Consider the following 72089-nt stretch of genomic DNA (forward strand, 5'->3'; position numbering starts at 1 on the left):
AAGGCCTGTGTGGCAAGGACTTTATTTAGTTTCAACTTAAGCATCTTAGTGTGTTCACAACTGGACTTATCAGATGGGAAAATATTACAAATGTATGATCTCATCCATTTGACCAGGAAGTGGTTGCACCCAGAGGCTTATGGTCATGGACCAGTTACTGAGATCCCTCCCTACCCCCAATAAAAAAGGAGGGAGCCAATGAGACCCAGAAACAGCAGACAAAGTTGTGGACCCGGTTGAAAGTTACCTGGCTGCCGAGCATCTAACCTTCCCCCTCAGGGATTTACAGATTTCCACCCCTAGACCATTTCATCCCCAGCATTGGGTAAGATTGCAACAAGAGATAGGGGTGGAGAGAGTGAAAAAGGGAGAAATGAAAGAAACGTGGGCACTTCTTCCAAGATAGTTTGAAGAAAATTGGTTTGTCCGATGGTTGGTGTAAAATGCTCCCTAAGGATCAAGATTACTTCAACTCACAACAGACCTCCTACAATATCAATGATATTTAGGTTCCCTCCTCTCAACTGCCCTAAATTGATTTGTACAATATGCTTCCAATTCAATGGGTTGACCACATTGCAGCCCAAAATTACCCTGGCATATATTATAGGCTCACAGACAGTAGATAGTCCCTTAATGACTCCCTGTTGATTGATCTAGACCTTAATCTGCAGATACAACATGCCTATCAAGAAAACTTCTTGCACAATGCCTAGTCTAGTGTACTCTGCATCCTATAAACATAACCCCTTTTTAGATCGTAATATAAAAATGTATCACACCAGAAAACAGTTTGATCTATGCCTCACCAAAAAGAATGAGATTAGCTGGTGTAAAACCCAATTATATCCTAAAGTGGAAGTCCAGGATAGATCAAACTAAGTGAAAACCTACTTTCACCCCCATTCTAAATTCTATTCTAACTACCCTATAAAGGGAAGATACTTATAGCTAACTTTTTTGGTCTGATGGGTCTAAGTTTTAGAAGAAAAAAGTGATAACTACAGACAGAGCAGAATGTTACTCCCAGAGGGTAAGGCTTTAGTGGGTGGGTTACCAGAAGATACTCCTGATGCATGGATGGTCAAATGGGTCTATGTCTATGAAAAAAAGAGATAACCACAAATACTGCAGAGCATTACTCCCAGAGGAAAAAGGCTTTACTGGGTGGGTGGCCAGCAGATACCTCTAGTGAGTTTATTTACTTCATGCTGGTGGTGGATTCAAATGGTGGTGTGTTGATCGTTTGAAGAATTTTCGCATTGATTCAAGACTTTTTCACGTTTATTTAGAGATTTCACTTTATTGCAAGAATTGATATTACTTCTTTAAGCACTTTTGAACTTTATTTTGCACTTTATATATTTGTGGACTTTTATATATAGTTTGTTTCATTCACCTGTACACAGTTCCACCAGAAATAGAGCATGTCATTGATCTGAGAATTATTCACATTTGTATTTATAGAATTTATCTTCACTTATATGTTTTGGTACATTAGAAAAGCACTAACGCTGTTTTTTAAAGTATTACATTTGTAACAGGAAAAAGAGGTTGTTTATTTCTAGTGAAAACTTTTAACATGAAGTATTTATCTTCAAAGTTACCATTAACTTGTTCCAATGGTCCCATCTGCCAATTCACAGGGAGAGGTTAGCTCTATAAACTGATTATACATAAACCCCTCCAATTCTCCTAACCCATTTGTTTTGGAGTTTGCAAAAGGGTCAAATGACCTTAATCTCCATTTCCCTTTCAAGCACCCACCAAGTGCTGCTGGAGCTAGAGTCATTTGCTCTTAGCCTTCTAGAAATGGCAAAGTAAAACAATGCATACTGAAGAATCCAAAGATTTTTTTTGAAAAGTGGCCATCCCTAGGAGACTTTGAATTTAAAACGCAGAGTTAATTAAAATAAATGAATGAATGATGACTTTTATTAATAGCAAACATTCTTGCAATAGTCCATCCAGTTCTCATTAAAATGCATTGCACAGTGTCATCTTACATAACATATATTAACCTTTAAAACACTGTAACATGATTTTGTGCGCATTGATGCTGTTTAAAAAATTAGTATTGGATAATCTAAGTTCATCTTTTCCAGAAAATATCCTATGCAGCCAAGTGGCCCCAATAAAAAAACAAAAACTGTGCATCTTTGTAAAATGATCACTAATTTTATTGTCATACCTGTAGAATATTTCTGTCCTCCCAGAAGATTGGCCAAAAACTCCTAGGTAGCAATGCTCATGTCATGCCTTGTTGTTAGGATGCAAAACCATGGGATGCTCACGCCTATAATGCTGGATGAGAGCATCCAATGGTTTTTACTCCATAACAAAAAGCCTGGGGTTTCTAACTGGGCTAAGCTGTGAATAATGTTTTTGAGCCAAGAATATGTTCCCATCTGATGGAGAGGAATCAAAAGATTCAAAAATACAGGTGAGTGGGTTATTTGTGAGTGCAGAATTAAACACATAATTCATAGTACAACGTAAAAATAACCCTATCCCGTTAAAAAAAAAACTATTTTGGTTATCACCAAAACAGATGTACACTATATCAGAGATCCCTGATTAGCTCCACATATTGTAAAACATGGGTTTTCTCGTTGTGTCTTTTTTATGTAAAATATCTTGAAGTTTGGTATACTCTATGCAATATAAAACAGGTCAGCATATGGGAAGCAGAAAGACACTTGTGTAAGTTTTTGTAGTATATCAATACCCAAACCTTGTTGATTACTCCTTTTTGTCCCAATTATCTAATCAAAAACAGGAATAAGGGAAATCATTAAACTGTCCCCATCAATTTGAGCCTTCACATTGTGGCATTTGTTTATCAGTTTCCCATATTTTTCCAATGAGGTTGTATGATGGGCATAGAGGAAAAGGTCTTTGCATATACTGTAGTTTCCAGTAAATGTAAGGTATCGGAAGCTTTAAATAAATACAGCAAGGGTTATATATTTGAAAATGGGTCCCCCTTGTCCCATCCTGCAAGGTGTTGCAATTGGGATGAAACAAAATATAACCAAAAGTTGGAGGCAGTTAATCACCCATGTCTTTTGGACATTGCAAGATCTCTAATGTTATTTCAGGAGGTTTCTGCTTCCACATCAAATCTCTAAATATATCACTAATCTGCTTAAAAATGTCAAAAGGAATCCAGCAAGACATAATTTGTGTAACCAAGGATGAAAGGAAGGCTGCCCAGTATCTCTAGATGGAAGCTTGTCTAGAGCTGGATTCATGAAGGTATTTAAATCTCCAATAGCTATAACTGGGTGAGAAAGTTTGACAGATATAAAACATGCTAATTCCCTTGCATTACTTTAATATGGCAATGGGATATACTGTAGATATTCACCAGTATACAGTCTACAGGGCTCTGCCTGCCCATCTGCGGGCCCGGGACCGACAATTTCCAGAGGGTGGAGGGGATGGAGAATAGCAGACACAAGTCTGCTCTTCTACCCTTCTTAATGGTGACCTGGAAAGCGACATGTACTGTATGACATCACTTTGGGGTCAACCTGGCTAGAATAGCTGTATTGCAATACATCCAGTTTTATTTTAAAAAAAAAAGACTTTACAATCACTTTAAGGAACCAGCTGGTACATTGCATGGGATGCTTTCATCATATGTTTTCAATTAACTTACAAATTTTAGATGAGGTCATAACTACATATGCCTTTTGTGTAACACTGTCAATTTGATTTCTGTTTATTAAAACACCATGTGGCATAAAAAACAGTCAATGGTTGACTGAGCTTCTAACTTTTCCCCACGCTATCATAAACAAAAAAGCATAAAAGCCTAGATGTAGAAAATACGAGGGGTCTTCAAAAAGTTTTCACACTTTTTTTAACTCGATTTATTAGGAATTTCAAAAACAAATGACATCACTTTTCTACATAGTCACCTTCCTTTGCGATGCATTTTTCCCAGCATTGTACCAACTTTTTAATGCCATCAGCAAAAAATGTTTTTGGTTGAGTGCATAGCCACTGATGCATCATTGTTTTCACATTATTATCAAATGAAAATCTTCTTTCCCTTAAAGCTGCTTTGAGTGGTCCAAAAAGGTCGAACTCAGAAATGGTACTAAATACAGACTATAAACTTGGTGTTCCTGTCAGAAACCATGAAATCAGGCCGACAGGGAAGTACAGTTAAATCACACTTGTTTAATAATAAAAGTAAAAAGAACAAATGTAGTCAAAACATAGCCAAAGTTCGGTAACCGGAATGGATAGTCAGCCAAGCCAGAAGTCAGGGATCAATGTAGTGGAACAGCAAGCAGGATCTGGAGCCAGAAGGGATGTCAACAAAGCAAGTCTTGAACAGGATTGCAGGAGATGTTTCTGTGATGTGACCAAGGCGAGGGCAGAGCTCCTCTGGACTGGACGGTTTACGTAGGCAGGACTTTCGAGCAGGATATCATCAACAGCTGAGTAACTGTGGAGAGATAGGAGTTGGCAATTAGCCGACAGCTGAGCAGCCAGCTCAGAAAAGGAAGGGCTGAGCCCAGCCCTGACAGTTCCATAACCTCCCACTCATAAACAACTCTACAAGGGAGAACTTTATCCCCATACTGAGCACATATGCAGAGATGAATTTGTGCTTCTGCCACACCTTCTACCCACAGAATTCTGTTCTTCATTGGTGCAATTTATATGTTTCACAGCCATTTTCACCACAGCATTACAACTCTTATGCCGCATACACACGATCGGACTTTACCGCATACTTGGTCCGGCGAACCTGAGTCCGTCGGACAATTCGATCGTGTGTGGGCTCCAGCGGACTTTTTTTTCTCAAAAGTTTGACGGACTTAGATTTGAAACAAAGTCCACTCGTTTGTATGCTAGTCCGATGGACAAAAACCAATGCTAGGGCAGCTATTGGCTACTGGCTATGAACTTCCTTGTTTTAGTCCGGTCGTATGTCATCACTTACGAATCCGTCGGACTTTGTTTGATCGTGTGTAGGCAAGTCCATTTATTCGGAAAGAACGTCGTAAAGTCCGTCAAAGTCCGCCAGACAAAGTCTGCCTTAAAGTCCGCTCGTTTGTACGCAGCATTAGGCCTCATGCAGACAGGGTGTTTTTACAGCTGCTTTTAGCAGCGTCAGACTTTTTTTTGCAGCTTAAAAATGCCTCTCCATGTTATTCTATGTGTCCATGCACACACAGGCTTTTAGAAGCTGTAAGTGGCACAGGCGTTTTTAAGCTGTAAAAAAAAACCCAGAGCCAGCGCATTCTGAGGACTGGCATTAGAGCTGTAAAAACATTTGACACTGGTAAAATCTGCTAAATGCGGCTTAACGCTGGATAAAGCCGAGTTAAGCCTCGTCAAGTGTTTTTATTTTGACATGTCAAAATCAATGGTTCCCTATGAGAGCCCATTGATTTGAATAGAAGTTGCACCACAAGTCGGATCATGATGATCTGACTTGCGGTGTGGCGGGGATCTTGAAGGGAACCTCGCCAAAAGGAAATAAGAAACTGGCAGGGGGTTCCCTCCCTCCGGTCTGGTATGGATTTTAACCCCCACAACAAAAAAATCCATACCAGACCCTTATCCGAGCACGCAGCCCAGCACGTCAGGAAAGAGGTGGTGAGCGAGTGGCCACATGCCCTCAACATGGGGGGTGGGGGCTTTGCGACCCCCACCCTAAAGCACATTGACACCATGGTTTAACATCCACTTTAATGAATAAAAATAATTATATTGCAGCTTTTATGAGCTTCTCCTGGTAATCCTGCCAGTAACTCACATCCTGTCCTAAGGAGACAAAGCTCACCCACTGTTCCATATCAGTGGACAAGCAGCATTATCAGCCTAGGATAAGAAATGTGTTGGCACCACAGAATGCCCCCTCCTCTTCCCAGGAACATGGGGTGGTTCTGTTACCCTAGCTCACTTTCTCATAAGACTGCAGAGTGCATAGGGCACATCTCTGATTTTTTTTTAGGCTGGATCAACAGGTTTTTATTTTTCATTTACTAACCAGATATAACATTTTTAATAGTATATTTACGGATCAAAAGCTCCCTAGTCATATGCTAGTAGTAACGAGACAAAGGCAACTGCAGCTGAACTAGAAAAATACATAATGCAGAATTCCGCTTCTAAATCAATCATAGTATTGACCATTAAAAAACCTTAGCAAAACCAGAGTAGATTAATTTGCTCAAGTTAACATTTTTCCTAAATGCCTAATAAAGAAGTGTACTCGTATCATCATAAAACATTCATCAACATCAATCAAAGTAAATGAACTAAATCCTTTCACACCCAGAAATGAGTGGAAACCAGCTGATAAATTACAGAACAAGGTAAGAATGTCATCTCATCAAATTTTATTTGACATATGTGGCAATAATAAAATAACAATATACTCAAAGTGATAATAATAGTAGCAAAACATTGACTATAAACACATGAAGAATGTAACATTTTAGTTAATAAAGATCTGCCTTTTGTTCTAGGCATGCTAATATCAAATTTAAATACTTGGAGTACACATTGTGATTGATAGCTATACTTAGATTGATAACAATGCAGATATGTAATATCCTTTATATATTCCCCTGTGCAAATGTTTTAACACATTTATATCCACGCTACTGTACAATAGGAATATAAAATGAATACTCATATTACTGCACCACATTCCCAATTATAAAGCACCCTCTAAGGTAGAATATATGATTACATCAATGAGCCTAAGGGTGTTAAAATGTATTTTTTATATAGCATTGACTTATTGTAAAGAGCTTTTCAGAAAGCACTGAACTATTCACAGCATTGAATCCATCCATGCCATTGCATGAGCGTATAGTAGGATATTTCTACAAAAGCCATGTGAGTACTCAGAAGGGGTAGGTTGTTTTGGTATGAAGAGAAGCCAAATAACTCAGAGATTGTCAGTCAATGGTACTGAATTGTACATGCATATCTTTTTTACACTTACACACTAATGCCACGTACACACGGTCGGAATTTCCAACAACAAATGTTCAATGGGAGCTTGTTGTCAGAAATTCCGACCGTGTGTAGGCTCCATCGGACATTTTTTGTTGGAATTTCTGACAAACAAAATTTGAGATCTGGAACTCAAATTTTCTGACAACAAAATCCGCTGTCGGAAATCCTGATCGTGTGTACACAATTCCGACGCACAATATTCCATGCATGCTCGGAATCAAGCAGAAGAGCCGCACTGGCTATTGAACTTCACTTTGCTCGGCTTGTAGTACGTGTTGCACGTCACCGCGTTCTTGACGTTTGGAATTTCCAACAACATTTGTGTGACCGTGTGTATGCAAGACAAGTTTGAGCCAACATCCATCGGAAAAAAAACATGGATTTTGTTGACTGAATGTGCGTGTTTACGTGGCATTACTGTATCCCCCTTATGAACCTTAAGGCATGCATTTTGAAGCATTTCCATTGATTTCAATAAAAAAAACGGCATCAAGCTAAAATTCAAAGGTATCAGATGCAGGATGCATTTCCATCAAATTAATTTTAGCAAATAATTGATATATAAAAGTAAATATGAACATGCGTTCTTATGTCATTTGGAATCATATGGGTCAAATTGTTTTGTGGCATATTTTAAGTATGACTGCACTATGACTACAAGTGTTACCTTTGTACTTGTCCCAGTAGCCCAGGAGCATATACAGTATGAGGTAGGGTATACAGTATGAGTTCATCCCCTCCCCAGAGAACCAGTCCATGCAGGCACAGCAGCTATGCTAGGAAACCCCAGCAAGCAATTCTACATTCTTTAGGACCTAAGCAGCAGCAACACTGCCCTCTAGTTCTGCTTCCTGCCTGCCCATATCCCCAGTGGTAACAGCAGCTGCACATGCCAGTCTCACCCCTTGTAACCTCTGTTCTCATCCCCAGCTTGCAATGGCAGTGTGTTTCTTGCTGAGCCAGCAAAGGGGCATGGTGTGGCATGCATGTAGGCAGGAAGGTGGCAGCTTGGAGAGTCAGTTGGACCTTATGACTGATTAAGCTGCTTTGTGATGACAGCACCTGACTGGGCATTAAATAACACAGCTACTGACCACCAGTATGGTGTGTGTGTGGTGGTGGTGGGGGGGAGGGGGTAAGTCTTGCTTGTGGTAAAGTAATAAAGCATATTTTGTGTGTACAAGGACTGTGGTATAAGCCCCTCTCAAAGTTAGCACACCCATAATTGACCTAATTGTTCTTCTTGGTTGAAGGGGTGTCAGCTTTAGGTACAAAAGGCAGAACCCCCCCCCCCCCCCCAAAAAAAAAAGTTACCTAACATAGGAACTGGCTATTCTACAAAAAGTAGGATTTATCATCAGAAAGGTAACACCTAAAATTGGCATTCCTTAATAGGCTGCAGAGACTAGTGCAAACACATAATATTTAGTAAATATATATGTATGCAGGGGTGGGTGGCGCTGCCTATCACCTGGAGAATGACTTCTAGTGACGTGACGTATCACACTGAGGCTCAAGTGCTAGTGCTAATTTGAGCCTCAGTGTGATATGTGCTGAGATTAATTACTAATATATGTGCAAAAGTGGGTGGCGCTGCCTATCACCTAGAGAGTAACCCAGACATCTCAAGTCTCCCGCGACTTGCGGGAGTCTCCCACATTTAACTGCGGGCTCCAGGACACCCGCAAGCGCCAGGCAATCTCCCGACTGAGCCTGTCACTCAGGGGGCCGCTGTCAACTGCAAGGAGCTTTGGAACTTTTTTTGTTTTAAAAAGAACAGCTGAGAGAGAAGCGGCTTTGCTGTGAACAGGAGGCGGGGCTGGCTGAGGAAATGTCTAGCAGCAGAGAGCTGAAGGAGCAAGTGGCTATATCGTGCAGCAAACAGAGTGTAACCCTCCCCCTCTCAAGCCCGCCACATTTGACTGTACACAGGTGCTGGATGGGGGTGCCGGGAGGGAGATACACAGTACCTGAAGCCCAAGCACACAGCAGAAGGTATGACCAGAGCAAAACAAATCCTGCCGCACTGAGTACACATCTCTGGCTGAATGGAAACAAGATCGTGGGGAGCGCTGCACAGTCACATGTAATGCTGGCCGGCCAGTGTCTTCCAGAAATGTATGCCTTCAGGTAGTGCAAGGTTACTGATCGGTCTCCCTCTCACTCTGTACTCTCTTTTCCTTTATAGCTGCACACTGCTTAATCGCACTGATAAGATCTCTGGAAGAAGCTGCAGCTTGCCAGCATTCTGTTTCCAGTGACAGGGTCACACATGGTTGATGACCCTGTCACCATCCATTTCAGCTCAGCTATTTAGCCAGAGCTCTGTGTGTGCTGCATAGTTTGATATTTTTGTGAAGGATTTACTGCTGATTCAGGCTAGAAGTTTCACAGACCCATTAACTGTTTACTGTCCTCCACTAATCCTGACCAGTTCACTGTTTGTAAGAAAAATGTTATTTTGAAATTAAATGTGCTGCTGCCTTGTCACTTGGTTGTACTTTTCAAAGGAGGATTACTGACTTGATCTTGCAGAGCTGCGATACTATATACTTGTACACTGAGTTCAATCATAAACGCAGTCTGACCATCTCCTGTATCATGTCTGAAGTCTCTGATCATCTCTTGTATCATGTCCTCAGTCTCTGACCATCTCCTGTAACGTGTCTTACACATATACAACTCACACACACAGCCTACATAGACTGTGTGTGAGTGATATGAGGTATATATGTGTGACATAGGCTGCATGTGAGTGACATACACACACACAGAAAATGTTCACACATATACTAACGTGTCAAGGGGGGGGGGGGAGCCTTGCGTCTCTTCACCTCCCTGAAATTAGTTTTCCACCTCCCTGAAATTAGTTTTTGCAGGTTGGGATGTCTGGTAACCTCCAGTGGTGACAAACCACTAACCACGTGAGGTTACTTATTGAAACCAAAAGTGTTGTGCACTAAATAAATTATTAAGGTCACCCTACTAAACTGTCATACCAGGTGCAAACCACAGAGGTTACGCCTGGGTGAAAGTGTTTAGTGGGTCCCTATATGTGCATCAAAGAAGTGGCTGTATAAATTATATATATATATATATATAGTCCAACACATAAAGAGAGAACTGCATGTTCAAAAGAGTTTCAAGCTAAAAAGCACGTGTTGGAGTACTCTTATATGTAGGGTAACCTAAATCTCCACGTGTGTATCCAAAAGCGCATGATAGATTAAAAAGTGCATGAGCGAAATGTCCGACAGAAAAAGTCAGATGGAATCGTTTCATCGTATAAACCGCTAAAGTGTAGGCTTCATCGGACCTTTTTTTTCTAAAATTCTGACGGACCTAGAAATAGAACATGTTCTAAATCTTTCCGCCGGAACTCCGCCGGAATCAGTTCCTATCAGGAAAACCACTCGTCTGTATGCTGTTCCGACGGACCAAAAACGATGCATGCTCTGAAGCAAGTAAGAGACGTAAGCTATTGGCTATTGAATGCCCTTTTTCTAGTCCCGTCATACGCGCTGTACGTCACCGCGTTCTGGATGGTCGGACTTTGGTCTGACTTTGGATTGACCATGTGTAGGCAAGAACGCTGGAATGGAATTCCGTCATAGAAACCTTCGGAGTTTATTCTGACAGGAAAACTGGTCGTGTGTACGTGGCATTAGTGTAAAACACGGCCTACCTACACTGCTCAGCACCAAGATACTTGTAAGTTATTAAACAGATGGAAACTATTCAAGCACTATTTGTGCAAATCCCCTTAATCACTATCAATAATAAAAGGGATATAGAAAAACTGCTGTTATAAAATCAAGTAAAAATATAAAACAATAACATAAGAAAGATCATTTGGGTCACTGCATTAATCCTATGTTATAACACCGCTTATGTTAGTCCACCAGATTTCAGACCGACATAAATATGTTTCTGAACATGTAACTTGATGTGATGACAGTTAGTAAATTCCACTCTGGAAATATCAAGTGATTCTAAATGGTTGTCATAACGTGCACCAAACACCAAGATCTTCACCACGTGAGGCACACTCCCCAAAGGGGTTACACTCACCAGAGCTCAGAATATCTCAAGCCTTAAAGTGAATCCTTATGATACTTTAAAGAAAAGTCATCAGCATTGCAGGCCGGTTTGGACAGTGTGAATCACTCCAATTAGATACAGTCATAAAAAAACAAAAAGATTCCAACATAGCGTAATCCTGTTTCACACATTTATTAGAACCCAAAAAACCGTACCTCATTCTAAATACATACAAGTTGTTAAAATCAATGAAGCATGTATAAAAGCATAATCAACAGTCTGCTGCTCAGGATAGCGTCTATGTAGATTCCAGAGCCGCGCTGTGTCCTTCCTGATAATATCCAGCTGACTGTGAGACGCAAACGTCACTTCCTGTTGCCGTGGAGGTCACGCCCTACGGTAAGGTAACACAGTACAAGGAAATCCTGTTCAGCATGGAAGGCACGCTGAACAAGATTTTCTTGTACTGTGTTACCTTAATGCGAAATTCTGCAACTGGTTTTGCTGTTCCGCTTCTATTTTCATTTCAACAAATTTGGAAACTTTTACGGAATTATACTATGAGTGCCCATCTCTTTCATTCACACGAGGATACCCCATGGTCTTGAGGTGCCACAGAGAAGGCGACCATCCAGGAGCTGACAGCCACGCACATAGCTGCTTACCCCAGCAGGAATATAAGGTCTGAACATCCCAGGGTCTGACACATCAAGGAGGAGGACAGTTCCAGATATATCCCCACTTTATGTGATCTACCCCTGCAGGGGTATGAGGATCTGGTGAGTGGGGAACTGAAGGGGAGCATGAACGTCACCTCACGCTGTTTGCACATGATTTGACTTATGAATGATTTCTGCACAAGTCACTTATAATTAGCACTACAGATTGGACTTATATACCAGCATTTTTGATTATTTTGCACATGAGACTATGGGGCTGATTTATGAACTGTTTGCGCCATGAGTTGAGGCGCACGCCGAGGTAACACAGCACTATTCCCCATTTACTATAGTAATCTCGGCGCACGGGAGGAGGCGATCAGTGCGCCACTATGGCGCAGGGCATCTTCAACTCAAAATTAAAAGAAGCTGGAAGTGCCAATATTAAAGGGGTGATGTGGGGTGATGTGAGGAAGTATAGTAATAACTGCCCAAGTAACAAATATGCCCAAAATAGAATGAGAAAGTAACTTTTTCTGAACAAGCCTGCTGTCTCTGCAAGTACGTTTAAAACTACATGAGTTTAATTTATGCACTGCGAATGCACAAGCGGCGCTCGTTCAAATGCTTTGGCTCACTACGCCTGCAAAATCTTAGTAAATATCAAGCAACGTAAATGCATTTGCATGGGTTGAACGGGCGCACCTCTAAACTTGACTTTTTTTTTTTTATGCTGGTTCACTTTTATGTGTTTTTTTTAAGGATATTTGCACACAGGTCATGTTAGCATGTTACATTGCCAACATGTGACATGTACCTTGTTAAAGTTATGTAAAAAGACTCTCACTACTCTAGCTCCCCCTAAAAGGGCATTTAACCTGCCCCTTCTAATGCATATGCTCTGATGCATATGATTTCCTTGGTCTAGCTTTGCTTTTAAAGGGGAACTCCACACTCCAATGCTCTTGTCTCCACCTTCTAATGCATATGTTTTCCTTGGGCTAGTTTTTGCTTTTATGGTTCAATAAGTTTTTATTGAAGTTTTCACAAGTATATAAACATATAAAAACAGGAGAATAATAAAAAAAAAAAAATAAAAAAAAAAAGGAGTGTAAACAGTGCCAGTTACCTGACATATAGTCTCCTAATAAACAAATATTTCTTTTAAATGTTGAGATAGTGCAATCTTATACAAGTGCGAGGGTTATTATAAATAAATTGTTACGATAAACCCGTATAACAGGTGTTTGTTGATGTGTAGGCATTAACTACCCTGTGTGGGGGTGCCCCTTTGGGAGCCTGCTGCACCGCTGGACACAGGGAGTCTGGGATAACCAACGTATACACAAGTTTTCAAAAGTGTGGTTAGTAACAAGTTTTTAGATCTCTATTTACATAGAAGGTCCTATAATTATATTGCATCAAGAGAGATATATTGGAGACACAAAAAAGAAGGGAAAGGAGAGACAGAATAGATGGAAGTGAAATAAGTGTAGAATAGAAAAGTAATAGAAGGGGAGGAGGAGGGGAGGGGTAGTGAGACAGCGAGCTTCGGTCCACATATGAGATCTTCATTTTAAATGAGAGGTATAATGGATATGGCTTTTTTCAACTCCTAAGTGGAGTTCTTAGCCGAGAGTCTTTGTTTGAGTTTGTCTGAGGTAGAGTAACTCCTCCAGATACTCCAGACAAAAGAGAACTTAGCATATTTATCCAGAGCTTTGGCCTGCATTTCCTCCATTAGCATGTAATTGTTTACTTCCCCTACCCACTCAATTAGGGTGGGGGGCGTAGTGGTTTTCCAATGTCTGGGTATGAGTTGTCTACCCGCACTAACAAAGAATTTCAAAAGGCCGTTTTTTTGCGATTTGATTGTCCCTGGAAGGATGGATAGGAGGGCAATAGAGGGTGATGGTAGCAGTGGTTTGTCATAAATGTCTGAGTAAATCTGAAAAATTTGGGTCCAGAATTGGAGAAGAACATCACACTCCCACCAGATATGTATATAAGTACCTTCCATTGTGTTGCATCTCCAGCATCTGTCTGAGTTAGATGGGAACATGATCCTGAGAGTAGTTGGGACCCGATACCACCTCGACAACAATTTATAGTTTTTCTCTTGTGTATAGCATGATACGGAGGTTTTTTTTGTGAAGAGGAAGGCTTTCCCCCACTCCGCCTCGGTTATGTCTTTCCTGACCTCCACTGACCATTTAGAGGTGTAGCTAGGTAGAGCTTCGTGGGTATGGTCTACAATTGTTTTATATATCAGTGATAAGGTGTGTCGTGGAGTTTCAGAAAGGGTGCATAGTTGTTCGAACCCGGTCAAGGGTCTATGAGTTTGTTTGGAGTCGTGCAGTGTCTTGCAATAGGAGTTTAGGTGTCCACGAGTGAGCCATGTCATCTTGGAGGTAACGTCTGTTGGGGTGGTTATAAATGTGCCCAGGGTGTGATCAACGAATTGGCGTGCAGTGGGCCATGAGTCTCTGTTGTAAGTGTCTAATGAGTGGGTTGAGTGCCCTTCTGGGAGGTTTGGATTATCAAACAAGGGGGTAAGGGGGCTAGGTTCCGAGGATAATGAGTGGGTGTCTCTTTTGCGGTACCAGATTGTCAGGGCATCTCTGGTGAGGGGGAACAATGTTGATAAGGATTTGTATGTCCTGTCCTGGCCCCAAAGAAGCGCTCGTAGGTCATATGTGGATAGATCTTGTTCTACAGTTGTAGCAGCTTTGGCCATAGGGCGAGGGAACCACTCAAGGATACGAGATAGGACTGCTGACGTATGGTATGTTTCAAAGTCAGGTAGGCCCAAACCTCCCTTCGTGATAGGAGAGCATAAGAGTTTGTGTTTCAATCTTGGGTGGTTGCCCTTCCAGACAAATTTGATTGCCAAAGAGCGGAGGGTATGGAGATACGCAGAGGGGAGGGCTATGGGTAGGGCTTGAAATAGGTATAACAGCTTGGGGAGTATATCCATCTTTAATGTGTTGATACGTCCTATCCAGGATAAAGGTAGGTCCATCCGTTCTTCTGTCAACTTTCTGAGTTTTTGGAGCAAAGGGGTAAAATTCAGGGAGTATATGTCAGAGGTTTGTTTAGGTATAGCTGTGCCTAGATAAGAGATAGAGTTAGGTCTCCATTGAAATGAAAAGTTGGATTTAAGGGAGGAGAGAGTAACATGTGATAATGAAAGGTTTAGGGCTTCGGTTTTAGAGATATTTAGTTTATAGTTACTAAGACTACCAAATCTGTCTATCTCAGCCAATATGGAGGGTATGCTGGTATGGGGTTGTGTGACGTAAAGAAGGAGATCATCAGCGTATAAAGAAAGTTTACAGTGGGACGAGGGGGTTTGTATTCCCTGTATGTTGGGGTTAGATCTTATGGCTTGTGCTAAGTGTTCAATTACTAGGGCGAACAGGAGAGGGGAAAGAGGACAGCCCTGTCTGGTGCCGTTAGTTATCATACATTTTTCTGATTGAATACCATTTACCAGTACTGTGGCCGAAGGTGCAGAGTAGAGAGACATGATACGCGTCAACATTTTCGGGCCAAGACCCAGTTGGGAGAGGGTGGCTTGGAGGAAAGACCAGCTGACCCTATCAAAGGCCTTCTCTGCGTCACAAGAGAGAAGGCAGGCAGGTATGTGGTGACGGTGAGCGTATGTGATTAGGTGTATGGTCTTGGTGGTATTGTCCCTGGCTTCACGGCCAGGAACAAAGCCCACCTGGTCTCTATGTATAGTTTGTGGTAACAAAGGGGAAAGGCGGTTTGCGAGGATCTTAGCATACAACTTTAGGTCAATATTTAGAAGGGATATCGGTCTATAATTGGGGCAAATGGAGGGGTCCTTTCCAGGTTTAGGAATGACAACAATCTGAGCTTGGAGTATAGATGAGGAAAGAGCAATGTTTTCATCAATGGCATTAAACGCTTTTGTTAGTAGTGGGGATAGTTGTGGCGCGAACATTTTATAAAAGCGGGGGGAAAATCCATCTGGACCCGGACTCTTGCCATTCTTGAGACTTTTGATAGCGGTTAGAAATTCCTCTTCGGACAGAGAGGTCTCCAGGTCCTCCGTATCCGAGAGGGGAAAAAATGGCAGTGCTGTCTCTTGAATATATGAGGACAGGTCTTGTGGGGTGGATGTAGTAAGTGGGGTCTGGGGGGTTAGATTATAGAGGGTGGAATAATATCTGCGGAATTCCTCGGCTATTGCTGAGTTCTGCATGAGTTTATAGTTTTTGCTTTTAAAGGGGAGCTCTACACTCCAATGCTCTTGTCTCCCCCTTCTAATGCATACAATTCTTTAGGGCTAGCTTTTGCTTTTAAAGGGGAACTCCACACTCTATTCTCCAATCTCCAATCTCCAAAGGCTGTGAACTGCCTTCACCAATCCAAACCACATCCTTTTTCAGAGCAAACAGGGCCAGCTAGGAAAGGGGCAAGAAGAGCGATCACCCAACTTTCTCCTGAACCATTCAAGGCCACATGCACTCAACATAGCTGGCTGCCTTTGGGGCGTGTTGGGCTCAGCCCAATACCAACCACAAAGCACCTTGTACACACTAGTTTACATTCTGTAAAGCCCCCTTGTCTGCGGCCGCCCACAACCCCAACCTAGGGTTGTGTGGAAGAGGCCCTTGTCCTCCTGAAAATGGGAACAAGGTGGTTGACTTTTGGAGTGCCTTCTGCTCCCAAGCATACACCCCCCTTTCATGGGCTGGCTTGCTATGTGTTTGGATAGGGGTTTGTTAGTGTGTGGGAAGGGCACAATAATTTTAGATTTTGGAGTGGTATTTTTCACGTGCGGTTCTCATTTTAAAAAACCTATAAACCATGCGCTTACTCCAAAAAAGTCATAGATGTAAGCAGCTAACACAACAAATAGAAAATTTGTAATAAATCATATGTAACCAAATGTAGCGCTAAAAAATGAGAAAGAGAATATTGCTATACCACATATAATAGCAAAATGAATTGTGAAAAGATAGTGTTTTGTATACTTTGTGAACATTCATACATATAGAACACTTATGTTATAAAGTCTTAGGGTCACCAAAAGTGATAACAGGATGTAAAAATGGCAATAAAGTCCAAAACTGAATGTGCAGGTACGATGAACATAAATTTTGCAATGGTGATAAATTCCAAAACATATACTCGTGAGAGATTTCTGTATGTAATCCAACATGTGCTGACAAACACTTGTGCGAAACCGCCACCTAGGATGACTGGAGGCTTACCAGAAAGTTGGGACCCAGTTAGCATATGCTATATGGGTCAAACAGGCTTGGATTGCTCACTGGCAATGAAGGTAGGGAACCAAGGGCTGGTGAATGGTGAAGTTGTAACGTTGCTATCCCAAAGAGGTCTTCTTCATATGGAAGCTCGGACACCAACGGACATTACCCACATGTAATGAAGAAGGGGCTCATAGCGTAATTCCGTAAACCATAAAAAATTTATTAAAAGGAAAAACACTTACATTTCAGAATAAAAAGCGCTTGCAAGTAAAATGGCGACAGTGGAGTCCCCCCGACGCGTTTCGTCATACAAGACTTCGTCTGGGGTACTTGCCCACTGCAGCCAGACTCCTTTATATAGGGACAAGGACCCCTCTGATGAGAATCCAGCTCCCAGGCTTGTTTGCATTGGCACTTCCGGGGTCATCCAAAATGGCGGACCCGAGTGCTTTCCAAGCCTCTCTTTCATGTAATTCAATTTCCATAGGTCTAATGGTGTCATGTGTTTCAAGAGAAGACGTGGTGCTGAGTGCCTTCCAAGCCTCTCTTTCACATGATTCCATTCCCATAGGTCTAATGGTGTCATGTGCTTCAGGAGGAGACATGATGCAGAGTCCATTCCCATAGGTCTAATGGTGTCATGTGCTTCAGGAGGAGACATGATGCTGAGTGCCTTCCAAGCCTCTCTTTCAAATGATTCCATTCCCATAGGTCTAATGGTGTCATGTGCTTCAGGAGGAGACATGATGCTGAGTGCCTTCCAAGCCTCTTTCAAATGATTCCATTCCCATAGGTCTAATGGTGTCATGTGCTTCAGGAGGAGACATGATGCAGAGTCCCGGCGTCCAGAACCTCCCACTTCCACTTGTTACTACCCCTTATGACCTCTTAGTGGGGGTATGGAGGGGGAGGCCGTGACTCTGCGTCACCACATCAGTGACATCCCCCCTAACGTATATTACGATAAAAAACCACGCTCACGCATGCGCACGGCGTAGTTCAGCGCGGTGACATCAATGAAGGGCGAGGCCGCAACTGTGCGTCTCAACCTCAATCACATCCCCCATAGTCTAATAGAGACCGCGCTCGCGCATTGTTATCACTTTTGGTGACCCTAAGGCTTTATAACATAAGTGTTCTATATGTATGAATGTTCACAAAGTATACAAAACACTATCTTTTCACAATTCATTTTGCTATTATATGTGGTATAGCAATATTCTCTTTCTCATTTTTTAGCGCTACACTTGGTTACATATGGTTCTCATTTTAAGCCTTTACAGCCCCAAATGGCCTTGTATGTATTGGGGGGGCAGGCTATTTTTGGTTTTGTGTTAAAATCTTGCAGCTGCAATGTCGATTTGTATGTTTTCTCTAAAGCCGTACATCTTTGAAGCAGCATTTTGGATACATGCTACAGATGCACCACTTTACAGGCAGAGTAACCCCCCCACCCCAAGTTACTAGCTTTAGGGCTAGTTCACTCCATAGAAACGCAGTCCAGATGCATGTGCATTTTTGATGCGATCCAGTGCATTTATGATACGTTTTTGGTGCATTTTTGATGCAGTCCAGTACCTTTCAATCTCATGGCCTGATAATTACAGGGAGGTTTTTCTCTCTCTGTAAGTGTATAAGATATATGCAAACCCAGTAAACCATTGTAATTTTGATTCACCATCCCATGTGTGTGTCTTGATTACCCAATCGATCAGAGAGTTCTATCCATACACCCATAGGTCCAACCCAGGTTCAAAGGAGAAATAGGGGCGACTTAGTATTTTCTCTTTGTATTTTGTTTGTTATGCCTTTGCAAAACAGATGTGTTTTTGAGCAAGTTTTTTTTTACTTTGGTTTATTGTATTTTTTTGGGTGGGTGATATTTTCCCCTGAAATATGTTTGTTGTCAATGTGTGTAGTTTGTAGGTTGTTCACATTGGTTTAATTGTCTGTGCTGCATTATTTTGCAAAAACGTTCTCAAGATGTTGTGACTAATATTTAAATCCTTAATAGATATCCATTTGAGGGTGCAGTCCTTTTAACTCATGTTAACCATATTCTGTTAGTGCCTCAAATTAACATACATGTGTTTTTTTTTTTTGCTTTCTTTGCTCTTTTCCAAGTCCTGTTTTGTTGACTAATAAAATTTGTAGCAAATTTTTATGTTTTGTGTTTTTTGTTACTTATTACTTATTGATCCTTATTTGCACATTAAGAAAATTTTTTTTTTTTTTTTAACATAGGGTTATGTTTGTGTGGGTGCCTAACACACATTCATACATATTAGGGCCAATTGAGACAGGATCTGATTTACAGCATGTTTTTAGATTGTGGGAGGAAACCGGAGTATCTGGAGGAAACCGATGCAGGCACAGGGAGAACAGGCAAACTCCAGACAGATGGTATCATGGGCAGGATTCAAACCAGTGACCCTTTATGCTGTTAGGTGAAAGTGCTGACCACTACACCACTGTGCTGCATAAATATGTGACTATAATGTAGATGTAGGTTCTTGTGTCCACTTGTGAAAATACAAGTGGATCATGGCACATCTACATTCCAAATTTGGCACTTAAGATGGTCATGCACTATGCAATCTGATTGTCCAATCTTTGTACAACTTTTTTTTCCCGCAAAATAGGTAATAGGAATACGCACTTGAACAATTAATTCAAATTTTTGGAAATCAAACAGGGTCTTGCCTGATCTAATTTGTCTAATTTTTCCAAATTTTTTAAGATTGCAGTGTATGGTCACCTTTAAAGATCAAGATCTGAAAATATCAATTTTTTGGGTTTAGAAACACTTTTCTGTTCTTTGTAATGTATTTAAATATTTGTGTAAAAATAGAAAAAAATATATATTAGAAGTAATAGGAATGAGATTAGCATCAAAAGGGTTAATTAAGTGAGAACACCTACTAATTGCCTAACAAGACACACCAATGAGATGGGCATGCGCTATTATCAATGAGAAAACAGCAGTAACCCTGGCACCAGTTGCCATTTTCAAATTTATTATCGTGTGTGCGTCTGCGTGCGCCGGTTTGCACGCTCAATCAATGATTTATCCGGCACAACAATTAAGGTATGAACCGGCGCAATGCACTGTTCTTAGTAAATCAGCCTCCATATCTCCTTGATGAACTCACATGATATTTTAGTTTATTTACATATATAGCTTAACAATTCCTCATGCGCTTTTTAATCTACCATGCACTTTTGGATACACGTGTGGAGATTTAGGTTACCCTACATATAAGAGTACTCCAACGCATGCTTTTTGGCTTGAAACTCTTTTGCACATGCAGTTCTCTCTTTATATGTTTATATATATATATATATATATATATATATATATATATATATATATATATATATATATATATATATATATATATTATATATATAGCGTCCAAAGACTACCTGAACCGGAGCCAGAGGAGAGCATGAATCTGGAAAAGTCCACGAGAGGAACGGGTGAGAGATCAAGGGGGAACATATCTGGGACTGTCTGTAAATATTTGCCTGCAGAAGAGTTGAGAGACTCGGAGACAGATTCTCTGTCAGAAATCTCCGGTGATGATGATTTGTTTGAGACAATGTCACAGGAATTGTTGTGGGCCCAAGGTGAAGATATTGCTTCTGCCCTTACTTCCTCAGACTGGATAGCCATGGATTCTGGGAAGACATCACCTAGTGTGGAGCCGCACAGCACTACCAAAGAGACATTGTCTAAAGTTACTAGTTAGAGTCTGAGCCGATGCCCATCGGATCTATGGTGCGCAAATCTTCAAATTCTTGTGTGCCTCCTGGTCTGAGAAAAACCAGAGCTTTACCTAGACTAGCCCGATTGCAAAGAGTGCTCACCAAACGAGTTGCCACAGAATATGGTCTGGAATTTCCTTATGTTACTCAAGAAGTTATGCAGGTAATCAAGGCCAATCGAGAACAGTGGTACCGTGAAGCTGTCTGGGACTATTTGTGTGTACCAAAGCCTTTCCGGAGAGCTGGTTATTCTGCTATCATGGATGAACGGTTCAATGGGTGTTTGCTACATTGGAATTACGGTCGGCACATCTATGCTGACAAAGTAGTCATTTGCAGACCTGGAAAAGATGACATTGTTTATTTCATCACCACTGTGGATAAACAAGGGAAGAAACTGACTCTGCCAGATCCCTGGTTCTATTGGTGATTATGCAAAGGGACTTTTGTTTCTACTTTGCCAAAGAAAAGAGAACTCTGGGATACATAGTTAGATAGCGTCAGGGTTGGTGAGAACTTTGTGGTCAAGAGGTTTCATCTACTTCAGCATTCCTATACCCAAAGACTCTTTGTCATGTCAGATTTCTGCCACTAGGTGGTGGGATTCGCCCAAAGATAGGGATGGACAAGTTACATTTACTTCACTTTGCATTTAAAAAAAAAATGTGTGGAAGAAAGTTTCTCTAGGGAGTGAGGCTTTGCTCCCAATTAATGAGTAACACTGTTATGTGAATTCTGTATGTGTAACTTTGTTTTTCAGGTAACAAAAGATCTTCCATCAAGCTGCTAGCATGGGGGCAGTTAGATAGATAGTGAGGTTCTTGTAACATAACTGATGTGAATATGCTGTTGATTAATGTTTGATATTGTAACATTCTTCTTTACTGTCTTTCTTCTTCCCCATCCAAGTTTTGGTTCCGATACCTATTCTCAGGCTTGAGAGTCATTTTTTTCTTTACAGACGTTGAGGATACCATCTTTTGTAGTGGGGGGAGTATGTAGCGCCCTGCTCCTGTTGATCAGGCGCTCGCATGTAAATTTAGGAGGTTATCTGTTCTGTATACAGTTCAGATTTAATCTGTGGCTAAATTAGCTTCTGTTCCAGCATTGGCTGTGTTGCATGTAGTTCCACACTGTTGTCTGTAGGTGTCGCTGTCACCACAGGCCAGTGTTGGAAGAGCAACAGGCTGAAGTGTATTGAGTGCTCTTCTTTCTCAGAAATAACCCAGAGGGGAGGTCCACCGCTGTGCATTCTGGGAGAGGGTACTTAAGGGACAGACGCCATTTTTGTTTCTCTCTTACCTCCTGGCCCTCCTGGCCTAAGGTATGTGGTGACTTTTCTCCTGCCTCGAGGCCACACTGGCCTGAGGCTATGTGACTACAAGTAGAGCCAGAAGCTCTACTACCGCAGGGGTGGTCCTTAGGCTGTCTTGCCTGTTAGGAAGAAGCCGAGCCAAGCTGAGGAGATCCAGGGGAGGACCCTTGCTGGAGAGAGCCAGGATGAAGGCTGGTCTCTCGGGAGGGCCTGGTAACTTACTTCCTGGACGCACCTTTACTTAACCAACCTACAGCACAATACTGCCGGGTCGGCTTAAAGGTTCTGGTACTGTGTTTTGTTGTACATCCAATACTAAATCCTGTGGCAGAGGATCATACAACCATTTTGTTCTTCTCAAGTCTGTGGCAGAGACTTTTCGTCTGTGCGTTATTCAAGCTGCTAGGTCAGTGAGAGAGACCTATCCGGGTGGGCAAAGATCTGTTGACTGAAGGTGTGTTTGTCTTCAGGATCTCAAATTCCTCAGTGATTTGCATAAGGTATCTGAACCCTCCTGCAACTCCCTTTCTACCTTTTTACTGCAACTTCTTCAAAAGTTTTGCAATAAAGCAATGGAAACACAACAAAGTGACTGGTACATACATTAGTGGGCGTAAGGCTTAATACAGAAACTAAGTGCTGTGTCTGGTGGAAATACAGATAAGGGGGTGACGGCAAAGACCCAAATAAAATCAGCCGATCCTTCGGGGGTAAGCGCTACATATATAATTTATACAGCCACTTTGATGCACATATAGGGACCCACTAAACACTTTCACCCAGTCATAACCTCTGTGGTTTGCATCTGGTATGACAGTTTGGTAGGGTGACCTTAATTTATTTAGTGCACAACACTTTTGGGTTTGATTAGTAACCTCATGTGGTTAGTGGTGTGTCACCACTGGAGGTTACTCTCCAGGTGATAGGCAGCGCCATCCACTTTTGCACATATATTAGTATTTGATCTCAGCACATATCACACTGTGGCTCAACTTAGCACTAGCACTTCCACTGTATCCCCGTGTAGAATGGACATAGGGAGCTTACCACGGCTGGACCGACCAAATCCAGTAAGACATCTATAGGCCCCTAAGGGCAAATTCCCGGTCAAGTGTCGGAGCCAGGACACAGAATTAGACAGAAACCTTTCAAAAATAAACAAAAACAAAATATATACATAACACAGCAAGAAAATCTCTGATAAGATATGCCTTTATTTTGCATAGATGCTGTGCCAGGTAGGCTAAGTGAGAACACCTGTTAAATGGGTGTATAGAATATGTATTATTGTTCACAGTTAGTACGCACCTAGTTAGATGCCCATCATAAAGTATATGGCGATGAGGCTTGGAAAGGCGGACATCTCAAGGATGGAACAAGGAGTCTCAATAATGAGGAAAAGCTGTAAGGAGGATGTATATAGCACAAAAGATATTCATACAGCTAAATATACATAGATATAAATCACCACTGGAATTTCTTCCAAAAAACATCCAGTCAAGCAAGGCTAATATAGGGTTGCTTATTTTGTTATGATGGTTAGAATGCATAGAGTATTTCATCATTGCAGCCAAAAATCAAAAGTGGGCCCAATTAGAATAACCTCCTAAAATTAGCAATAAATATAGGATGAAAAATTCAATAGAGAAGGGGGAAAAAAGATGAAAAATAAGGAGCTGCCATTCGCCACATATTGCAGGTGACCCAGACCTCCAAACGTGCCCATCTCAGGCACGTCCCCCCCACGTCCCCTTTAAGAAGTGGTGTCGCGAGAGCATGCATGCCACGGTCTCCGTGACTGTGACCGCAGGTCCCACGGACTCGATGTCCGCCGGGTGCCCTCAATCGTGTCACGGCGAGAAAGAACGGGGAGATGCTTATGTAAACAAAGCATTCCCCGTTCTGCCTAGTGACAGGATAGTGATCTACTGCTCTCTGTGATCGAGAGCAATGATCACTGTCCTGTGTGTTCAAGCCCAGCCCCATCACAGTTAGAATCACTCCCTAGGACACACTTAACCCCTTCACTGCCCCCTAGTGGTTAAGCCCTTCGCTGCCAGTGTCATTTACACAGTAATCAATGCATTTTTAATCGCACTGGTTGCTGTATAAATGAAAATGGTCCCAAAAATGTGTCAAAAATTTCCGATGTGTCTGCCACAATGCTGCAGTCCTGATAAAAATCGCAGATCGCCACCATTACTAATAAAAAAATTAAAAATAAAAATGCCATAAAACTATCCCCTATTTTGTAGACGCTATAAATTTTGCGCAAACCAATCAATATACGCTTATTGCGATTTTTTTACCAAAAATATGTAGAGGAATACATATCGGCCTAAACTGAAGAAAAAAATCGTTTTTTTTTTATATATTTTTAAGGGATATTTATTTTAGCAAAAAGTAAAGTAAGTAAGTTGTCGCTATTTTTTTGTTTATAGCGCAAAAAATAAAAACCGCAGAGGCAATCAAATACCACCAAAAGAAAGCTCTATTTGTGGGGAAAAAAAGGATGTTAATTTTGTTTGGGTACAGCATCGCACGACCATGCTATGGTTAGTTAAATTGACGCAGCGCCGAATCGCAAAAAACGCTCTGGTATTTGGGCAGCTGAAGTGGTTAATCATGATGGTAAGATCAAAAAAGCCAATCTTACTTGGGCTGAAACTGTGAGTAAATTTCAAATTAAAGTCATTGATGTTCAAGATATCCAAGAAGGATAGCAATTTGTCCCTGGATCCTGTCCAAATAATGAGCAGGTCATCAATGTAACAAAATCAATAAAGTACTTTGTTCAACCACTGGTCAAATTGCTCATCTGCAAAGATCCATCTTTCCCAACCGCCCAAGTATAAATTTGCATAAGACGGGGCACGACAAGTGCCCATCGCGACTCAATAACAGTGTAGTGTCTTTGTTTGTTCTCAAACTTATTTCTCCCAACCCCAGAGGAGGTGACTGGGACAATATGATTTTGAGAGCAGAAACACTTTGGATAGAGAAATTATCAGCTACCCACTGCCCTGGAATTAATGAGATGAATTTGTATAAACCCTTTTTGTAGATATGAATTCATCATATTAGGTTATTATGTCTGGGTTCTGCTTGTATATTATTAGTTCTCCCCTTTGTGGGGTTTCTTTTGTTATTCTTTCTAGATGTGCTTTCTGTCCCTTCCCCTTATCAAAGCCATGTCAGTTGTTGCCATTAATAGTCTTCTGGTTTTTGATCGGTGGCCTCCAATCTGTTCTTCGAATTGAAAACTGCTATGTACTTTTCTATGTGTACACAAAGTTTCATGGGCACTAGTTTATTATTATGTAATTTAAAATATTATCATTTTAGGTGTTGTTAAATTTATTTATTTTTTTTGTTTATCTTATTCCCCCTGTATTGTATCCTTATGTTTGGAGCTTGCTGGCTGTTGCAGTACCGTCCTCTACCTGTAGGGGGGTCTTTGTTTTTCTGGGCGAAAGTGTGATCTTCTGTCACTTGATGTTCCCTGTCCATTCCACCAGATGGTGTTATTGGATTTCGTCCGCCTTTTGGGACAGGTGAACAGCATCCCTGGGAGAGTTTTCTGCCTCTTTTGTTGTACTGCGCATGCGCAGTCTGAGATCCTATCAGGTGACGCCATTGACCAGCGCCTCGGCGTTGTGCTATGGCGTCATCCGGATAGGTGCCAGGGCTATTTAATGGGATCATTTTCCCATTATGGGGCTGGATGCTGGCAGAGACGGCTGCGGTTTAATCTCCTGAAGCTCTTCTGAGGTAGGCACGTTTGGAGATCCGGGTCACCTGCAATATGTGGCAATTGGTCGCAACTTATTTTTCATCTCTTTTTTCCCCCCTTCTCTATTGAATTTTTCATTCTATATTTATTGCTAAGTTTAGGAGGTTTCCTGGCCATGGTTGAATCTACAACACTTCAAACCATTCTATATGGGCCCACTTTTGATTTTAACCATCATAACAGGGTAAGCAACCCTATATTAGCCTTGCTTGACTGGATGTTTTTTGAATGAAATTCCAGTGGTGTTTTTTATCTATGAATACATAGCTGTATGAATACCTTTTGTGCGATATATATACACACACACACATCCTCCTTACAGCCTTTTCTCATTATTGAGACTCCTTGTTCCATCCTTGAGATGTCCGCCTTTCCAAGCCTCATCACCATATACTTTATGATGTGCATCTAACTAAGTGCGTACTAACTGTGAACAATAATACATATTCTATACACCCATTTAACATAGCCTACCTGGCACAGATTCTATGCAAAGTAGAGGCATATCTTATCAGCAAGTTTCTTGCTGTGTTATTTATATATTTAGTTTGTGTTTATTTTTGACAGTTTTCTGTCTAATTCTTATACTGTGTCCTGGCTCCCACGCTCGCCCGAGAATTTGCCCTTAGGGGCCTGTAGATGTCCAATTGGATTTGGTCGGTCCAGCCGTGGTAAGCTCCCTATGCCCATTCTACATGGGGATACAGTTACGGGGTGGAATTGTATACACTATATATTATCTCAAATGTTTGCCGGATTTTGAATTTGCTCACCTCTATGGCAGATTTGAGGAGTGTCAATGTATTTTTATGTTTAAATCCATGCAGTCACTATTGTATATATTGTTGACTTGTCTGTTTTGAAGCCTGATTATTTATATGTTTGTCCTCTATAGAGATATCTACACCTAATCTCTTGACGCATACTTCTGAAGAAGCGGTCATACCGCAAAACATGTTGAGGTTAAACTGATCTGGGACGACATTCCGATTCCTCTCTTGGATGGATGCACATCTAATTGTTCAGTTCTCCTTCAGAGATCCAAATTTATGTGTATTGTATATTCTCCCTTCATAGGACCATTTTTAATCATGCTCTTGTCCTAATAAATTTATATATTTTTATACAATTGTGTATGTAAGTCCTTACTGTACCATGAGAGTCCTTAGTTGCCTCAAACCCTTTGCCTTTTGTTTTTTTTTTATATTTAGGTACATTCATTATTGCCAATAAATATTCCAGCTTCATTGGATGATGTCTGTCACTGCACTGAGCTGTCCTATCAGGATGCAGGACCCCTTACCCTCTGTGTGGACAGTGCTGATTGGCTCTGTGCTGATCACATGCACTCTTTAAAAAAAAAACTCTCTAGCAATACACCAAACTGAGCATGTGCAGCCTGACTCCAAAGACACTGTCGTATCCAAACCTGTTCTTGAGTCAGTGGAAGAAGAGGAGGATCTGTGCATACAAGATCAAACAGCCTTTTTAAACAATGCAGAGGATTAATCTTTTAGGTTCCACAGTGAGTATAACAAGAATTCTTTACTGCATATACAGATATATATATACACTGATTTTACTGTTGTGGGATTAGTAACACTTTAACCACTTACAGACCGGAAGATTTTCCCCCTTAATGACCAGGCCATTTTTTGCAATATGGCACTGCGTCGTTTTAACTGACAATTGCGCGGTCGTGCGACCCTGTACCCTAACAAAATTGATGTCCTTTTCTCCCCACAAATATATAAACAATATTTTTTACTTTTTGCTATAATAAATATCCCCCAAAAAAAGGAAAAAAAAATCTTCATCAGTTTAGGCCAATATGTATTCTTCTACATATTTTTGTTAAAAAAAAAAAAATAGCAATACGCGTATCTTGATTGGTTTATGTCAAAGTTATAGCGTCTACAAAATAGGGGATATATTTATAGAATTTTTATTTTTTATTTTTTTTACTAGTAATGGCAGCAATCTGCAATTTTTAGCGGGACTGCGACATTGTGGCGGACAGATTGGACACTTTTGACACTTTTTTGAGACCATTGACTTTTATGCAGCGATCAGAGCTAAAAATAGTCACTGATTACTGTATAAATGTCACTGGCAGGGAAGGGGTTAACACTAGGGAGCGATCAAGGGGTTAAAGGTGTTCCCTGGGAGTGTTTCTAACTGTTTGGGGGCTGGGCTGACTGGAGGAGGAGAGAGACTGCTGTTTCTAATCACTAGGTACAGCAGATCTCTCTCTAACTCCCCTGTCAAAACGGTCTGTTTACATTGACAGATCCCCTTTCTGGCTCTCATTCCCTTGATTGCGGGTGGCTGGCAGACATCGTGGCCACTGGCCAAGTGCCTCTTATTCCCCGCCACACAGCAGGCGTGAGCGCCCGCTACAGCTCCTTTTAGGAGCCAAAGTACACTTACGGCAATTTACATTGTGGAAATTAATATGGTTTTATATTGTGATATATATATATATATATATATATATATATATATATATATATATATATATATATATATATATATATAATTTTAATCACCCAGAAGGCCAAAAGCAAAAACTTTTAAAGACAGCATCACAGAAGGTTGCCCTCACTCAGCACAGCAATGTCTGCAGCAACAGGAAAGACTGCAATAGTGAGGTACGTATCTCAGGCAAAAGGGTTTAGCAGTGGAATCGGAGAAGCAGCCTAGTGTAGTGCTACCCCTGTAGGAGCTACTGATATATCTGGGTCCTCTGCTCTTGTGTAGTCTTATGCAAGGCCTCACCCTCGCTGACACCTCCAGAATACCTTGTCTGGAAACACCTTACAGATACACAAGACTTATATACACTACCCTTTAAAAAGATAAACAGACTTGGCTGGTTTTAAGACACAAATTATAACAAAACAGGCTGGTACACAAAAATGAGTACACAAACACTAAACACAAACACCAAAGGGTACAGTGTATGAAAATTAGTGTAGCGCTTTTCTAACACCAAAGAATTAAATCTAAATAATCAAATAATGCTAAGGCTAATAGTGAACAAACAGAAAATATTCCCCCCAGATTACACTTATACAATGCATAAATTACAAATTATTCACGTGAATCATACTAAAAAATTTGCCATATCAGTATCAACTAGACCTGTGCACTGCCAAAAAATTCATTCATTTTCGTTTCATTAGTTTTTTTTATTTTTTTCATTTTACGGGTCATTCGTTATGATCGACATTTGAAAATGCGAAATGCAAAAATTGGGAAATTCAGAAATTTGAAAATTTGGAAATTAGAAAATTGGAAAATTCGGAAATTTGAAAATTTGAAAATCTAAAATTCGAAAATCCGAATTTAGGAAATTGAAAAATTAGAAAATTCCAAAATTTGGAAATTCCAAAATTATAAAATTCGAAATTCCGAAAAGAACAAAAATCCAAAAATTTGAAAAAACGAAAATCCAAAAATGAGAAAATCCAAAATAATAACTATTTAATTAATAATAGCTAACTATTAAATTCTAGGTATTGGAATTTCCTTTCAAATTTAGCTGTTAGTGAATGTAATGAATACAAATTTATCCGAAGGTACGAATTATCTGAAATGACAAATGCTGCATCTAAATGAATGGAACGTAACAAATTAATAACAAACAATAATAATAATAAAACGTTTTTATTATTATTTATTATTATTAATTGATTACGTTCCATTCATTTAGGTGCAACATTAATTATTTCGGATAATTCATAACTTCGGATAAATTCATATTTGTTACATTCGCTAACAGCCACATTTAAAAAGAAATTCCAATACCTATAATTTAATAGTTAGTAAGAGTTATTTTTCTTAGTTAGTTATTATTTTGGATTTTTAAATTTTCAGATTTTTGAATTTTTGGATTTCCGTTCTTATTTTCGGATTTTCATTCTTTTGAATTTTTGGATTTTCATTCTTATTTTCAGATTTTCGAACTTTCAAATTTTTGAATTTCCTTATTTTTGAATTTTCGAATTCCCTAATTTCTGAAATTTCGTTTTTTAGAAAAATTCTTTAACCACTTCAGCCCCGGAAGGATTTACCCCCTTCCTGACCAGAGCACTTTTTACAATTTGGCACTGCGTCGCTTTAACTGCTAATTGTGCGGTCATGCAATGCTGTAACCAAACAAAATTTGCGTCCTTTTCTTCCCACAAATAGAGCTTTCTTTTGATGGTATTTGATCACCTCTGCCGTTTTTATTTTTTGCGCTATACACGGAAAAAGACCGAAAATTTTGAAAAAAAATGATATTTTCTACTTTTTGTTCTAAAAAAAATCCAATAAACTCAATTTTAGTCATACATTTAGGCCAAAATGTATTCGGCCACATGTCTTTGGTAAAAAAAATGTCAATAAGTGTATATTTATTGGTTTGCGCAAAAGTTATAGCGCCTACAATCTAGGGTACATTTTCTGGAATTTACACAGCCTTTAATTTATGACTGCCTATGTCGTTTCTTGAGGTGCTAAAATGGCAGGGCAGTACAAAACCCCCACAAATGACCCCATTTTGGAAAGTAGACACCCCAAGGAAATTGCTGAGAGGCATGTTGAGCCCATTGAATATTCATTTTTTTTGTCCCAAGTGATTGAATAATGACAAAAAAAAAAAAAAAAATTACAAAAAGTTGTCACTAAATGATATATTGCTCACACAGGCCATGGGCATATGTGGAATTGCACCCCAAAATACATTTAGCTGCTTCTCCTGAGTATGGGGATACCACATGTGTGGGACTTTTTAGGAGCCTAGCCGCGTACCCCGAAAACCAATCACCGCCTTCAGGATTTCTAAGGGTGTACATTTTTGATTTCACTCTTCACTGCCTATCACAGTTTCGGAGGTCATGGAATGCCCAGGTGGCACAAACCCCCCCCAAATGACCCCATTTTGGAAAGTAGACACCCCAAGCTATTTGCTGAGAGGCATGGTGAGTATTTTGCAGCTCTCATTTGTTTTTGAAAATGAAGAAAGACAAAAAAAAAAATTTTTTTTTTCTTTTTTTAATTTTCAAAACTTTGTGACAAAAAGTGAGGTCTGCAAAATACTCACTATACCGCTCAGCAAATAGCTTTGGGTGTCTACTTTCCAAAATGGGGTCATTTGGGGGGGGTTTGTGCCACCTGGGCATTCCATGGCCTCCGAGACTGTGATAGGCAGTGAAGAGTGAAATCAAAAATTTACGCCCTTAGAAAGCCTGAAGGCGGTGCTTGGTTTTCGGGGTCCCATACGCGGCTAGGCTCCCAAAAAGTCTCACACATGTGGTATCCCCGTACTCAGGAGAAGCAACAGAATGTATTTTGGGGTGTAATTTCACATATTCCCATGGCATGTTTGAGCAATATATAATTTAGTGACAACTTTGTGCAAAAAAAAAAAAAAAAATTTGTCTCTTTCCCGCAACTTGTGTCACAATATAAAATATTCCATGGACTCGACATGCCTCTCAGCAAATAGCTTGGGGTGTCTACTTTCCAAAATGGGGTCATTTGGGGGGGGGTTGAACTGTCCTGGCATTTTATGCACAACATTTAGAAGCTTATGTCACACATCACCCACTCTTCTAACCACTTGAAGACAAAGCCCTTTCTGACACTTTTTGATTACATGAAAAAATAATTTTTTTTTGCAAGAAAATTACTTTGAACCCCCACACATTATATATTTTTTTAAAGCAAATGCCCTACAGATTAAAATGGTGGGTGTTTAATTTTTTTTTTTCACACAGTATTTGCGCAGCGATTTTTCAAACGCATTTTTTGGGGAAAAAACACACTTTTTTACATTTTAATGCACTAAAACACACTATATTGCCCAAATGTTTGATGTAATAAAAAAGATGATCTTAGGCCGAGTACATGGATACCAAACATGACATGCTTTACAATTGCGCACAAACGTGCAGTGGCAACAAAATAAATACATTTTTAAAAGCCTTTAAAAGCCTTTACAGGTTACCACTTTAGATTTACAGAGGAGGTCTACTGCTAAAATTACTGCCCTCGATCTGACCGTCGCGGTGATACCTCACATGCATGGTGCAATTGCGGTTTACATTTGACGCCAGACCGACGCTTGCGTTTGCCTTAGCGCGAGAGCAGGGGGGACAGGGGTGCTTTTTTTTTTTTTTTTTATTATTATTTTTTGCTTTTTATCTTATTTTAAAACTGTTCCTTTCATTTTTTTTTTTTTTTTTTTTAATCATTTTTACTGTTATCTCAGGGAATGTAAATATCCCCTATGATAGCAATAGGTAGTGACAGGTACTCTTTTTTTGAAAAAATTGGGGTCTATTAGACCCTAGATTTCTCCTCTGCCCTCAAAGCATCTGACCACACCAAGATCGGTGTGATAAAATGCTTCCCCAATTTCCCAATGGCGCTATTTACATCCGGCGAAATCTAAGTCATTAAATGCTCGTAGCTTCCGGTTTCTTAGGCCATAGAGATGTTTGGAGCCACTCTGGTCTCTGATCAGCTCTATGGTCAGCTGGCTGAATCACCGGCTGCATTCTCAGGTTCCCTGTTGAGACAGGAGAGCCAGAGAAAAACACGGAAGACGATGGGGGGGGGGGCATTCTCTCCCACTGCTTGTAAAAGCAGTCTAGAGGCTAATTAGCCGCTAGGATTGCTTTTACATGAAAGCCGACCGCTGGCTGAAAAGAATGATACCAAGATGATACCTAAACCTGCAAGCATCATTCTGGTATAACCACTCAAAGTCGTGAATGCTGTACCTGAAGACAAAAAAATGGTTAACAATAAAGCACAGTAAACGGTAAAGTATCAAAAATTGCATACCTGAAAAGCAAACATGATAAAACATAATAACAATAAAACATTGCAGAATAGAATACAGTAAAAAAGAGCAGAACAATAGAGAGAATAGAGAGAGAGAGAATAGAGAGAGAACAATAAAAGGACAACTATTATTTTTTATTTTATATTTTTGTTTGTGTTTTTTTTTTTTTTTTTTTACACTTTTTTTGTAACTGTAACTTTTATAACTGTAACCAGTTCCAGGTTTGGGTCTCTCAAAATGCGATGGCATCTTGGGAGACCCTGTGAAAGTGTGTCCTAGTCTGTGCAATGCTAATACTCAGCTAGTGAATGGTAGCGTTCAAAACATTCACCAATGCAAAGACCAGGATTGTCAGGACAGGAGGGACAAAAATAGCGGGTGTCACACCTATATCCGCGCTTGCTGCAGACACAACATCTTTTTTGGGGGGGTTCGTTGGGTAGGGGTACTCGGGAGGACATAAAGAAAATGCCTCTCATGCAGCCGACTGCATTTGGTTGGGGATGTGAATGGGGGAAGTACGGGCGCTGCAGAAGCGGTGGGTTCCCAATTAGGATTGGCGAATGCAGCAGGAAGGGCATTATGGGCACGACGGGCCTGTGTTTGTCTTCTTGGTGGCAGCGGGACACTATTTGTGCTTGCCACCTCACCAGCTTGAACTGCACTTATGGGACTCGTCACGTCACCAAGTGTTACTGCAGTGCTGGTTTGACTACGACCGGGGTGTACTAGGCCGCTGGCGCTTGCCAGTTCACCAAAACGCTACCAAAAAAACTGTTAACGATCGCAGGGATCAGGCCTGACTCTGCGAACGCTGCAGTTATGCGTTTAGTGTTTTGTAAGTGACAGTGATCGATCGATACTGCACTTGGGTGGGCTGGGCTGGGCCGGGCGGAGGGGCAAAACGCAGGTGCTAGCAGGTATCTGGGCTGATCCCACTAACACTGCGTTTTTGGGAACCCTAAACTGCTGGGGACGCCAGTATAGATCTGATCGGATCAGATATTGATGCGTTCAGATACTATACCACTAAGGGAGGTGTACGGTGCGTGCGTGGGTGTTAGCGCTACTGGCACTAACCTGACGCTGCCTGGGGCTGGTGCTTGCCATTTCACCAAAACGCTACCAAAAAAACTGTTAGCGATCGCAGGGATCAGGCCTGACTCTGCGAACGCTGCAGTTATGCGTTTAGTGTTTTGTAAGTGACAGTGATCGATCGATACTGCACTTGGGTGGGCTGGGCCGAGCCGGGCGGAGGGGCAAAACGCAGGTGCTAGCAGGTATCTGGGCTGATCCCGCTAACACTGTGTTTTTGGGAACCCTAAACTGCTGGGGACGCTAGTATAGATCTGATCGGATCAGATATTGATCCGTACAGATACTATACCACTAAGGGAGGCGTATGCTGCGTGCGTGGGTGTTAGCAGTACTGGCGCTAATCTGACGCTGCCTGGGGCGACGCATATCACCGCCGGGCGATCAGGGGGCTAAATCTTTATTCGGTAATAAACGGCGGGTGCCCTGACACTATAAAAAATAAACAAACTAACCAGCGTCACCCGTAACGGTTATACAGTGATCAGTGGTGAAAGGGTTAACTAGGGGGCAATCAAGGGGTTAAAACATTTATTAGGTAGTATATGGGGGTCCCTGTCGCTATAAAACGCTGACGGCGAACCTAAATATTTACCTCACTAACTAGCGTCACCAGCGACACTAATACAGCGATCAGAAAAATGATCGCTTAGCGACACTGGTGACAGGGGGTGATCAAGGGGTTAAAACTTTATTAGGGGGGTATCCTAGACCTAAAGGGGGCCTAACACTCACTGCCCTAACACTGTAACTGTCACAAACTGACACCAATACAGTAATCAGAAAAAAAAAAAAAAACAGCTTGGTGTCAGTTTGTGACGGGGGGGGTGATTGGGGGGGGATCGGGGGGCGATCGGGGGGGGGGGATCGGGGTGTTTTGTGTGCCTGGCATGTTCTACTGTGTGTGTGTGTGTGTGTTGTGCACTCACATTGCAGTCTTCTCTCCTCGGCCCGGAACGGAAAATACCGAGCCGAGGAGAGATGACATCATTTCCTCTGCCTCTGTGTACAATACAGAGGCAGGGAAATGATCCCATTGGCTGGGAGCGATCGCGAGGGGGGGGCCACGAATGGATGGCCTCCCCCTCACCACCGATCGCCGGGGGAGATTTGCCGACCGCCGCAGGCACCGGGGGGGGGTCCGATCGGACCCCCCACCCGCGGGCAGGCAAGGACGTACCTGTAAGTCCTTTTGCCTGCCCGTGCCGCTCTGTCGACGTATATAGTCGTGCGGCGGTCGGCAAGTGGTTAAACGGGTTTTCATTAAATCAAATATTTCCTAATTAACATATTTGTCGAATTTCATCGAAACACAAATTCAGAAACAAAACTAATTGCACATGTCTAGTATAAACTGAATAGAATGTGTAATAATGTTCAGTAGATAAATATAGGTGCCCAAAGTCCAGTCACCTATGTGAATCTTCACAGAAAAATCAATCATCCAGTGAGAAAATCCCACCATCCCCTGGTGTCTCCTCTCCTCAAATCCACCACGTTCCCAATAGGTGTGCCCTCACATTCTTACAGAAGATGGAACACTTACACACATAGAGGTCTGATAAAGCTTTAAACAGGAGGTCAGATTTTTCTTTCACTCCATAGCTTATAGATTGGACTGCCAGCCTCTCCTCCAGTCTCCAGCAGTAAAGGGTTAAAATGTAGGAAACAAAAAGTGCAAATAATGTAATAAATTCTTCAATTTATTTACCGCATACATAGAAATTCTCTCACATTGTAGCAGATACAGATTAGCCTCATATAAGAACAGTCTGGCTAGGTTAAACCATACCACTCTCCTATGAGCTTTCTGGCTGCTGCCAATCCTTCCCAAGAGTCCCTCCTAGCTGACGCATTGCATCCAATAGGACTTTCTCAAAGGTAGCCATCCTATTGGATGAAACATGTCAGGTAGGCGGGGGTGACGTCACTACGCAGGAGGAAGAATCGGCAGTAGCTGGAGAGGGTCAATTTATAGTTTTCAAAGCAGCGCAGGAGTGAACCTGTATTGTATAAAGTATACAGTATACTTCACAGACAGGCCCGGACTGGCCATAGGGGGCAGACCAGGTATGTGCCCAGTGGGCCGGGGCTGCCCGCTCTGTGGCCCATTGATGACCAGGCCACACAGTGGGAGGTAAGCGGTGACTGTGGCCTGTACAGGGCTAACACAGGCCGTGCCCACCGCTCACCTACCGCTATGCGACCATGCCTGTGTATTCTCAGACGGGATTACAAATGAGGTAAGGGGGCTGCATGGGCTGAGCTGTGTGTCTCTCTTGCACACAGCTCAGCATCACGCATCACACTCAGTCGATGCTGACAGTTCCGCTTTGCACTCGGACAGACTGCTCCTCCTCCTCCTGCCCCTCTACTCCTGTGTCTGCCCCGCCCACACATCCCTGGAGAGATGTGAAGGAAGTTTATACCCAGAAGATAAAAGCTACAGACAGCCTGTGTCTGAACCTCTGATGTAACGGGGGTCTGTGTGGACTCTGACCCCTTTCACACTGGGGTGTTGGCGCTGTTGGCGGTAAAGCGCCGCTATTCATAGCGGCGCTTTACTGTTGTTTTTGCGGGGGTTTTCGGCTGCTTACAGGGCACTTTTAACCCCCACTAGCGGCCAAAAAAGGGTTAAAGTGACCCGCAAAGTGCCGCTGCATCGTCAGCAGTGCCATTCATTTCAATGGTCAGGAGCAGTGAAGGAGCGGTCCTTCACCACTCCAAAGATGCTGCTTGAGGAGTTTTTTTAACGTCCTGCCAGCGCATCGCCTTAGTGTAAAAAGCTTTCACACTGAAACTGCAGGGGAGCTGTTTTTCAGGAGCTTTACAGGTGCTATTTTTAGCCCAAAAGTGCCTGAAAAACACCTCAGTGTGAAAGGGGTCTACGGGGTTCTGTGCGGAATCTGATGTAAGGGGGGGTCTGTGCAGACTCTGATGTAAGGGGTTCTGTGCGAACTCTGATGTAAGGGGGGTCAGTGTGGACTCTGATGTAAGGGGGGGTCTGTGCGGACTCTGATGTAAGGGGGGGTCTGTGCGGACTCTGATGTAAGGGGTTCTGTGCGGACTCTGATGTAAGGGGTTCTGTGCGGACTCTGATGTAAGGGGTTCTGTGTGGAATCTGATGTAAGGGGGGTCTGTGTGAACTCTGATGTAAGGGATTCTGTGCGGACTCTGATGTAAGGGGAGTCTGTGCAAAATCTGATGTAAGGGGGGGTCTGTGCGAACTCTGATGTAAGGGGTTCTGTGCGGACTCTGATGTAAGGGGGGTCTGTGTGAACTCTGATGTAAGGGGTTATGTGCAGATTCTGATGTAAGGGGGGTCTGTGCGAACTCTGATGTAAGGGGTTCTGTGCGGACTTTGATGTAAAGGGGGGTCAGGGCCTTAAAATTTAAACTCTACGGTCCTTCACCACTCCAAAGATGCTGCTTGCAGGAGTTTTTTTAACGTCCTGCCAGCGCATCGCCTTAGTATAAAAGGCTTTCACACTGAGACTGCAGGGGAGCCGTTTTTCAGGAGCTTTACAGGTGCTATTTTTAGCCCAAAAGCGCCTGAAAAACACCTCAGTGTGAAAGGGGTCTACGGGGTTCTGTGCGGATTCTGATGTAAGGGGGGGGTCTGTGCGGATTCTGATGTAAGGGGGGTCTGTGCAGACTCTGATGTAAGGGGTTCTGTGCGGACTCTGATGTAAGGGGGGGTCTGTGCGAACTCTGATGCAAGGGGTTCTGTGCGGACTCTGATGTAAGGGGGGTCTGTGTGAACTCTGATGTAAGGGGAGGTCTGCGCGAACTCTGATGTAAGGGGTTCTGTGTGGACTCTGATGTAAGGGGGGTCTGTGCGAACTCTGATGCAAGGGGTTCTGTGCGGACTCTGATGTAAGGGGGGTCTGTGTGAACTCTGATGTAAGGGGAGGTCTGCGCGAACTCTGATGTAAGGGGTTCTGTGTGGACTCTGATGTAAGGGGGGTCTGTGCGAACTCTGATGTAAGGGGTTATGTGCAGATTCTGATGTAAGGGGGGTCTGTGCAAACTCTGATGTAAGGGGTTCTGTGCGGACTTTGATGTAAAGGGGGGTCAGGGCCTTAAAATTTAAACTCTACTATTACTTACTGTAATAGAAACCCAGTACTGTCAACAGGACTAAAGTATCTCAGGCAAGTCTTTGGTAAAGAGTATCTTCCAGCTTTGCTGGGACCCTTTAAAACTGCAAGGAGGGGACAATGAATCAAAGTGTAGTGGTAAACAGTATATTATACAGGTTGAGCTCAACAGATATGAAACTCCTCTTTTGCAACAGGTGTGAAAAGTGGAGTAAACACAATGGCAGCGGCTGGGGTAAAGGGGATTAGAATGTTATTCAGCCATGGGGGTCAGGTAGGAAGCAGTGCAAAGTCAGTTTTATGGGGTACTAACAGCCTTATGCTATATGTATGGTTTTGACAGCCGTGGGTTAGTGATGGATGCAGCAGCAGATAAATCCCTAGGTGCAGAATGTTAGTAGAAAAGGAAATGTCTCAATAATAAGTCTGGGCTGGGAAAGAGTTAACAGATGGCTATAACCCGATTCTTCTATAGTCAGTCCTCTGCTGGCAACAGGTGCTCTGTATGGTGGAGGGCCCCCTTATCCAGCGGTACTGCAGATAGCAGCCAATGCAATGGCGACTCTCGCAGCAATTCTGAGTGTAGATGTCCCAGGTTACCGGTATTGCTCCAGTCCATCTCCAGATCAGCCTTCTGGTACCAGTGTCCAGCACAACAACCTGCTCTTTCCCTGGGCACTGCACAACTTGGAACAGCATGGCTCAGCACAGCACAGCTCTTTCCCTCTCTTCTCCAGTTGGCACACTTTTCCCAACTGCCTGGCTCCTTTCTGGGCTTTTGCTTAGCTCACACCTTCTGCTATCAGGTGCTTATGGGCCCTATTGTTGCGGCCCAGGGACGGCTATAGTTGAAATTATTACTCAAGACTTCATCTCCTAGACTGCTCCTGTGCAACATGTACTAAACCAGTTACGGCTAGGCAGGTCACAATTGGCATCGCCATCTTGTGGACAAAGAAAATTCTGCAATTCAGTAACATTGCTTGGTGTTACACTAGTAAAAGCATATACTACAAGGAAGTAGAACAAAGATGTAGTATGTCTTAAAGGTTATGGGAGTAACCTGCATTCCTCAATGAAAACGCTGCAAGCTAAACTCCATGAATATATAATAAAAGACACAAACTAGCATTGCTCTAGAGGGGAGCAGAGTGACAGTGTGACAGACCACTGCTTCTCCTTTCACTGTCCAGTCATGGGCTAGAGAAGGGACAAGACCTGTAATTGTTACTTACTGTGAGTTTGTCTGGCGTTCAGCATTAATCAAAAATTTGGTCTGAATACAGCTGACATTTTGCATTATATGAAAACTGTTATCCAAAAGCTTCATCCAACTAACTTGAACTAAAATCTGACTTTAAAAAATGAGCACGAATTGTACTTGAACAGTGGACAAAGTTGGTATATACTTTACCTAAAAAGTCCTTGAAAATAGTAAAATGGAGATGCAATACACGTGGGAATTTGTTTTTCTTGTTTTCTTTTTCCTTCAGATTTTTCTCAACCAGTGTCATACCTAAAATATTTTTCGCTTACGTGCTTTAAGATTAAAATGTTTTATTTAGATGGGCAAACTGGTCAGGGATACAAATAAAATTTACTGCATTCTTTTGGTAAAAAATTTGCTTTTACAACATTTAAACAAACAATGTCCTAGAATATTCTGTAAACTTACCTGACAAAGTATGCTTAACGCACAGTGCTGTCACTCATAGAATGCTCCTCTCTACTTGGATAAGCCTGTGTATTTCTATGCTACAGTTACTTAGCCAAAGTATTAAGATTAATCTATTACTATTGATGAGATTAGGCCGGCCATCAATTATTTTCAGTTAAGCTAAATTCTCTGCCCAGATGGCTCTGAATTCTATATGCATAATTATTTCAGCTTCTGCCTTTTCAGGCTTTAAAACTGTATATTATATAACAATAATTATTGATTATATAAGTACTGTGTTAACACAAAAAGGCACAACTGTCCATAAATATGGATTTAAATCTGGTATAGAATATACTCTTCATTTATAAGGGATGAAAAATATGAGTCTATTGGAACAAGGTTAATACAAATGTTGGTAATCTAATTTGACTGTACTTATTCTATATGTGAAAATTGTTTCAAGATAGATTTAGAATTATTGAAATAATGCAACAGTTTACTTTGTGTATGGGTTCTTTTACTATTAAGTCATGTTTGCCTTTGTTTTTGAGCTTTCGTGTTTACATTACAGACTGGCCTTAAATGTCAACTACATGCATTAATAATGCTTGGCTGTGCAATCATTGTAGTGTTCAGCAGAACAGTATGTGTGAAATGCCTGGTCATCCACTGGGTATTGTAGTGTACAGATATAGTAGAAAAATGTAAGAACTCAAGCTTTTTTTGCATGTTCTGTTGGCAGGCAATGAGATATACTGTATTTGCCCAAAGAACCATAGACAGGGATTAAGCAGATTCTTGGCACCAGTAGGGATGAACTGAATGTCCTGGGTTCCCCTCAATTCAGCTTTGGAGAACATTGCTTAAGTTCTGGTGCTGAATCCAAACCCCATGGAAGTCAGCGAGAGCCAAATGTTGCTTAAAGGACAACATTAAAGTGCAAAATTCCTTTAAATAACACTCCTTTGAAGTATCACATCTGCATGATGTATGCAACCTACTACAGCAAAACTAACCTTTACAAAGAAAATAAAATGCAGTTTAAATTGATGGTAAATGATAGTTCCCAACCATTTACTTCTATTGGTAAAGAATACCAGACCCTTATTTTAGGCGAGGGTCTGATACTGTAGATTTTAATGTGTAACCCCCATAAATTGTGTGGCGTTCATCTAAAAATACATACCAGATGTTAAAAAACAGCCATGGCTCCATGCCAAATTCCATACCAGGTGCTTCAGGTCTAGTATGAATTTTAAAGGGGAATCCAACACAAAAAAGCATGAGGCAAAATCCATACCAGACCCTTATTTGAGCTTACAGCCTGGATGGTCAGGAAAGGGGAATGAGTACACCACCCCCTCTGGAACCATACCAGGCCATATGCCATCAAGATAGAGGTAATACTTGTAGGTACCCATTTGATTAGTTCAAGGCCCTATTCATCACAACACTGTGCCAGTAGTTGTTGGGGGTCTATAGGTCTGCAAGCCCCTTTTAAATATAAGAGGACCAGACACAACCCCACACACATTACTTCTTCTCATTTACAAAAAAGTGTAACATTTAAATTGTCCAGATATGCAGATCAAAAAAACACTGACCAATGAACATATCTGATCCCATCGCTACACTTGGTGCAAATGACAGCCCACTGTTCCTACCGCTAAATGTAAACAAGGAGGCAGGAAATACCCATTGATGTCACTGTCCAAATGTGTCCATGTGGCCCTATTTGGTCAGTGATGTCATGGCCATCTCTGCCTCTTTGTTTACATAGATAGGTAGGTGGAAAAAGGAGTGCCTGGTGTTGAATAATATGCAAGTTGAAAAGTGAGTTAGAAGGCGTACAGAAACAGATATATACAGTATCTCACAAAAGTGAGTACAACCCTCACATTTTTGTAAATATTTTATTATATCTTTTCATGTGACATCGCTGAAGAAATGACACTTTGCTACAATGTAAAATAGTGAGTGTACAGCTTGTAAAACAGTGTAAATTTGCTGTCCCCTCAAAATAACTCAACACACAGCCATTAATATCTAAGCCACTGGCAACAAAAGTGAGTACACCCATAAGTAAAAATTTCCAAATTGGACCTAATTAGCCATTTTCCCAACCCGGTGTCATGTGAGTCATTAGTGTTACAAGGTCTCGGGGTGAATGGGGAGCAGGTGTGTTAAATTTGGTGTTATCGCTCTCACTCTCTCATACTGGTCACTGGAAGTTCAACATGGCACCTCATGGCAAAGAACTCTCTGAGGATCTGAAAAAAAAAGAATTATTGTTCTACATAAAGATAGCCTAGGCTATAATAAGATTGCCAAGACACAAAAACTGACCTGCAGCACAGTGGCCAAGACCATACAGAGGTTTAACAGGACAGGTTCCACTCAGAATAGGCCTCGCCATGGTCAACCAAATAAGTTGAGTGCACATGCTCAGCATCATATCCAGAGGTTGTCTTTGGAAAAAAGACTTATGAGTGCTGCTAGCATTGCTGCAGAGGTTAAAGGGGTGGGGGGTCAGCCTGTCCATGCTCAGACCATACACCACGCACTACATCAAATTGGTCTGCATGGCTGTCATCCCAGAAGGAAGCCTCTTCTAAAGATGATGCACAAGAAAGCCTGCAAACAGATTGCTGAACACAAGCAGACTAAGGACATGGATTACTGGAACCGTGTCCTGTGGATTGATGAGACCAAGATAAACTTATTTGGTTCAGATGGTGTCAAGCGTGTGTGGTGGCAACCAGGTGAGGAGTACAAAGACAAACATGAATGCCAACATATACTGTGACATACTGAAGCAGAGCATGATCCCCTTCCTTCAGAGACTGGGCTGCAGGGCAGTATTCCAACATAATAATGACCACAAACATACCTCCAAGATAACCACTGCCTTGCTAAAGAAGCTGAAGGTAAAGGTGATGGACTGGTCAAGCATGTCTCCAGACCTAAACCCTATTGAGCATCTGTGGGGCATTCTCAAACCGAAGGTGGAGGAGCGCAAGGTCTCTAACATCCACCAGCTCAGTGATGTCGTCATGGAGGAGTGGAAGAGGAATCCAGTGGCAACCTGTGAAGCTCAGGTGAACTCCATGCCCAAGAGGGTTAAGGCAATACTGGAAAATAATGGTGGCCACACAAAATATTGTCACTTTGGGCCAAATTTGGACACTTTCACTTAGGGGTGTACCCAATTTTGTTGCCAGCGGTTTAGACATTAATGGCTGTGTGTTGACTTATTTTGAGGGGACAGCAAATTTATACTTTTATACAAGCTGGACACTCACTACTTTACATTGTAGCAAAGTGTCATTTCTTCAGTGTTGTCACATGAAAAGATATAATAAAATATTTACAAAAATGTGAGGGGTGTACTCACGTTTGTGAGATACTCTATATACATAGTTACATAGTAGATGAGGTTGAAAAAAGACACAAGTCCATCAAGTCCAACCTATGTGTGTGATTATGTGTCAGTATTACATTACATATCCCTGTATATTGCGGTCATTCAGGTGATTATCTAATAGTTTCTTGAAGCTATCAATGCTCCCCGCTGAGACCACCGCCTGTGGAAGGGAATTCCACATCCTTGCCGCTCTTACAGTAAAGAACCCTCTACGTAGTTTAAGGTTAAACCTCTTTTCTTCTAATTGTAATGAGTGGCCACGAGTCTTATTAAACTCTCTTCTGCGAAAAAGTTTTATCCCTATTGTGGGGTAACCAGTACAGTATTTGTAAATTGAAATCATATCCCCTCTCAAGCGTCTCTTCTCCAGAGAGAATAAGTTCAGTGCTCGCAACCTTTCCTCATAACTAAGATCCTCCAGACCCTTTATTAGCTTTGTTGCCCTTCTTTGTACTCGCTCCATTTCCAGTACGTCCCTCCTGAGGACTGGTGCCCAGAACTGGACAGCATACTCCAAGTGCGGCCGGACCAGAGTCTTGTAGAGCGGGAGAATTATCGTTTTATCTCTGCATTTGATCCCCCTTTTAATGCATGCCAATATTCTGTTTGCTTTATTAGCAGCAGCTTGGCATTGCATGCCATTGCTGAGCCTATCACCTACTAGGACCCCCAGGTCCTTTTCCATCCTAGATTCCCCCAGAGGTTCTCCCCCCAGTGTATAGATTGCATTCATATTTTTGCCACCCAAATGCATTATTTTACATTTTTCTACATTGAACCTCATTTGTCATGTAGTCGCCCACCCCATTAATTTGTTCAGGTCTTTTTGCAAGATTTCCACATCCTGCGGAGAAGTTATTGCCCTGCTTAGCTTAGTATCGTCTGCAAATACAGAGATTGAACTGTTTATCCCATCCTCCAGGTCGTTTATGAACAAATTAAATAGGATTGGTCCCAGCACAGAACCCTGGGGAACCCCACTACCCACCCCTGACCATTCTGAGTACTCCCCATTTATCACCACCCTCTGAACACGCCCTTGTAGCCAGTTTTCAATCCATGTACTCACCCTATGGTCCATGCCAACGCACCTTATTTTGTACAGTAAACGTTTATGGGGAACTGTGTCAAATGCTTTTGCAAAATCCAGATACACCATGTCTACGGGCCTTCCTTTATCTAGATGGCAACTCACCTCCTCATAGAAGGTTAATAGATTGGTTTGGCAAGAAAGATTCTTCATGAATCCATGCTGATTACTGCTAATGATATCATTCTTATTACTAAAATCTTGTATATAGTCCCTTATCATCCCCTCCAAGAGTTTACATACTATTGATGTTAGGCTAACTGGTCTGTAATTCCCAGGGATGTTTTTTGGGCCCTTTTTAAATATTGGTGCTACATTGGCTTTTCTCCAATCAGCTGGTACCATTCCAGTCAATAGACTGTCTGTAAAAATTAGGAACAACGGTCTGGCAATCACTTGACTGAGTTCCCTAAGTACCCTCGGATGCAAGCCATCTGGTCCCGGGGATTTATTAATGTTAAGTTTCTCAAGTCTAATTTTAATTCCGTCCTCTGTTAACCATGTAGGTGCTTCCTGTGTTGTGTCATGAGGATAAACACTGCAGTTTTGGTTACTGAAACCCCCCGATTCACTCGTGAAGACTGAGGAGAAGAATAAATTCAATACCTTTGCCATCTCCCCATCCTTTGTAACCAGATGTCCTTCCTCATTCTTTATGGGGCCAATATGGTCTGTCCTCCCTTTTTTACTGTTTACATACTTAAAGAATTTCTTGGGATTTTTTTTGCTCTCCTCCGCTATGTGTCTTTCATGTTCTATCTTAGCCATCCTAATTGCACCCTTACATTTCTTATTGCATTCTTTATAAATTCTGAATGCTAAGGATGATCCCTCAACCTTGTATTTTTTGAAGGCCTTCTCCTTTGCTTTTATATGCATTTTTACATTGGAGTTAAGCCACCCAGGATGTTTGTTCGCTCTTTTAAATTTATTACCCAATGGGATACATTGGCTAATGCCCTTATTTAATATGCTCTTAAAGCAAACCCATCTCTCCTCCGTATTCTTTGTTCCTAATATTTTATCCCAATTTATGCCTTTTAGCAAGGTTTGTAGTTTAGGGAAGCTGGCTCTTTTGAAATTCAGTGTCTTTGTGTTCCCTTCATGTTTCCTATTTGTGTGATTTATACTGAAACTAACCTGTGATCGCTGTTACCTAAATTGCCCCGTATTTCCACATCTGTTATCAGGTCTGTATTGTTGGTAATCAGTAGATCTAGTAATGTTTTATTTCTAGTTGGTGCGTCTACCATCTGACCCATAAAATTGTCCTGCAAGACACTAAGGAACTGGCGAGCTTTAAATGAATGCGCGGTTCCCTCCGCCCAGTCTATGTCTGGATAATTAAAATCCCCCATTATGATAACACTTCCCATCCTTGCTGCTAATCCAATTTGTGATAGGAGATCTGTCTCCACTTCCTCCCTCAGGTTAGGGGGCCTATAGCATACTCCCAGTATTATTTTCCCCTTAGCTTCATCCCTTTGGAGCTCTACCCATAAAGATTCCACCTCCTCCCTAGCCCCCTCAGTGATGTCATCTCTCACATTCACTTGTACATTATTCTTGATATAAAGGCATACCCCTCCCCCTTTTTTACCCTCTCTATCCTTGCGGTATAGGGTATACCCTTGAATGTTTGCCAGCCAATCATGAGAGCTGTTGAACCAGGTCTCTGAAATTCCCACAAAATCCAAATCCTCCTTGTACAACAGTATCTCTAGTTCACCCATCTTGTCCGCCATGCTCCTGGCATTGGTGAACATGCCACATAGTTTAGACCGGTCGCATATTGTCCTCGTATTGGGTGTTTCAAGATTGCAACTTGGACTTGCTACTATACTCACCTTGTGTTTTTGTGCTTTGGTTAACCTACCACTAATGCCCCCAATACTACCCTCTGGAATATCTTCCGCGCTGGCTATCACTGTCTCTGGACCCTCCCCCCCATTGCCTAGTTTAAAAACCCCTCTAACTTTTTGGCCATCTTCATTCCCAGCAGATCTGCACCCTCCTCATTTAGGTGCAGTCCGTCCCTTCTATAGTACCGGTTACCGACTGAGAAGTCGGCCCAGTCCTCCAGGAACCCAAACCCCTCCTTACTACACCAGCTCTTCAGCCACTTGTTTACTTCCCTAATCTCCCTCTGCCTTTCTGGTGTGGCTCGATGTACCGGTAGTATTCCTGAGAACACTACCTTGGAGGTCCTTTTCCTCAATTTAGCTCCTAAGTCCCTAAAATTGTTCTTTAGGACACTCCATCTGCCTCTGACTTTGTCATTGGTGCCAACGTGCACCATGACAGCGGGGTCTTCCCCAGCCCCTCCCAGTAATCTGTCCACAAGATCCATGATGTGCTGAACCCGAGCGCCCGGTAGACAACATACTGTTCGGCGCTTCAGGTCTTGGTTACAGATTGCCCTCTCTGTCCTTCTAAGAATTGAGTCCCCTACCACCAGAATCTGTCTTTCCTTTCCCTTTGCTGCCCCCCCACTCTCACTGGAGGAGTTCTTCCCCTGGCAGCTAGGAGAGTCCCTCATCTCCAGCAGTGCTGGTCCCTGACTGGTTTCACCAATGTCACTCACTGGAGCGTACTTATTGGGATGCTCCAGTCCTGGATCGGCCTCTCTGGCACTTCCCCCTCTACCCCTCCTGACTGTCACTCATCTACTCTTTGCTAGTGCCTGCACCTCTTTGTCTCCACCCGCCTCTGTGCTGGCCCCTGCCGGCACCTGCCGTGTACGTTCCTGGCTCACCTTTAGAATGGAGGGACTTCTCAGTGCTGACAGTTGCTTCCCCAGATTCAGAACCTGGGCTTCCAGGGAAACAATGTGCTTACATTTTGCACAGCAGTATTCACCCTCGATCGGATGATCAAGGAACGCATACATGCGGCAAGATGTACAAAGAGTCACCTCTCCACACCCGCCGGGCATCGTACCTATTAAATTTAGTGAGGATTTGGGGATTTTACCCTGTCCAAATTACCTAACAGCTAGCTTCCTGGCACTAATACTCAAGACTATACACAGGTACACGACAAGACAATACACAGGTACTCACAGACCTACGTGCACTCGCAATACACAAGTACACAATACACAAGTACTAACGATCCACACACACTACTCAGACAACACTCAGATACTCACACTACACAGGTACTATGACCCCTGTTATAACCTCCTGTTTTAAACTCTGGTTTTTAACTCCCACTTACACCAAGCTCCATAGCTTCAGACTGAGCACGCTCAGACTGAGTCCTACAACCGGTTAAATAGGCACCTGTGAGCAATTAACCACACCCCTTAATTGATAGACTGATGAAACCAGAAAAAAAAAAAAAAAAAAAAAGCTATTTAAAAAGTGACAGCAAAAGGCAAATTAAAAACTAAAAGGAAAAGCCCCAAAAATGCAACCCAGCAAACAGACAGCAAACAGCAAACAGACAGCAAACAGCAAACAGACAGCAAACAGACAGCAAACAGCAAACAGACAGCAAACAGACAGCAAACAGACAGCAAACAGACAGCAAATAGACAGCAAACAGCAAACAGACAGCAAACAGCAAACAGACAGCAACAGACAGCAAACAGACAGCAAACAGCAAACAAACAGCAAGACTTGTATACTCTAACTCTGGTTTTAACTCCCACTTATTTCAGCTCCACTTACACCAAGCTCCACAGCTTCAGACTGAGCACAATATATATATAAAAATGTAAATGTATAAAAGTGGAAATGGATAGCTAAAAATATCATATATACAGTATCTCACAAAAGTGAGTACACCCTCACATTTTTGTAAATATTTTATTATATCTTTTCATGTGATATCCTCTTCCACTCCTCCATGACGACATCACAGAGCTGGTGGATGTTAGAGACCTTGCACTTCCCCATATTCCTTTTGAGGATGCCCCACAGATGCTCAATAGAGTTTAGGTCTGGAGACATGCTTGGCCAGTCCCTCGCCTTTAACCTCAGCTTCTTTAGCAAGACAGTGGTCATCTTGGAGGTGTGTTTGGGGTCGTTATCATTTTCGAATACCAGTCTCTGAAGGGAGGGGATCATGCTCGGCTTCAGTATGTCACAGTACATGTTGGCATTCATGGTTCCCTCAATGAACTGTAGCTCCCCAGTGCCGGCAGCACTCATGCAGCCCCAGACCATGATACTTCCACCACCATGCTTGACTGTAGGCAAGACACACCTGTCTTTGTACTGTACCGCTCACCTGGTTCCCGCCATACACACTTGACACCATCTGAACCAAATAATTTTATGTTGGTTTCATTAGACCACAGGACATGGTTCCAGTAATTCATGTTCTTAGTCTGCTTGTTTTCAGCAAACTGTTTTGAGCCTTATTTGTGCATCATCTTTAGAACCTCTGCAGCAATGCTGGCAGCACTCATACGTCTATTTCCCAAAGACAACCTCTGCAAATGATGCTGAGCATGTGCACTCAACTGCTTTGGTCAACCATGGCGAGGCCTGTTCTGAGTTGAACCTGTCCTGTTAAACCACTGTATGGTCTTGGTCACCGTGCTGCAGGTCAGTTTCAGGGTCTTGCCAATCTTCTTATAGCCTAGACCATCTTTATGTAGAGCAACAATTCTTTTTTTCAGATCCTCAGAGAGTTCTTTGCCATGAGGTGCCATGTTAAACTTTCAGTGACCAGTATGAGAGAGTGGGAGCGATAACACCAAATGTAACACACCTGCTCCCCATTCACACCTGAGACCTTTTAACACTAATGATTCACATGACACCGGTGAGGGAAAATAGCTAATTGGGCCCAATTTGGACATTTTCACTTAGAAGTGTGCTCACTTTTGTTGCCAGCGGTTTAGACAATAATGGCTGTGTGTTGAGTTATTTTGAGGGGGTAGCAAATATAGACTGTTATACAAGCTGTACACTCACACTTTACATTGTAGCAAAGTGTAATTTCTTCAGTGTTGTCACATGAAAAGATATAATAAAATATTTTCAAAAATGTGAAGGGTGTACTACTTTTGTGAGATACTGTATATAAAATCATATAAAACAAACATATGGTGGGTGATTTCACTGGTTGCTATGGATGCAACAGGTGCTGGCACCGACTGCTTCTTTAACTTCCATTGACAGAGGAACTTGTCATACATAGTAGCAGTAGAAAAAAACTCTACGATATGTAATGTATGAATGGACTATAAGTCTGGTGTTTGGATTAATGCCCAAACAGACAAAATTCGGTGCGACCCTGTGTTTAGACTGAACCAAGAACTCAGGCTTAGTCACCAAAGGTTCCTATCAATACATCTATGAGATTATTTAGTTAGCATTTTATCATATAAAGGCACAACTGAAGTCACAGGGTTACCACTTTTTTCAATTGAATATTATTATCACTACTGTATATCTGTGAGATGGGCTTTACAGGAGATACAATCTGCCAGCAGGTGTGTAAGCACTGGCCATGGCTGTTCATGCTGTGGCAAAGGGGTGACATTCTACACAGAGCTCTGAATGTAATCAATAATATCTATGCTGAAGTACACAGTCGCCAATGCCTGCCATTGACGCTAACTTGTATGTGGAGGAAGTGGAAAAATGTTTTGGAATTGACTGATAATTGTTTCACACAGAGTAACAAATTTCCCCTTTTTTGTTGGGATTTCCTTAAAACAATCACAAGCAAGAATATGGGACCATCCAACAGAGGGTGGAAGTAGAAACACAAAGTAATATACTCATTGCACAAGAGTAGTGTAAAAAAATCTCAGAAGGATTCTTAACATCCATTGCATTACTGTGTTTTCCAAATGCAACAAACAGAGACAGGAGCGTGTACATCCAAAATTCTGCAGGTCAAAACTATTCAGCCTTCCTACACCTTAAAACAGGACTAAAATAAAAATAAAAATAGAATATAAAAAAATATATAAAAAAGATTACAAATACTGCACAGTGCAGTCTTTGTTTTTCTGATTTCCCCAATAACTGGATCCTGCTGTTATTTTTCATTGTTTATTAACATACAATAAGGGGCTGTCACGAGGGTTGAGACACACCAAATAACACTGATTTAGATGCTTACAATGGTCAGCTTTTATTTATTTAAAATCTTTATCCCAAAAGGATAACTACTTAAAAAATGTGAGCTGGAGTTAGGCTTTAATTTGTTAGTCACCTATGTAACTTCGATCTAAATCTACTAGTCCATCGAACACTACCCTATCCAGACAAGCGGCCTAAGATAGGAGGTGTTTTACTGCCTGGATCACCAGGTAAACATGAAAAGGAAAAATAACTAAAAACAGTAAACATATGTAGCTAAGACATCCAATTATTGGTAAGCTGCAATATATAAAAATGGCTTTTTGGGCTTAGATATACTTTAAAGGAAAAGGGAAATTTGTGGGGGACAGTGAGGTTTCATATTTTTGACAGAGAGGAGAATTGCTTTACAAAAGCTGTAAAAGAGGCCATCTATGTCAGACTGGATCAACCTTCCCAAACAGGGGTTAGGGCTTCCAACACCACCTGTCACCCACATTCAATACTATTTTAAGATCTTTAGCTCCGTGACTGGACAGCAATTCTCACTTTCAGTCATGTCATTTGAACAATTAGCACCTTTCTGGACTTCATGGCATGTTGGTGATTGGGTTATTTCAAAGAAAACAGAGTAGCTTTACAAACTTTTAATCATCATCTGTTTTGATGCATTTTATAACGTCATGATGATTTAAATAAGATGAGTCACCTGTGGACTATAAACTCTGGGGCACTCATTAGAACTGAGGAAGCCAAAGGAGGGGAATCCGGTTAATCTACCAGCGATGTTATTAAATCTTTCTCCACTTTACAAGGGGAATTTGATCTCCCAAGACACCGCTTTTACAAACAACTACAGCTGCACCATGTGTTTCAATCATAAACAGCACATTAACAGATGGTTTTAGAAGATTCCCAGTTTATTAGAGATGTTATGTTAGCAACTGATAAAAAGGGCATGATCTCTTCTGTATATTTTTTATATATGTTATTAGCACAAGTGCAGGATCCAGCTAAACTACCCTGCAGAAGGCATTGGAAAAATGATGTAGGTCATTTGGAAACGGAGAAGTGGGAAGCAATCCCAGCATCGGCCTCTCTTTTGTCTGTCTTGGAAACCCCAAAATTTTCCCTATTCTTTTTACATTGTCTCTATATAGAACCCCTGAAAAATGTTTTAAACAGGGAAGATGAGACACACCTCTTTGTCCCAAGTATAACACCGAAGAAGGCAGCTTAATACTTATGGTGATGTCAAAAACTTGATTTTGGTAATGTCCAAAACTCTTTAGACACTGGAAGGTCATTGTCAACACCCTCTCATTGGTATATGACACTCCTGTACCATATGATCCCAAAGTTTGTCTCCTGGGAGCTTTAGATGAAGAGTTGTACTCTAACTCATTTATATTGCTTTTTTACGCATCCTTTATGTTGCAAATAAGCAGATTACCAGGCTGTGGCTTCCCCACACCTCCCTACACTCAAACAACGGATTACTCAAGTAAACTCCATCTTAATGCGTGAAAAAAATTACTTACTAGTACCGAAATGCAGCTGGAAAAAGTCACAAAAATTTGGTAACCTTAGCTAGATATCCTGGACTTAGCCCCCTTCCAGCTAATTAAATATAGGCTCTTACAGATTTAACTGTTATACTGAAGTATGAATCAGACCATGGGTCTTTCCCAAGTATACGCTCAGTACTTTGCATTCGATTTTACAGCTAATTTATACAACTGCCATGGTGTATTTTTTTGTTTTCTGTTTTACTTTTTCTTATATACTATACACTTGTCGTTTGATTCCCTGTATTTTGGTAAAGTCGTTTTTTGTACAATGGGCAAATTGTAACATGTCATTCATTTTCTTTGTTACAACTTTGTTAATACTTTGCGCACTTGTGCCTGGTTAAGATTTACTTTCAATATGCTTCCTCTTTTTAAAAAAAAAAAAAGATTTGATTCAAAAAAAGAACTGAGAAAGCCGCCCAAACGTTTGTTGAAATGTCTTCATCATTATCATCAACAAGTCCAATTGAACCTAACTACTATTAGTTAATGAAAGTTAATGAAAGCACATGAGTATGGAATAATATTGGTTATATGCGGCCAGGAGGACAGCTTTTCGGACACTTTGTTAAAGCACATGTAGCACACCCCATGTAGGAGCTGCAGATGAAAGGGATCCCCCACCTCTGCACAGCCAGGCACACCAAATCTTTACGTGCACACAGAGTCAGAAATCAGTCTGTATCAAGTGGAAGTCAAGTGAATGCCTACTTGACTTCAGCAAACTTCAGGGACAGCTACCTATATAGAGCTATATACAGTCTCCTGTTCACTTTCCTCCTGCACAGTCTTGGCCTCTCTCTTGCACAGTCTCCTTGTCAGTTCAGTAGCGGCCCTTTACAGGCAGGAACTTACAGTACCTTAACAGTAACACACATGGAGTGACATGGAGTGTAACTTTCCCCATCTGCTTCCTTTGTGGTCAATGATCCCAGCACCACCTCTGCAGGCTCTGCTAGCCCACCTGGCTGCAGCTACCTCTTTCACCAGCCCTCCTGGCTGCCTCCCTACACCTGTCCACCTGACTGAGTCTTCACCAGACCACCCAGCTGACACTCAGGAGATCTCTAGGGGAAATATTGAAGACGTAAGCACACCGCTGTCTTCAAAGGAGACTGGCTACAAGTGGCAGTCTCCCCCCATGTTAGTCCCCAACAGTGTTGAACTACTCACTCTGTCCTCTCTTGCTCCTGTGCCTCCAGAAAGACCTCCTCCCATGTCTTTTAGCAGGATTCCAGCACCCGAGCCCTGGCCCAAGGCAGGTCACCCCCCCAGACTAGGGTGTACCCCTCAGGGCCACACGACAGCCTCCTCAACTCTACACCACCATCTTCCAGCCGACTGACTTGCTGGAATGGCCCATGTCTATTTATGGGGTAGTCTCAGGCCCCTGCCAGTCCACTGCTGGGGATTGGTCGAGGCCCCATAAATGTTCAAGGTAGCTCCTCCTAACCCCCACCCTCAAGTTCTAGAAGATTCTCCAAACTTCCAGACAAGGAGAAGGCACCAGAGAGCTGCCAGGAAAAGTCACCCAACCCTGAACTCTAATAAACCCCGACCCAATTAAGACTCACCAACTTACAATGTGAGTCAGAGTATGGTTTCTCTAATTCTAGCTCACTCTAGAGAGTGCTACACACATGTACTTTGTTTTATTGTAGACTTTAATTTATCTTTATTGACTTTGTGGAAGCCTGTGGTGTTTGAGATGGCCCTCTCAACTCCAACAACTGCTGCCATGTCTACTAACTGACATCTTTTGATAATAGTATCTCTGGGGTTCTTGCTTGAAGGTAATAGTATCACACAACCAATGTGTTGTCATATTAGAGACAGTAAGGCAAACAAGCTCTTTTATTTTACATTTGTTATGCATCCACAGGAGTTTCTATCAGAGAAAGTTAGCAAATATAAATAAGATGACATATAGTAGTTTTGTAGTAAGATTGAGCTTTTATAATAAAAAGCTATTGTAATAAATTAACTATGCAAATTTAAATGACTGTTTGAACCAAACCATAATTAGTTCTCCTTAATTATATAAACCTACAAAAATATGGAGGAGGATTCATTAGTGTTCGTCATTAGCATGAGTCTCATAGTCTGGCATGCCTACAGCTGATATAATATTAACAAGGATTGTGATTTTTCTTCATACTTATTCATTAATGCTCATTGCTAAGTATGCTAAGTAGCCCCTTATCCCTCTGATTCTAACCAGTGCAGCTAAAATAGAGCAGGGACACCTTTTAGTGTGGAACCTCCAAAACCACATCCCCCGCCTGCCCCCCCCCCCCCCCAGACTGTGAAAGACATTGAAACCAAGATTGCTATCATTCATTATAATACATACCCATTATACTGTATATTATTACTGCTTTATCAGTTTAAGTAGCTTTTTATTTTACTTTATTAATCTAACACTTTATTAGTATTCTAGATTTGCAGTCTATATTAAAAAATCACATAAATGTCCTCCTTAGTCTACCTATTATTTTTATTGGCAATATGCTGTCTTCTTTTAGTAGCATTTTCTTCTCCTCTTTATTCTGCTATGTTCCCCAATGTCACATTTAAAGATTTTTTTTTGCCTTCTATAAATAAATCACCTTTTTAAGCCAAAGATTAGTCAGATTTAATTTTCATTCCTGACATCAAGATCTTCATTTAACTCAACCTTTGTCACCTAACAGAAGAGTCTGAGAGCTTGGCATTTCTTTTTATAGAATCTCCAGAAAGAGATGCCACATAACCTTGCAGTTTTGATTACTATGACATTAATTACAGTACCAACATTTGATATATTTATATCTTGCCATGTACGGTATCTCACAAAAGTGAGTACATCCCTCACATTTTTTGTAAATATTTTATTATATCTTTTCATGTGACAACACTGAAGAAATGACACTTTGCTACAAAGTAAAGTAGTGAGAGTACAACTTATATAACAGTGTAAATTTACTGTCCTCTCAAAATAACTCAACACACAGCCAATAATGTCTAAACCGCTGGCAACAAAAGTGAGTACACCCCTAAGTGAATATGTCCAAATTGGGCCCAATTAGCCATTTTCCCTCCCCGATGTCATGTGACTCGTTAGTGTTACAAGGACTCAGGTGTGAATGATGAGCAGGTGTGTAAAATTTGGTGAATAAAAAGGTTTTTATTCCGTGCTGATGGAATAATGTGATGAATATGGGAGCTGCTTCCTCCACTATGACACCTACCAAGGCAGGCTCTGAAGTGAAAGGATGTCTAACGGTGTTAGTGGTAATGGCGCTGCTGTTTAGTGAAAGTAGTTTAAATGCTTCAATAGTGATAATAAATAAAAAAATCTAATAAAGTGCCAAGTGCTAACCATCTGTGGTGCTGACATGTGCAAAGCAGAAAAAGTAAATAAATAAGAATAAATCAGTCAGTCTGTGTACGGTAAGTAAGGTGAACAGTCTCAAAGAAAGGGTTAAAATAAACAATCTCAGGGGCTTGAGCCAATAGAAGTAATCACTAATTACCATATTTATCGGCATATAACACGCGCCGGAGTATAACACGCACCCCAAGTTTAGGAGGGAAGTTTAAGAAAAAAAACTTTCATTTAAATTCCCATCAATGCAGCCTTATCAGTGTCCATTTGCAGCCTTCCCCAGTGTCTTTGCAGCCTTGTGTCATTATTGCAGCCTTCCCTGTGTCATTGCAGCCTTCCCAGTGTCTTTGCACCTTGTGTCATTATTGCAACCTTCCCTGTGTCATTGCAGCCTTCCCAGTGTCTTTGAACCTTGTGTCATTATTGCACCCTTCCCTGTGTCATTGCAGCCTGTGTCATTATTGCAGCCTTCCCTGTGTCATTTGCAGCCTTGTGTCTTTTAAAATTGGCGCCGATTGAGATACACAAAGCTGAGTGTACTCCAGGTAGACTCGGCTCTGCTCACAGACAATGGGCGGGACTGCGAGAGGAGAGAAGCGAGCGCCGCCGACATTCACAAAGCCGAGTGTACTTCGGCTAGACTCGGCTCTGCTCACAGTCAGGGGCGGTACTGCGAGAGGAGCCGAGTCCAGCCGAAGTACACTCGGCTTTGTGTATGTCGGCGGGGCTCGCTTCTCTCCTCTCGCAATCAGTGGAGATGGGTGGGACTGCGAGAGGAGCCGACTCCAGTCGAAGTACACTCGGCTTTGTGTATGTCGGCTCCACTCGCTCCTCTCCTCACAATCAGCGGAGATCGGCGTATAACACGCACCCACGATTTTCCCCTGATTTTAAGGGGAAAAAAGTGCGTGTTATACGCCGATAAATACGGTAATAGAAAAAAATCAGTGTGTACGCAATAAATATAAATTAAACTTCTTCACAATATATCTGTAATAGATAATAGGAGGTAGCTTGAATATTCAAATTTATATTCAGAGAAAACTCAAAGAGACTCCGCAGGGCACAATTAAACAGTCCACTAAAAAATGCATGATAAAACAGTCCGTTGAAGAAAGCAAGGCAAAGGAAAAAATTCTTCTCTAACAAAAAATAAAGGTGACTTGTGCATCTTAATCCTCTCTGTGCTTCGTATAGATTATTTAAAGTGCAGGTGCTTTACTCCGTGCTCTTTTCTATATAATGCGCTTACCAGAGGGCCCTCCCTTCAAGGAGGTGGAGTGCATTCACAGCCACACCACTGTGTGCTGTAGTACTGAAACAGACCTCCGGAGGTGTTGATCTCTGACAGCCTTGTTATACACAATATGCAAGGAAAATAAATAACACCCAGTAGTACAATGCTGTTTTAACTTAATTTATTTGGTTATCAAAACGTATAAGATTGCACTTACATTATTTAAAAATTGTGTGAGCAATGAGAAATGTGAAGTCCGTGATTCCGAGAGGTGACTCGGACAAAAACAGGAAGTGACGCAATGACGATGTGGCTCCGTCCTACGCGTTTCGCTCCAGGTGACATCTTGATGATGAAACACGTAGGGAGGAGCCACAGCGTCATTGCGTCACTTCTTTTTTTCTCGGAGGAACCTCCGGGAATCACAGACTTCCCGTTTCTCATTGCTTGTGCAATTTTTAAATAATGTATGTGCAATCTTATACATTTTGATAATCAAATAAATCAAGTTAAACCAGAATTGCACTACTGGGTGTTGTTTATCTTTCTTTGCATATTGTGCATAACGAGGCTGTCAGAGATCAACACCACCGGCGGTCTGTTTCAGTACTACAGCACACAGTGGTGTGGCTGTGAAGGTACTACACCCCCTTGAGGGGAGAGCCCTCTGGTAAGCGCATTATATAGAAAAGAGCACGGAGTGAAGCACCTGCACTTTAAATAATCTATATTAAGTACGGAGAGGATTAAGAAGCACACGTCGCCTTTATTGTTTGTTAGAGAAGAATTTATTCCTTTGCTTTGCTTTCTTCAACTAACTATTTTATCATGCATTTTTCAATGGACTGTTTTATCATGCCCTGCAGAGTCTCTTTGCGTTTTCTCTGAATATAAATTAGGATATTCAAGCTACCTCCTATCATTTATTACAGATATATTGTGATGATTTTTAATTTATATTTGTAACATACACACTGTGATTTTTTTCTATTAATTAGTGTTAAATTTAGTGTTCACTCTCTCATACTGGTCCATTGGAAGTCCAACATGGCACCTCATGGCAAAGAACTCTCTGAGAATTTGAAAAAAAGAATTGTTGCTCTACATAAAGATGGCCTAGGCTATAAGAAGATTGCTAAGACCCTGAAACTAAGTTGCAGCATGGTGGCATGACCATACAGCAGTTTAACAGGACAGTTTCCACTCAGAACAGGCCTCATCATGGTCGACCAAAGAAGTTCAGTGAACATGCTCAGCGTCATATCCAGAGGTTGTCTTTGGGAAATAGACGTATGAGTGCTGCCAGCATTGCTGCAGAGGTTGAAGGGGTGGGGGTCAACCTGTCAGTGCTCAGACCTGCTGAAGACAAGCAGACTAAGTGCATGGATTACTGGAACCATGTCCTGTTGTCTGATGAGACCAAGATAAACTTATTTGGTTCAGATGGTGTCAAGCGTGTGTGGTGGCAACCAGGTGAGGAGTACAAATACAAGTGTGTCTTGCCTACAGTCAAGCATGGTGGTGACAGTGTCATGGTCTGAGGCTGCATGACTGCTGCCGGCACTGGGGAGCTACAGTTCTTTGAGGGAACCATGAATGCCAACATGTGACATACTGAAGCAGAGCATGATCCCCTCCCTTCGGTGACTGGGCCGCAGGGCAGTATTCCAACATGATAATGACCCCAAACACTTCCAAGATGACCACTGCCTTGTTAAAGAATCTGAGGGTAAAGGTGATGGACTGGCTAAGCATGTCTCCAGACCAAAACCCTATTGAGCATCTGTGGGGCATCCTCAAATGGAAGCTGGAGGAGTGCAAGGTCTCTAACATCCACCAGCTCCATGATGTCATCATGGAGGAGTGGAAGAGGACTCCAGTGGCAAGCTCTGGTGAACTCCATGCCCAAGAAGGTTAAGGCCGAGCTGGAAAATAATGGTGGCCACACAAAATATTGACAGTTTGGGCTCAATTTGGATGTTTTCGCTTAGGGGTGTACTCACTTTTGTTGCCAGCGGTTTAGACATTAATGGCTGTGTGTTGAGTTATTTTGAGGGGACAGAACATTTTCACTGTTATACAAGCTGTTCACTCACTACTTTACATTGTAGCAAAGTGTAATTTCTTCAGTGTTGTCACATGAAAAGGTATAATAAAATATTTACAAAAATGTGAGGGGTGTACTCACTTTTGTGAGATACTGTATATAGCCATTGTGTGTTCACATGTATGTACACTCACTTGCATGTCCTTTCTACTGATATGTTATTCAAATAAAAAAAAACTATCATGATACAGCGGGGCTAGCATCAAAATCTGATAACTTGTCTATATTCCTCAGCAATCAACCAAAATCCACTTGGTTTCTTGTGCAAATTAGAATATTAAATAGGGTATTGCTTGCTGCTAATAGTGGATTTAGTGTTTTAGGGACATGTCAGATGCATACATGTCAGATGCATACATGGGCGCAGGCGCAGAACAATAAGGAGCCCTGTCCATGGCTGAACTGTAGGTGTGCATGCGCATGCATGGACGCACACAGGCTCCAGGTGGGCTATTGCCCTGGATCATTGCCTGGATCATTGCCATTTGGTCTGCTATATTTCCTGTGAATCTGCTATCTGTTTCTGCGTTGATTCTCGGCTGCCAACCCGAACTGTTCCTAACTCTGTCCAAATGCTGCCTGTACCGACCCCTTGTTTGTTTCTGGATTAGGCCTCTGCCTGCTTCCTCTGCTCATCCGCTTGCTGTTACCAATCCTAGCCTGACTCCTGACTACTCTTCTGCCTGTTGTCTGTACTTGACCTGCCTGCTAGTTGCTGACTGGGACCACCTGACCCTGCTTACGAATTTTCCCTGTGTACCTGAGCCTGCTAATCTGTGCCTGACTCCTGCTCTGGTCCCTCTGCCAGTAAGCATTTAGCCTGCCATCCCTGCGGTCCCTGGAAGCACAGCCAACTCATCAGCATCTGCCAGTGGTGGCTCTGTCAGACACTCGTGCCACTCTTTGTTCTGACACTCCCTGGTACCTTACCAGGGTTCCTTAGCCAGAGGTGTAGGAGAAGCCTACCTCTACACATCAGACTCCACCACCAGGTACGTGACAGGGTGGGGTTTAATGTTTTAGGTTTCATTATTTTGATGATGGTGTATTTTGTTTAAATATAATTTTGTTAGGATCTTTTAGTTCCTCTTTGGGGGCCAGAAGTGTGAACTTTGTCTTGACAAAGTTGTCCTGTGTTTGCAGCACATCACCATATGCTATTGTGGTACAGTTTGTTGCATTGTTAAGTGTAGCAAAGCACTACATCTTCAATTTTCCTATTGCTATTGCTGTCAATAATGTTAGGCAATCTGATGTATTCTTCATGTCTGGTTGCCTAAAGGGAGAAGCAGAGGTTCTGAATCTCCAGGACAAAAACAAAACAGTGGTGGGGGTGGCACATTGAGAGGCAGGGCATGTCTACCTTTTTCTTTCTTGCAGTGGGTGTGCTCTACAGACAGAGTACATGGAGGAGATTGTGGAGTGGCTAACCAAGCCTACTTCACCCTCCTTCTCCCAGATGCAGTGCAGGCCACTGCTATCTACAGGCCCAATTTTTTCATAGTGGTTTGCAGCTTATAAAGCATGATAAGTGTACAAATCATTTGGGTACCACATGGCTGGTGTTACCCACAAAACTTGGTGAGAGCAGCACATCAATGACATGGGTTGGCAACAAAAGGTCCTCACTCCTCCTCCTTGTGCCTCCCTTTCCACTCCTGCCCCGCTCCGCAAGATTTTTCATCTGAATCCAGTGCAACATCTGTGACTTCAAACTATAGAGATGGAAGTCTGTAAAGGCATTTGAGAGGCTTACCATATGTCACATTAAGCAGAAAAGGGTCAGCATGGGACCAGGTAAAGTAGGGCCAAGCATAGGCTTGATCCTTGCTGTAAATCTTCTAACCCCACTCAGCCATCTATAACAACATTCCTGACCGGGCAGGTGTCTCTTCCCCAGCTGCTGGAGCAGAAGGAAAAAATCATCGCCCAACCACACAAATGCCCAGTATCTCCATGTCAGCTTTGAAAATTGCTGGTGTAACAGCTGCTCCCATTCTAGATGACAAAGTCTTTTCTTTCTGCAATTTTGTGTCCTGAGTTTGACAACAGTGGAAGACACCCAGCTGCCTTTATTTTGCCCAGAAGGTCATCCCAGCCTCCACCAGCATGTGAAAGCTAATGTCTTGCTAGATAACATTGTCAGGGCCAAGGTTCACAAGACCAGAGACACATGGTCCATAAAGCATAGGCAGTGTGTCAGGGCTGACTCAGCCCTTCCTTCTCTGAGCTGGCCACTCAGCTGTCGGCTAATTGCCAGCTCTCAGCTCTCTCCACAGTTAACCAGCTGTTGTGGATCTGCTTGTCAGTCCTGCCTACTTAAAGATCTCCAGCTCACTTCATTCCTGCCTTCACCTTGGTCACATCACAAGAAACTATCTCCTGCATTCCTGTTTAAAGACTGGCTTTGCTGACATCCCTTCTGGTTCCTTATCCTGATTGCTCTTCCTCTACTTGGATCCCTGACTTCTGGCCTGGCTGATTACCCGATCTGGTTACTGAACTCTGGCTTGGCTGATTACCCAATCCAGTTACTGGACTCTGGCTATGCTTTGACTACGCTTATGCCGCGTACACACGGTCGGACTTTCTGTCCTACTTGGTCCGGCACACTTTCTGACGGACTTTGTCCGCCAGGTGCGCTGGACTTTAAAACGGACGGACTTGCCCACACACGACTGGACTTTGCGGCAGGCTAAGTCCGCCCGTTTTTCCGACGGACTTTTGCCGGAGTTACGGCGGACTTTCAGAATGAACGGACTTGCCCACACATGGACAAGTCCGTTCATTTTGAACGTGACTCAGGTGTGACGGGACTAGAAAAGGATGTTAATCTTGACGCTTTTATCGGCGAGATTGACACCTTGCGAGCCCCGTCGCGGGGCATACCAGGCCCTTAGGTCTGGTATGGATTATAAAGGGGAACCCCCCTACGCCGAAAAAACGGCGTGGGGCCCCCCTAAAATCCATACCAGACCCCGATCCGAGCACGCAGCCTGGCCGGTCAGGAAAGGGGGTGAGGACGAGCGAGCGCCCCCCCCCTCCTGAACCGTACCAGGCCGCATGCCCTCAACATGGGGGGTGGGTGCTTTGGGGGCATGCGGCCTGGTACGGTTCAGGAGGGGGGGGCGCTAGCTCATCCCCACCCCCTTTCCTGACCGGCCAGGTTGCGTACTCGGATCGGGGTCTGGTATGGATTTTAGGGGGGACCCCACGCCGTTTTTTCGGCGTAGGGGGGTTCCCCTTTATAATCCATACCAGACCTAAGGGCCTGGTATGCCCCGTGCTCGCCGCAATAGGAAAATTTGTTTTTCCTATTGCAGCGAGCGCGAAATGCAATACCCTGCCCTCGCGTCGTATCTGGTCCGTTGGACCAGCATACACACGAGTGGGCTTTCCGTCGGACTAGCACACAGACGAGCGGACTTTCCGCCCGAAACTGAGTCCGACGGAAAGATTTAAAACATGTTTCAAATCTAGGTCCGGCGGGTTTTTGGGAAAAAGTCCGCCGGAAAAGTCCGCCGGTGCCTACACACGGGCGGATTGTCCGGCACACTCTGGTCCGCCGGACCAAGTATGCCGGAAAGTCCGACCGTGTGTACGCGGCATTACTCTATTTACCTTATTATTTTTATTAATAAACAAGTGTGATTTTACTGTACTTCTGTTTCCGTCTGGTTCATGGTTTCTGACACAGAGATGTTACATGCCCTTTACAGCACACTGGGTAAATTTGCTGGTGGCTGGAAATGATGCCTGATGAGGCACAAAGCTGGGACTGGTTGTGCCACCCAATGTATTGTATCTTTGTGATGGTGAAAGCACAGTCACATCTACCCCCTCCTCCTCATTGGCCACTTCCAGTGACTCCTCTGAACCACCAGGCCCACACAAACAACTAAGCGTTTACCCAACTTCCCAATTACAACTTTGGCACACTGCTTTGAAGGTGGCATGCCTGGGTAACAGGAGCCCTACTGGCAGATTCTGGTAGCTCTTCAGGGGCAGGCCGATAAGTGACTGTCTCCACACCATCTTATGCCAGACAAACTCATGTATGACAACTGCATCAACCTGCTGTCCATCCTTTAGAAGGCAAAAGTTAGGCATGTGCTTTGCCTGGCACTTGTTCTGCATCTGGTGGTGCAGCAGTTACTAGTTAGGCACCCTCAATTTCAGGATGTCCTGCCATATGCCAAAAGATTGTATGGAAACTTTAGGCAGTCATAACCAGCGAGTGTTCACCTAGCCAAAATGAATGCCTGCCAAACGTATGATATATGATACACCCATGCACTGGACCTCAATGCTGGCCATGCTGCAGTAGCTGTACCTGCAGCAGTGGGATGTCAATGAGTATTTGCGTGAATACAGAATAGGGACAGGCTATGGGGATCTCGGAGTCTTTTCACTAAGTCAGTGGTTCCTGATTCAGGATGCATGTATCATCTTGCCACCATTCAATATGGCAATCAAATACTGAGCTGCAATGAAGCAGAGATTAGTGACGTATCCCACTGGCCTGCCAGTATTACCAGATCCTCTCACTGCTTCTGGCCTGCAGCAATAATAGCTCCTGAGACCTCTGCTGGCCTACCATCAATATCATCTCTTGCCATCATTACCAGCTACTTCCACCGGTGCTGGCCTGTCATCATAATTAGCTCCTACTACCATTACCAGCAGCTAGGGGCTCTCTTGCTATATTCTGGTTCTCCCACACTGTAAAGATGCCACATGATTTTTCTATGGCTGGGACTCAGCCGCAATTTTATTTTCTGCAGGATTACCCCATTTGGATGATTAGGCACTGTCAAGTTACTGTTACAGTTTCTGCAGCTGGGTCCCAGCTGAAAAATTTTCAAGACTTTGTTGCAAGGCATATCATGCTCACTGCCTTCTAGTCTGTGACCTAATTCACAGCTCTGGCAATGTAAAATATTTTTTAGCTATTGTCTCTCTGAAATAGTATACTCATTTAAGATGTTCTTGATTAAAACCTATCCAGTTTTTCCCTGTAAAACTGTGGCCTAATAAAAGTATCTAACCACTCTAGGACTGGCTACACCCCCTTCCCATCCAGGCCATTTTTCAGTGCTATGATGCCGTGGCTGATAATTAATCCACAATACAATATTGTACCCAAATTTATTTTTATATAATTTCTTTGAAACAGAGCTTTCTTTTGGAATAACCACTGCATTTTAGTATTATTATTACTATATAGTGAGTAAAAAATATTTTCTTTCTTTCATCCATAGTAAAGCAGAACTCCTGTTTCATAAGCATTCTAAAACCCCATGACCTTTCCACTCCATGAGGTACCCTTTCAAACTTTTTGTTTAATTAAATTATAGATACTGTATATGGTTTCAAGGGTCTTCTTGCTGGTATGGTGACTTTATTCCTCTAGCAGTAGTGGTGGATAGTCCTTCAGCACTGAACATTATACAATGACATGTGTGCCCTATTCAGTGCAATAGTAATCTAAGCCCAGACCAGGGGGTTGTGTCCATGACAGCCTGAGCTCACAGGAAGTGGACTGAATGATGCTAGTTGTCATTTAACACCTAGGGCTGGAAACATCTAACAGCAGAGACAACTTTCTGTGGTGGTCAGCTCTAAGCTGAAGTTGAGTATTGCAGCAAAAATAGTGTTTTTTATCTTATATTTAACCTGGATAGTCTTTTTTTTTAACTGGAGATTCTGCTTCAACAGTCTCTGTACAGTAAGATCAAGCAAGTCAATTTAGAAGCTGATAAATAGGGGTTTTGACAAAAGTAGGTATGTAGGAAGCTGTTGAATTGTGGAATGTTGCCTTTGGGGCAGACATTAATGGGTGAAGATGTTATAGGCAGCTGTTGGGTGTGATGCAGACATGTTGCTCTCACCAAGCATTTATGAATCAGCCCCAATGCACCTCCAATCTAAAATAAATCTAACTTTCATAGCGATATATTTCATTGAGTTGGGTTTTATTCCAATAAAACCATTTTTAACCACATATGTTAGACTTTATTACTTTTTATGACTGCAAGCAAGACAAATACTTGCAAAACCTAAAAAAAAACTACACAATCCTACAAACAGTGCTTATTTCTGCAACACATCTTAGAATCCATTATCACATTGGTGTGACACTTATTTTACTCGATTTTCCATGTTTGTAGGTGAATTAGAAATGTACCTAATACATTCCAAGGTGACATATGTTATGTATAGAAAGCTTTCAGTGCACATATAATTATTCAAATTTCATGTCACCTCTATTACAACAATGAAATAAATTCAGAAGGTTAATAAAAATCTGGGATGGTGTTTTTTGGTTCTGTGAAAATGATAATATCAAACCTGGAATTATGCATAATTTGTTTAAACTCAAAATAATGGTGTATAATGATAGTACTATCCCTCAGCATTGTATACATATTTTCTTTAGGAATTAATTTAATATTATATTATGATTAGAAGGTACTTAAATTGTATGTAAACTCGGTCACTAAAATCTAATATAATCTTTGCCATATTAGTGTATTTGAAAAAAAAAGTATATATTTTCGATATTTTTAAATCTGCAGTTTTCATTAAAATAATATCTGACATAAAGTTACTTGTTGAAGAACAACATTTTATATCATGACAACATTCTTTCTCGGTCTCCCAAATGAGATCCTGCATAGCACCCTGTCACATGGGCTTCCAATGGAGACATGGAGACTTCAACTGGCAGATTTAATACACATTACCCTGCATAGCCAAAAGTTCACTTCAAAGCCTACATGTAGCGAAAATAAGAAAAAAAATACTAAAAAATCAGCAAAAGGGACGTAACTTACAGTCAGTAGGCTGTGTCTCATCAAGAGATCCTGACTATGCCCACCCATTCTGCCCAACTGCTCCATTCATAGAAGGTGTACTATGGCTATCATGAATGAAAAAGGATCTATGAATGGAGGGGGTTGAATTATCAATTATCCACCCATCCTTCATTTATATAACCTGTTTCATTCAAGCTGTAAGATGAGCATATTTGGGCTTTCTTGATGAGAACTTGCGACAGCTACTTAGTTGTTTTAACCCCCACCACTCTAGAAGATTATGGCAGTGGAGATGGGGGGAGGGGGTGCAAAGATTTCAATTAAAATAGGACTAAAATAAGGAATTGGCACAAAGGACACATCCTGTTGACTGTGAGTTATGTCCCTTGTGCTGATTTTTCTGGGGTTTTTTTGGCTGCACTTGGGCACTACCTAACATTTGCTGTGAATACCTTGCACTATATAGGGCTGCCTTTCTCCTTATTGCTACTGCTGTGTCTGTCTTTGTGTTGGTAGGGTTTCTTTTGGTCAATGGGGTTGGTACATAGCTTGCATGCTATGCACCAATTACCTATGTAAGCAAAAAAAAAAAGTTGGAGCCCTTAAAAAAAAAGGATATTTAGACATATGTTTTATAGGTAGATGTCACTTTAAAGGGTTGTTTTTTGCACCAACTTTTTTTTTTACATTTCCTAATTAAAAAAATGACTCCTTATATATTTTGATAAACTGCTTTTCCAAATCCTAACCTCAATCCCTATCTCAGTTTATTTATAGTCCACATCTCAGTTTATTGAGTACCCCATGCATTCTAATATTGAGTCAAAACAGTTTTTGGAATCTTACTCCAGGTTTCTAGAATCGTGGGAAATATTACTGCAAAAAAAAACCACACTCCATGCAGACTCTATCCCTGGTTATATTTGAACCCAGGAGTATGGCGCTACAAGGCATGAATTGTGAAATATGTACCACTGCACAGATTCCTTACTATCATTGTTATAGTAGCGACACTGGCAACAACTCTATCAGTGGCAATATTTCAAACCAACTCTTCAGTTTAAACCCCAACTGAAGTCACACACCTGTGTACCTCATTGTATTCCTGTACCCTACATGCTATGATTTGTGACTGATTATTTCTATGAAATCCTTTAACCTCCCTGGCGGTTTTCCCGGATGTGGCTTGGGGTTAAATTTCAGCACCATTAGCGGTAACCCCGAGCCACACTCGGGATTGCATTGCAGGATCCTGGTGTGGTATACTTACCTTGTCCCCAGGATCCTGCGATGTCCCCCCACTGTGTCCAGAGGCTCTGTCCTCCGCCCAAAGCCTCTCTGTGCCGGGCTCTGTTCCCTGCGAGCGTCGCGACACATGGGGCGGAGCCCGGCAGCAAATTCAAAAAAGTGAAAAATCATAATACATACAGTACACTGTAATTTTACAGATTACCTTACTGTATGAAATTATTTCACATTCCTTTTGTCCCCAGTGCTTTATACTGTTCTTTCTGCCTGGAAACTTGAGATTGTCCATAGCAACCAAAAAGTGTCCCTTTACGTCAAAAGTAGTTTTAGACCAGCTAGAAAACAGCAATAGTAAATTAGAACACTTGCAGAATTGAGCGATAGTGAATCGTGGGGAAATTAATTTTATTATTATTATTAAATTATTATTTTTTATAATTATTTATATTTATTTATTATGTTATAATTTATGATTTTGTGTTTCAAACTTCATCATACCCTGGATATCTACTAGACTCTTGGTGGACAGATTTAAGTGTGTTATTGCTAAGAATTACAGGCCTACAATATAAAATGCCAAATTTCTATGCAAAATAATTGTACCGCTTTGAGACGCAAAAATCTGACATAATCATACCAGCAGGAAGGCTAAAATACCTTTTCTCTCTCTGAAAATGCTACTTCAAATCCTCACACTGCAGTGTCCTGCATTGGCAGAGCTAGGTGGCAAACACACCACACTTCTTTGCATAAATAATCAAAATGGTTTAAATATATCCTGAAATGTAAATAATTTAGCACTTTCCTTTTTGCTGTTGAAGTACCACATACAGTATATACATTTAACAAACTTGGCTTATATTTTTACCACAGAAAACAGTGATCTGGATTGGAATATTGTACAGAAATATTTATTAGAGAGGTCTGAAACCAAAGCTCTGTGTCCAGGAACCAAAGTAAGCCTGCAGCACCATCCAGTTGCCGCCATATTGTCCTATTTCTCTAGGGTAGCAGTTGGCATGTTATAATTTTCTACATGCCTGTGTTTATTTTTAATTGATACATTTGTTATTTTATGTTAGTGTTGCACATATCATATTAAAACCGTGATTTTAGGTTTGGCACTGGGAGGCAAGTTAGAAAACAGAAGGTGGTATTCCCTGACATGATTCTAAGCACTTCAAGAATGTGAATTATTGAAAATGAACAGCTTCCAAGGCATTTCAGTTTACAGCATCAATAAATTAATAGTTTCTTTCTGCTTTGAAGTCATGCACGATGCAAAGAGTACAAAAGAACAAAAGCATGTTCCTCTAGATTCTTAGACAAGATCATGTCAGTATCCTTAGAGGTAGATGAGTGTATTAGACCTCAACTATTTCTACTAAAACGTCATATTTACTTTTTCACATAATATTGAAATGGAAAAGAAAAAGGACAAGTCAGTGATTATTGCCCAAATATTATTATAGGGAACATATTGTGGATTGTACATACTGTAATTTTTTATTTTTTACAGTCAGAACTAAAAGGTATAATATAAAAAATTATTTTTAGTCGGGTAAATATAAATGTTGTCTTCTATCCAACCAGCAGATGGAGAGCTTGTCTCCTATTCACTTATTCAGAAAAAAAGCTTAAAGTCTGACTCCATTTTTGTATTTTTATTTTTGATGACCACCCAATCATATGTTGCCCATACAAAAGGGAGTCATTAGTTACATAGCGTCTGAGGAAAGGGGTCTGACGGAGCAACACTGTACAGTATAAAGTCCCAGGCATCTGATGTGTCAGATGCTGAAGATTTTACAGGTTCTGTAGCTCTGCAGGTACAGTAGGTGAAGAGTGACTGCAGGCAATATTGGTGATTACTCTAAGCGAACTGTACTATGCTGTGTTTTTTTTGCTTAGATTGTCATAGGGTCCCTTTAAGCTGTATCATTTTGGTCACTTCAGTTAAATGCATTTATATTGTAGATGTGAACTCAGACATAAGGATAGTAGTGTTGGTTTGAGGAAAGGCCACATGCACAAATACCTTTTACCCAAAAATTTGTGGGAATAAAAGAGTCAGTCAACCCACTTATTTAGTTTTAAATAAATGCAAGTTTAAAATAACCCAGCAGCTCATTTCAGTAAAGCTCAATGAGAACTAGCAGACTGATCTCTTACATTGAGTTTCAGGCTTAGCTATCCATAATGCAGCTGATGCATCCAGACTGCACACCATTCAGATATTCACATATTAAAACTTGGTTGGCTAAAGTCACAATAGACTAAATCTATGATAACTAGTTAATAAGTATCAGGGTCACCCCAGAAGTAGGATGCCTTGTTGGTGGCTTTTTCCCCATCTTTCCTTCTTCTACCCACTTTTTTCTTCTTCTTCTTTCCCTTTTCTTTCTCTTTCTCATATATAAACTTTCAAAGCCTACCATCTCCCTGTTCCTGTCCCATATTTCTCTTCTCCCTCATTTGCAACAACTTCATACCTCACTCCCCTTTCTTTATCTGATCCATTTCCTACAATAAGAAGCACACGCTTACATCATATAGTTGAACCTTAAAATGGACTGGTGAGCATAAAAGTCACAACTTACAATAGTATCTCTAAATGCCAAAGACTTACTTTTCCCCCAAAAAAATTACAACATTGCATGACCTAAAGAAGCAAAGTGTGACTGCAGTACTACTTCTACTACAGGAAACTAATTTTAAACAGAACAAGGTTCCCAAATTCCAGAATGCTAAGAAAAGATGAGTTTCATGCTACTTTACCATTTAAAAATCTGAAGGGATATCCATACTATTACATACATTAATCAACTTTTACAAACAGGCAGCAATAGCTGACCTGGGTGGTAAGTTCCTTCCCAATAATCATAGATAATGTTTATCTCCCCAATAAGGGCAGGGGCAGGCAAACTAGCTCAGACAAGTGCTAAACAGGCTGAAAGATTTCCACAAGGGAATGCTGGGGATTTTAATATGGCAATTAATCTACTCCAATAGCCACTTGTTCCTTTCTTACTATAACTTTAGAATGATTAAAAACAAGTTCACTGTGAAATCTGTGGTGGTCATGGAATCCCAGTAGACCTGATTATACCTAGTGTTAAACTACATAAAATATTTGAGAATAGATTACATTTTTTTCTCTTTCAAACGGACCTACCAAAATTGAAATAAGCCATGATAGGTAACATCACTACTTCAGATCACGCGTCAATATCCATAACACTGCTACTGTCGGAAACTCATTACTGTTTACCAACATCAGTGATCAACACAAAATATCAGAATATCTTACCACCTTTTTCAAAATCAATGACACGTCTCAGGTATTATCGCTGAGTATTTGGGAAGCCAACAAGTGCTGCATTAGAAGACAGTTTATCTCAATAGCTACATAACTAAAAAAACAGAGGCAGATTTTTACTGACTCCCTATCAAAGAAATGGCCCCCTTGAAATCACTGCATAAAAACATTCTGGCAGCAGCAACCAAAACAGGATTGAATAACACCAGACAGGAGCTTCTGAAACAAAAATCCAGCAACATATACAGATAATTCATATACCACAGTGTCCTTTATTATGAAATATGAATTAAAAGTGGGGAGCCTACTAGCTAGGTCCCTAAAATCAAAACTTAGTCAAACTTAAGTTTCCTTGATTAAAATCAAGGAAATTATTAAAAACGACCCCCCTGGCTCAATGTGTATCAGCAATTGGAAATGCATTTCATAATGCTATAGATCCCTTAATAACTTCTCTAATGACCCCTTAGGTCCCTCCACAAGTCAAAAGTGTAGAGAAGACATTTTAACATTTCTGGAAAGAGCAAAGATGCCAAAGCTGAAAAAATATAACAATAAAACCTTGGAAACCCCACTCACATTGGAGGAACTGCACACAGCACTAAAGAAAACTAAACCAGAGAATGGTCAAGGCCAAGACAGACTCATGTCACAGTATTACAAAATGTTTTAAGACACTCTTGATCCTGATTTTCTTAAATATATATTGTTTAAAAGCAAGGAGATTTGCCCTGACACAGGTTTTGGAGGCACACAAAACTGTGATTCAAAAAGAGGGAAAGAACCCACAACAAGCTGCAGACCCATCTCTCTTCTAAATGTAAATCTCAAGTTGTGTAAGGTACCCGTGATAGGTAGTGTCTGAAGTGGAGCTTGTGTGCTGAAGATTCAGGCGAAAACTTAGTCAGGCAGATCAGGGTGGCAACAGATCAGGCAAATCGGTACACGATCGAAATCCAGAGAGTGGTCAGGCAGGCAAAGGTCATACATGAGCGGCGGTGAAGTACAAAATCAGCAGGCTAGAGAGTAGTCAGGAATTCAGGCAGAAGTTCAGAGGTATTCAGAGTCACAAAGCAGTCACAACACCCAGGGAGCTAGTCTACACAAACGGGCACTGAGAGATAGGAAGTGCTGCTGTTTATGGGCTGCTTTGATTGTAGATTGTCCACAGCTGGCCGCAAGTGGGGCTAGTGAGTCCAAGGTAATGCATAAAACTGAGAGAACATAGCCCTCCAGAGCTCTTCTGTGGCACAACAAGTAAGACTGCAGATGTGGGACCAGGAACATCCCGGTTTGAATACACCCAGGTACATGACAAGTTGTTCATGAAGATGTTGTCAATTCATCTTTTCTTGCCTATTCTTTCTGTGATTCATAAGAACAAAGTGGGCTTTGGACAATACCACAGAGGCACTAAACGCAATCCTTTGGTCCTCCTATCAGAAAGTGAAGACAATTTTACTTTCAGCAGACATAGAGAAGGTATTCAACAAGATAGCTTGTGACTACATGCTGGAGGTACTCTGGATTATTGACTTTGATAAAAGAATGATGTCATGGATTGGTGAAATCTACTCAAAATCGAGTGCCATACAGAAGGTCAATAGTGCCCTATCTAAGGATTTAATGATCTCAAATGGAAAAAGGCAAGGATGCTCCTTAACTCCAACTATGATTATTTTAACCTTAGAGCCTTTCATTAGGACTATTAGAGCTGATGATGAAATTTGTGGTCCCCGCGTTGAACAAAAGACAAGTAAAGTGGCAGCATTGGGAATGACATGTTATTATTTGTGATATGACCTTCTACCTTCTTGCTTAAATTGATACATTATTTTGATCATCTTTAACCAAGGGTCTTGTTCACATGGACCATGATGTATGTGTAGTATAATGAGAACAGGTAATTTTTGGCAGGGTCTTAAGTTCCAAGTGCTATGTGCAGGGATCCCATGGACATCTACTAGGATTCAACAGCTGCATGGACACAGACGGTCATCATGATGTGACAGGCATGTGGGTGAGTGGCCTTGAAGGCACACTGTCTGCAATGAGGGATGCTCACCCATACCAGCACGGCTGTGTCCATACAGCCCCTGTGTCCCAATAGACTTGCTTGCATGCAGTACCTGGAAGTTACAGACACTACAGAAAAACAGCTGGTTTGTGCTATATGGGCATAATTGCCCATGTAAACAAGACCTACAAATCAGCTATGGTAAATCAGCTGCAATGCTTAAAAACACCCAGTAAAATACCAGGCAGACACTAAAAAATGCACATCCATTTACATGGACTTCCTCTCATCTTAAATATTTAAGAATCAATCTACTCTCCTTCTCTGCCATAA

The sequence above is a fragment of the Aquarana catesbeiana genome, linkage group LG01 (assembly GCF_042186555.1).
Source record: "Aquarana catesbeiana isolate 2022-GZ linkage group LG01, ASM4218655v1, whole genome shotgun sequence".
NCBI classification, from domain to species: Eukaryota; Metazoa; Chordata; class Amphibia; order Anura; family Ranidae; genus Aquarana; species Aquarana catesbeiana.